At 42.0% G+C, this 72,089-nt stretch overlaps 1 protein-coding gene across 11 annotated transcripts; it reads right to left on the bottom strand.

Moving 5' to 3' along the window:
• Positions 1 to 56,359: 56,359 nt before the first annotated feature.
• LOC311510476 (uncharacterized protein) lies at positions 56,360 to 61,322 on the bottom strand. Of its 11 annotated transcripts, XR_014709096.1 has the most exons (4): positions 60,860 to 61,322; positions 58,832 to 58,884; positions 58,249 to 58,315; positions 56,360 to 57,476 (listed from the first exon to the last, which is right to left on the bottom strand). XR_014709096.1 is itself a non-coding variant. In XM_084610146.1 (3 exons), the coding sequence occupies exons 2-3, from the start codon at positions 59,342 to 59,344 to the stop codon at positions 57,036 to 57,038; spliced, it is 954 nt and encodes a 317-aa protein (XP_084466272.1). In that variant the 5' UTR covers positions 59,345 to 59,379; positions 60,860 to 61,322; the 3' UTR covers positions 56,360 to 57,035. The 11 variants fall into 11 exon arrangements, 3 of the variants coding, with proteins under 3 accessions (XP_084466272.1, XP_084466273.1, XP_084466271.1); XR_014709097.1 differs by lacking the exon at positions 58,249 to 58,315; XR_014709098.1 differs by lacking the exon at positions 58,832 to 58,884.
• Between the last annotated feature and the right edge of the window lie 10,767 nt (positions 61,323 to 72,089).

Genomic DNA, 72,089 nt, shown 5'->3' with positions numbered 1-72,089 from the left:
TTATTACTACTTATTCCCACTTTAGACTGCAAAATGACTAGAACATAAACAGCTACCTGAAATCTTTATTAAGATGAATTAAAAAAAAATTAAATGCCAAAATGTTTACTTCATCTTTTTTAAAGAGCAATTTTTTAAAGGTCTTTGTAAATTTCCTAATATACCTGTCATTTGTAGCATGTGTTCAAGCATATTGGATATTGGTGAGTGATGTGACATTTCAAAATAATGAGGCATCAGTGAAAATGAGTTTTGAAAGAGGGGATTTTATATGTTTAAAACAAAACAAACATCAAAGCCTGTGGCCAAAAATTCTCAAGAAATTTAAGTATTTAAGTATTAACAAATAATTGTTATTGTTAGGATATAGATATTCAGGCCTGTCTGTAAAGGCCTATACTGTAAGAATTTAGGTGTATTCTTATCACTTGGCTAGTTATAGAGGTATAAAAGAAAGAATCAAAATCACTGTCTGCCAGTGTAAGGTCCTTCTCTTACTGTGACAGTCTGAGGCCCTGTTCTTAGGCTAAGACCTTTGGCTAAGCAACAGAGGCAGCCATAAGCTGGGAAGCGAACGGTCATATCCTCACATTCCAACCTAGTCACATTGAAATAAGGTGCTATTGGGCTGTTCGGAATACAATCCTGTCCTGATAGTGCCTATCACCTCCAGAGAAAGGGAAGTGCCTAGAAAATGTAAAAGGAAACTTAGTTTGATAGCATCTTGTCTGGCAAGAACTCACTTATCAATAGCTGGGATGTGAAATCCTCACTTCTGTATTGTTTTGTCATTATAGTTCCCACTTTGCTATTGTTTATTTGGATGGTCTCTGTCTGGTTCTGTGATTGTTCCTGTCTGCTGTATAACTAATTTTGCTGTGTGTAAACTAATTAAGGTGGTGGTCCAGTAACACAGACACAGGTAACTAACCACTTTCATGTTCTCTCCACAGGTACCGTTGCAGAGAGTGGACCAGATGATATGTCTGGGGCGAGAAAGCAGAAGGAGACTCTGCTGGTTGGAAGGCATGAGATGCGATGTCCTGAGGTTGGGGGTTCCACTACCACCACTCCCAAGAGGAGAAGGCGGGTGGTGGTGGTCGGGGACTCTCTCCTCCGGGGGACTGAGTCATCTATCTGCCGCCCTGACCGGGAAAACCGAGAAGTCTGCTGCTTGCCGGGGGCTAAGATTCATGATGTGACGGAGAGACTGCCGAGACTCATCAAGCCCTCAGATCGCTACCCCTTCCTGCTTCTCCACGTGGGCACCAATGATACTGCCAAGAATGACCTTGAGCGGATCACTGTGGACTACGTGGCTCTGGGAAGAAGGATAAAGGAGTTGGAGGCGCAAGTGGTGTTCTCGTCCATCCTCCCCGTGGAAGGAAAAGGCCTGGGTAGGGACCGTCGAATCATGGAAGTCAACGAATGGCTACACATGTGGTGTCAGAGAGAAGGCTTTGGATTCTTTGACCATGGGATGGTGTTCCATGAAGGAGGAGTGCTGGGCAGAGACGGGCTCCATCTTACGAAGAGAGGGAAGAGCATCTTTGCCAGCAGGCTGGCTAACCTAGTGAGGAGGGCTTTAAACTAGGTTCACCGGGGGAAGGAGACCAAAGCCCTAAGGTAAGTGGGAAAGCGGGATACCGGGAGGAAGCACAGGCAGGAATGTCTGTGAGGGGAGGGCTCCTGCCTCATACTGGGAATGAGGGGCAATCAACAGGTTATCTCAAGTGCTTATATACAAATGCACAAAGCCTTGGTAACAAGCAGGGAGAATTGGAGGTCCTGGTGATGTCAAAGAACTATGACGTGATTGGAATAACAGAGACTTGGTGGGATAACTCACATGACTGGAGTACTGTCATGGATGGTTATAAACTGTTCAGGAAGGACAGGCAGGGCAGAAAAGGTGGGGGAGTAGCACTGTATGTAAGGGAGCAGTATGACTGCTCAGAGCTCCTGTACGAAACTGTAGAAAAACCTGAGTGTCTCTGGATTAAGTTTAGAAGTGTGTGCAACAAGAGTGATGTAGTGGTGGGAGTCTGCTATAGACCACCTGACCAGGGGGATGAGGTAGATGAGGCTTTCTTCCGGCAGCTCACGGAAGCTACTAGATCACATGCCCTGATTCCCATGGGTGACTTTAATTTTCCTGATATCTGCTGGGAGAGCAATACAGCGGTGCATAGACAATCCAGGAAGTTTTTGGAAAGCGTAGGGGACAATTTCCTGGCGCAAGTGCTAGAGGAGCCAACTAGGGGGGGCGCTTTTCTTGACCTGCTGCTCACAAACAGGGTAGAATTAGTGGGGGAAGCAAAAGTGGATGGGAATCTGGGAGGCAGTGACCATGAGTTGGTTGAGTTCAGGATCCTGACGCAGGGAAGAAAGGTAAGCAGCAGGATACGTACCCTGGACTTCAGGAAAGCAGACTTCGACTCCCTCAGGGAATGGATGGCCAGGATCCCCTGGGGGACTAACTTGAAGGGGAAAGGAGTCCAGGAGAGCTGGCTGTCTTTCAAGGAATCCCTGTTGAGGTTACAGGGACAAACCATCCCGATGAGTCGAAAGAATAGTAAATATGGCAGGCGACCAGCTTGGCTTAATGGTGAAATCTTAGCGGATCTTAAACATAAAAAAGAAGCTTACAAGAAGTGGGAGGTTGGACATATGACCAGGGAAGAGTATAAAAATATTGCTCGGGCATGTAGGAATGATATCAGGAGGGCCAAATCGCACCTGGAGCTGCAGCTAGCAAAAGATGTCAAGAGTAACAAGAAGGGTTTCTTCAGGTATGTTGGCAACAAGAAGAAAGCCAAGGAAAGTGTGGGCCCCTTACTGAATGAGGGAGGCAACCTAGTGACAGAGGATGTGGAAAAAGCTAATGTACTCAATGCTTTTTTTGCCTCTGTATTCACTAACGAGGTCAGCTCCCAGACTGCTGCGCTGGGCATCACAAAATGGGGAAGAGATGGCCAGCCCTCTGTGGAGATAGAGGTGGTTAGGGACTATTTAGAAAAGCTGGACGTGCACAAGTCCATGGGGCTGGACGAGTTGCATCCGAGAGTGCTGAAGGAATTGGCGGCTGTGATTGCAGAGCCATTGGCCATTATCTTTGAAAACTTGTGGCGAATGGGGGAAGTCCCGGATGACTGGAAAAAGGCTAATGTAGTGTCAATCTTTAAAAAAGGGAAGAAGGAGGATCCAGGGAACTACAGGCCAGTCAGCCTCACTCAGTCCCTGGAAAAATCATGGAGCAGGTCCTCAAAGAATCAATCCTGAAGCACTTGCATGAGAGGAAAGTGATCAGGAACAGCCAGCATGGATTCACCAAGGGAAGGTCATGCCTGACTAATCTAATTGCCTTTTATGATGAGATTACTGGTTCTGTGGATGAAGGGAAAGCAGTGGATGTATTGTATCTTGACTTTAGCAAAGCTTTTGACACGGTCTCCCACAGTATTCTTGTCAGCAAGTTAAGGAAGTATGGGCTGGATGAATGCACTATAAGGTGGGTAGAAAGCTGGCTAGATTGTCGGGCTCAACGGGTAGTGATCAATGGCTCCATGTCTAGTTGGCAGCCGGTATCAAGTGGAGTGCCCCAAGGGTCGGTCCTGGGGCCGGTTTTGTTCAATATCTTCATAAATGATCTGGAGGATGGTGTGGATTGCACTCTCAGCAAATTTGCGGATGATACTAAACTGGGAGGAGTGGTAGATATGCTGGAGGGGAGGGATAGGATACAGAAGGACCTAGACAAATTGGAGGATTGGGCCAAAAGAAATCTGATGAGGTTCAATAAGGATAAGTGCAGCGTCCTGCACTTAGGATGGAAGAATCCAATGCACCGCTACAGACTAGGGACCGAATGGCTAGGCAGCAGTTCTGCGGAAAAGGACCTAGGGGTGACAGTGGATGAGAAGCTGGATATGAGTCAGCAGTGTGCCCTTGTTGCCAAGAAGGCCAATGGCATTTTGGGATGTATAAGTAGGGGCATAGCGAGCAGATCGAGGGACGTGATCGTTCCCCTCTATTCGACATTGGTGAGGCCTCATCTGGAGTACTGTGTCCAGTTTTGGGCCCCACACTACAAGAAGGATGTGGATAAATTGGAGAGAGTCCAGCGAAGGGCAACAAAAATGATTAGGGGTCTGGAACACATGACTTATGAGGAGAGGCTGAGGGAGCTGGGATTGTTTAGCCTGCAGAAGAGAAGAATGAGGGGGGATTTGATAGCTGCTTTCAACTACCTGAAAGGGGGTTCCAAAGAGGATGGCTCTAGACTGTTCTCAATGGTAGCAGATGACAGAACGAGGAGTAATGGTCTCAAGTTGCAGTGGGGGAGGTTTAGATTGGATATTAGGAAAAACTTTTTCACTAAGAGGGTGGTGAAACACTGGAATGCGTTACCTAGGGAGGTGGTAGAATCTCTTTCCTTAGAGGTTTTTAAGGTCAGGCTTGACAAAGCCCTGGCTGGGATGATTTAACTGGGAATTGGTCCTGCTTCGAGCAGGGGGTTGGACTAGATGACCTTCAGGGGTCCCTTCCAACCCTGATATTCTATGATTCTATGATATAATTGGTTACATAATCATGTTACAATATGTTAGGATTGGTTAGTTAAATTTCAGGAAAATGATTGGTTAAGGTATAGCTAAGCAGAACTCATGTTTTACTATATAGTCTGCAGTCAATCAGGAAGTGAGTGGGTGGCTGGGTGGGGGAAAATGGGAATGGGAATGGGGGGGGAAATTGGAATCATGTTTTGCTAAGGGGGGTGGAATGGGAACAGGGACACAGGTGTAAGGCTCTGTGATGTCAGAGCTGGGAAGGGGGACACTAAGGAAGGAAACTGGAATCATGCTTGCTGGAAGTTCACCCCAATAAACATCGAATTATTTGCACCTTTGAACTTCGGGTATTGTTGCTCTCTGTTCATGTGAGAAGGACCAGGGAAGTAAGTGGGTGAAGGAATAAGCCCCCTAACAGTTATCTTCACTGAATAAATTAGGTAGTGAAATACATGTATTTTTGTAGGCAAAAAACCCCAGCAACCCTCTCTTCAAGGTACTCTGACTTCTACTTGCACCAATGTAAAGATACTGCTTTTATAAATATAAAATCTATGGAGTAGATTCAAACAAGTTACTTTGCACAGTACTTTTGTTACTCACAATAACTATTACAACAAATCCTGCTTCTTGGCAAGGGGTTAAACAAGATGACCCCTGCCATCCCTTCTAATCATATAGTTTTGATTCTATGATTTCTGGAGTAATTAAGACAATGGTTTAATAAACTCAGGAAAATGTATAACAAATTTTTCACTGACATGTTATGCTCACAAATCACAGGAATAATTCTCTCCATTTAAATAAATTAGTGCTTTATTTAAATGTACAAAGAATTCACTGTAGGCAAGTTTCTTATAAAATGATCAATTCTGTGCATCCTTCTGTTCCCAATACCTGCTTCTTTGACCAATACTATTATGCACTCTTAGGTTCTTGCACATTGAAGAAGTGGGGAGGAGAGAATCTTCAATAATTTTAGGGGACTTCAAAATAGGATTCCTTCACCCAGTAAAGTATTTCAAGGATGAATATGTCTTCTCAGAAATGTTCATGACCCAGAACTAGAGAGTCTCCTTTGCAATGACAGGAGAAAAATGTGGTCAGTTTTCTAGCTACACTGTATATAAATTGGGGTTATTCAGTAAATCTTTAGTGCTGACTTCTGTCTTTTCCAGAACCTGCCTGCTAGTGTTCCCCTTGACTCTAAATTAGTCAGAGATGTAATATTTTAATTAAAAAAGAAGGTTTTTACCCCCGAATAATTCTAAGTTAATAATGGCAGCGTCTCCCTTAAACAGAGTCAAAATGGCTTGTGTTGACTCTCTTTAGCACATGCCATCGGTCTAGCCAGAATCAATATTATATGTCTTAAATCATGTGGCCAATCTCTGTTAAACTGCTAAAAAGCTGCTTTTGCAGACATCAGGAGCATGGGGAAAACATTACATTGCAAATTTACCTCAAATATTTTTTGTGCAGAAAATTCCTTGCTGCACAATGCATATTTGAAGAACCACCAAGAAGTCAAGAAAATGTAGAAATGTTTTCAATTTTGTATTGGCATTACAGAAAGCTCTAGCACTGAGCAGATTTATTGTATTCACTAGTTTTATTTCTTTAAATATTTCAGAAAGATAAGTGCACTAATTCGCAATACTCACTACTGTTCTACCAAGAGCTTTTTATCTAACTGCAATTTTTACCATTATTTCGATCATGTCATATTTCATAATGAAACCTCCATTGCAAAAGTCTGATCTTTGATTTTACAATGATGAAAATATTAATTATATCCTTGTGGACTGGAGGAATGTATCAACAAGTACCTAATCTACATTTCCTGCCCAACATGTTCTTGGGAAGGGCTCTACTGGATCATTTCTTGAAATCCTTCTTTGGTATAAAGCAGTCATTCTTTGACCATGCTCATAATACACATGAGCACTCAGATCTCCCCTTCAAAAATAGATAGCCACCAATTTTACATACATTCTTTCAGTCCATCTTCAATATCTATTTTTTATGCCACAGAACATGGTGTCCAGCTTGTATGTTAATATTTCTAGTATTCTGTTATAACAGCTCAACTCAAGTTTCAAATTCTGAATATCAGATCTTTGTAAACAATTTATAGACCAAGCAAAAATCATAGAAATAGTTCACTAGAAAAATCTGAAACAGGTACATTCAAGAAAGTTAGGTTTCAGAGTAGCAGCCGTATTAGTCTCTATCAGCCAAAAAAAAAAATGCATCTGTTAGTCTCTAAGGTGCCACAAGTACTCCTGTTCTTTTTTCAAGAAAGTTAGGTGTTCATGCTCAATTTGTGAACAGAAAGAGCATACAAAACTTTTTTTTTAAATAACTATTCTTTATGAATTATTCACTCAACTGTAGTAGATATGTTTAGAATATTTAGATGGTTTGGCATTCAGGACAGAGACCATGTCTTCATACACTCCAATACATCTAGCATGCTTTTGGTACAATAAACAATAGGAGTAATAATGCATTTTCTAAATTTTAAAATAAAATTGTGATTTATTCAAGGTGGGTCATCAGTCATGTTTAGACTTGGATCAAGTTCAAGCCAGGGTTCAGGTTTGGGGTTGAGTCAATCAAGGTTAGGGTTCATCTAGATCAGGTCTACAAATCTTTGTAGACTATCTATCCACACCAGTAAGGAATGACACCATGCCCAAAGTCTGGCTCAAGCCTTTTTCTCAGGGCTTCAGCTTTATTTCTTCCACATAGAACTAGTACTTAATTTCAATTAGCCCTCACCCAGGGTCTTCTGTAGGGGCAATCTGTAGAAGTCCTTTCCTGAGAGTCCTCCACTATAGAAGTCCTTTCCTGAGAGTCACCCTCCCACAGGAGGCAACCTGCTACCTGTAGCACCCTCCCTATCCGGGCCCCTCTCCTTGGTGGCTTTTAGAATCTCTTGATCCCTAGCACATCAGTCACCCCTGAATTTGCACCCAAATCCCCTTAAAGGGCTAGCTATCCTCTGACACTAGTTAGATTTCAGCCCAAAATGTCACAAGTAAGAACTTCTCATGAGACAAGATTTCTACCATTTTGATCTGTGGAGATCTTGTTAGATAGTAGTTTTCACAAGTTTTTGTCTATACTAAAGCTTCCAAGTTTTTTCATTGGAGTTGAAAATAGGCCTTTTTAGTGTCAAATTTCACCTGGAATCAAAGCTGAGGTTTTGAATTCAACACTCCACTGAAATTAAAAGGCACTTTGATATTAACAGAGCAACACTAATTTACAGAAGCCAAGGATCTAAAAGGCATGGGGATTTGAAGATGCTTTCTTGCCCATTCCTTGTGATCATATTACAACTTTCATGGTGGGCAGTATAAATAACAGAGCATGACACCAAAAATAAGGCTGCTTTTAATCAGGTACTATGGTACAAGTCCCAAATGTAAATGTATGAGTGTGTGTGTCAGGATGCATGTGTTTGGATTCAATACATTATAATGTCACTATCCACACAGTTCTTTACTTTAATGTTCCTTTCATCCAGTCTAGCTATGGGAATTTGACTTAAATTGTTCCCCTTTGTGAGGTGAAGAGCTAGTTCTACAGCACATCACTTTTTACTTATCTAGACTATGATATTTTGCTAGATATTAAAAGAAAGCCCAGTTTGCATAAATAACCTTGATTTTTGCTTTCTTGAGCTTCCAAGATTTTAATTTGATTTTGAACTATGTTTGTTGTTCAACATTTTGAGTTTCACTTTTGAAAAGCCTAATCACTCCCAGGTTCTATAATTAGATCCACTATAAAAGCTCCTTAGTACAGTCTATAAACTCATGCTTTGTGGTTTATCAGGCTGCAAGTTGCCTTCAATGCACCTTTTCTTCTGGGACTTTGATTGACCAACTGTACTTTTTATTCCCTTCACAAGATTTTTTTTTAAAGGAATGATCAGCAGTATTTCACCTAGACCAAATTGTTCAATAAAGTCTCTCTCTGCACTGACATTCACACCAGCTAAGCCTAAACTTCCCATTTAATAGAAATATCTGCAGTAATCTTAACTTTTCCTAACCCCTAAGAAGAGACAGGGGTTTCACTTAACATTTGAAAGATAGATACTAAAACACAAGATAAATTTATTTAACTCCTAGTTCATAAATCTTTGGCACATTTCTGCAGAGTACATGTACACTCCATATCTCTTCAAAATGTGACTGCTCTGAGGGGGAATGCTGGGGGGGGGGGGGAGGGCGTGGGTTTTGTTTACCAGAACTCCAAGTAATTTCACCTTCAGGTCAGGCATTCCTCACTTTTAGGTCACAATCTTAGTACACAGCAAAAGATCAAAATATAAGTGACTATTTCCACACAGGCACGAGTATTGCTGATCACCTCTCATTATTATTATCACAGAGCTGAGCAATTCCAAATTGCACATGCACAACTGACGAATGGCTGAATGACTGAGTTCCTGGGCCTTGACTACAATAGAAAAAATATTAAACTGCTAAGTAAATTGAATTAACTCCATTATCTCTCTTTCCTATGCAATGACATACTTTACCAGAGGTTTTTCAAGATTTTGGTTCAGTGTAGACTAATACAAAGTTCTTCCTTCAAAGGTACAGGTTTATTTCCTGTGGCTGATAGATTTATGACTCACCTTCTCTTTCAAATTAGAGAGAGTTTTATTTTATTTTGTAGAAGAAAATAAGGGTTCTGCAAAAGTCAGATAGCAAATATATACTCCACACCAAAGCAGAATACCCATAATACGATCAAATTCAGGAATGGACCAGATTGAACCAAATGGAAGGTATTTCCCCCTTGGAAAGCTTTTGAAAACACCAGCTGATATTCCCTCCCTTCTTTCCTCCTCACCCACATGAAGGATGAATTCCTGGCCCCAATGAAGTCAAGGACAGTTATGCCATTGACTTCAAAAGAGCTCCCTTCTCTCTTATTTATTCAAATCAAAATCAAACTGAACCAGACTTAGTATATTTATCAGGAATCAAATCTAAATATTTCAGCAAAGTGAAGCTTAGTTTGCCAAATGGCACCACATTCATCTTTGGCTGTGCCTATGAGAAGTCTTTTTTGTTTAAAGTGGGATGACAAGGAGAATGTTGCACCATCACATTAGCATAGTGACCCCCAAATTAGTAACCCTTTCTTCCATACTTTTTCAAAATTTAATCTTTTTTAGAGGAGCTATAGCATAAAGGCCATTTCATATTACAATTTCTTTACTGAGTGACTGGTAGATTGTGAAGTGCTTTTTAAAACCAGTCAGTTACAGAATCATACAAATGTAGGGTTGGAAGGGATCACAAGAGATCATCAGATCCAGTCTCCTATGCTGAGGCAGGACCAAGTAAACAAAGATCATCCCTGATAGATGTTTGGCCAACCCTGTTGATGGGGAATCCACAACTTCCCTTGGAAGTCTATTCCAGAATTTAACTACCCTCATAGTTAGAAAGCTTTCCCTAATATCTAACCTCAATCTCCCTTGCTGTAGGTTAATCCCATTACTTCTTGTCCTATCTTTAGTGGACATGGAGAACAATTGATCTAATATGTTATATTAAAAAGAGGATGGCAGAGACTTATCAGGTCCCCCCTCAGTCATTTCTCAGAAATAAATGTTCCCCAGATTTTTTTAACCCTTCTGCATAGGTCAGATTTTCTAAACCTTTTGTCATTTTTGTTGCTCTCCTTTAGATTCTTTCCAGTTAAGCCACATCTTTCCTAAAGTATGGAACCTAGAACTGGACACTACTTCAGCTGAGACCTCACCAGTGCCAAGTAGGATGGACAATTACCTCTCATATCTTACATACAACACTTGTGTTAATAAGCCCTAAAATGTTACTAACATTTTTGCAACTGCCTCATTGTTGACTCGTTCAATTTGTGATCTACTACAACTGCAAGTAGCTTTCGATAGTTCTACCTCCTAGCCAGTTATTCCCCATTGTGTATGTGTGCATTTCATTTTTCCTCCCTAAGTGTAGGACTTTGCACTTGTCTTTATTGAACTCCATCTTGTTGAATTCAGACCAATTCTCCAATTTGTTAAGATTGCTTTGAATTCTAATCCTGTCTTCCAAAGTGTTTGCAGCCCCTCCCAGCTTGTATGCAATTTTTAAAAGCATATTGTCCACTCCATTATCCAAATAATTAACAAAGATGTTAAATGGTACCAAACCCAGGACTGATCTGAGGAACCGCACTAGATATCCCATCTCAGTTTGTCAGAAAACCATGAATAACTACTCTGAGTATGGTTTCTCAAAAAATTCCACACCCACCTTATAGCAGTTTTGTCTAGACCACATTTCCCTAGTTTGCTTATGAGAATGTCATATAGGACTGTGTCAAAAGCCTTACTAAAAATCAAGATATATGTTGTCTACTGCCACCCACCATCTATTAGGCCAGTAACCCTGTCAAAGCAGGAAATTAGGTTGGTTTGACATGATTTGTTCTTGGCAAATACACATTGGCTATTCATTAACCTTTATGTCATCTAGGTGTTTACAAATGGATTGTTTTACAATTTGTTCCAGTATCTTCCCAGGTATCAAAGTTAAACGGCCATCTAAGATATTAAGCAAATCCCCTCCCACACACACACAGACACACACACACACACACACACATTTCCTTTTTGCTGCTTCTAAGAAGCTATTATAATTTTCCATGTTCACCCTATAATCTAGCCCTCTGTTGAGGTCACTTTTTTTTGCCTACCTACTCCTTCAAAGTCCTCCTCACTCAGTTGGCAAGTCAGTGCATGTAGATGCTCTTCCTCTTCTTGTCAAGGGTACCTCATCCTCAGCCAAAGCCCTCCTATCAACACCATCTGCACGGCCACACATTCATCTCCAGGACGTGTATGTCCTTTCCTTGGCTCGTCCACCCTCCTGGCTGAAGGTAAGATCACAACCTGTTCTCCAACTTCTTCATCCTCACCCCAAGCCCTGTAGTCACTGCTCATCTGCTGAAGATCATACCTGGCAGTATCATTAATGGCCACATGGATGAGAAGCATAGAGTAATGGTCAGAGGGATAGATAAGGCTTAGCAAACTTTCAATAATGTCTTGGGTGCAGGCTTCAGGCAGGAAGTGCACCTCCCTAGATACTATGTCAGGTCAGCAGGTGGATGCCTTTATCCTCCTCAGAAGGGAGTCCTCTACCACCAGCACCTAGCTGAGATGCAGGGCCAACAGCCTCCCAGCCTAGGGGGCAGGTAATTTTTTATCCTCAGACATTGGGGTCTGCTGCTTAACTCCTGTTGTCAATACAGCATGCTGGTCTGGACCACAATGGATGGGAGATGGAGCACTATCTCCATCGAGCAGCCAGTTGTCCTTTCTCCTCGGGTGCCATTCTAGTCATTTTTAGTTGGCTAGCATCCTCTACCCCAGATGTTTCCACATGAATCCTTTGGAAGAAATTGTGTTCCCTGATGTTACACAGACAAGCCACCTCCTCCTTCAGCTGTATTACCTGCTTAGAAGGATTGCACCAACTGATACTTCTCTCACTAAGTGATTCCCCCTACCTGGTTTTCTTCAGCAGGGACATGCAGGATACATTACCAGCAAGTCAAGACCAGAGCATGGGTGGAAGCTTGCAGGGTGGGAGCCCTCACAAGTTCAGGCAGAGGAAGGATAGCAGTGCTGTGGACAACACATCATTTTCCTCCCATTGCAGGTTCTTCCTGCAAGTAAAGGGAATTTAAATATCAGTCCTGTAAATATCTGGCTGGTTTTCCCTGACATTCTCTGGCCCAAATTCGCAAAGATACTTAGATGCATAAACTTGAGACTGAGGACCTAAATCGTAGTTTTCGGTCCACTGTGATCCACAAAACTCAGTGAACCCTGTAGGCACTTAAACTCACTTGGTGCATACATTTTTAGAACAAAATTTGCCTAATCTCTGGGGTTTAGGTGGGAGATAGAAGCCCAGATGCCTAGAGGGAGGCAGCAGTGAACATGCCTTGAGGGAGAAACATGAATGCTGAGGGAACTTCTACTCTGAAAACCTAGGTGCAAGTGAGTTTAGGCACCTACAGAGTTCAGCAGGAATTCTGGATCACAATGGAGCCAAAACTAGGATTTAGGCACCAAAAGCTGAGACTTAGGTGCCTAAAGCCCAGGCTTAGGAACCTAAGTCCCTTTGTAGACCTCAGCCTAATACCCTGTATAGATCCAGTACAAGGAGCTCACATGTCTTCTGCAGCTCTTCCATTTCCACAATATGATTGTGGTTTTTCTGTGAAAAATATTTAAATACCATAAATGAAGAATTAGGGAAGGAACTGAACAAACATACATACTGTAGATGCTTGCATGGAAAAGATTTGGGCAGTATGAGTTGTTGCTAGTCAATGTTAAAGTGAATAAGGAAGACTTCCACAAATAGATCTGACAGAAAGTAACACTAGTGGGGCTAGGGGGTATATTTATGAGGAAACATTCAAAGATCTAAATAAGTATAGGATGGCAAGACAATGACTGAGGTCTGGTGATCTAACTTCCAGTACAATCAATGAAAAGTTTCCCACTGAAAACAGTAGAGCTGGATCAGGCCTTAAATAGGGAGAAGATAACCAGCATCAAGTACTTGAAGGATACAATCACAGATCACCACCCTTTTGCATACTCAGTAGTCCGTTACTCCACAAGTAGCCCTAGTGATTTCAAAGGGACTACTCATTATGTTACTAGTGAGCATAAGGATATCAGTATCTGTCCCTAAGGATGGAGAGGAATTGTTTGTTTTGGGACAAGGGCATATAACTAGGAAATATTGGACTGTGTTACTATTTCTGAATATCAAAAAAGTGAGTTTAACAGCTTTCCATTTTTAGCTTGTTAAAAGTTTTGAAATAAAAAGGTTTTTTGCTGACAATTCTTATGCAGAAAAGACATTTTTTCAACTTTGTTGGAATTTTTCAAACTTCCTACATTTTAAAAAGGTTGCATTCCTTTGATATTTTTATCTGGACTATAAACACGTCTAAAATAATTTTTGACAATTTGCATCAATCCCCACAACTTTCTATAACTATTTACATAGTTTTTCAATTTTAAAAAAAGTCTCTATTTTAAACACTTCAGAATAAAAATAACTTTGAAATTTTAAGAGTTTTCATGCAAACAAGGTTCATTTTTCAACTAGATTTTGGTTCTAAGGAATGTGACGGAATCTTCATTGCTTGCATCATACATACTTAGATTAAGGTATACGGAACAATCCGGGCCATTGAGGCAAGTACATAGGAACTCATATCTATTCCATCTCTAATTATGAATAAAAGTGAAGTAAGAACACTTCCCCAATCTCTAATACTCATCTGATATTAATACTACAGAAGAGCTTTCACAAGAGTCACAGATAAAATTCAGATTAGAATTCAAGAAGCTCAGAAATCCATGGTGTAGGAGTGAAAAATATTGCATGTTATTTATTTCCTCGTGGCTGTTGTTCATACTTCCATAAGTTGAAGTCATTTAAAGAGTAGCCAGGATCATCTCTTGCTGTGGACGAGTCAGATACTGAGAAAGTGCCACAGAACAGGGAACAAAACAAACATTAGGCTCCAAAAACATTGTCTGAACCTGCTGAGAATCAAAAAATTTTTAAGCTGCATTTCTAGCTGAAGCCCACAGACATAAATATTTAAGACTGACAAGTGAAAAACTGCATGAGTCATTGCAGTTATTATTACCCTGAGTTGAACTGGCAAAATCTGACTAAAATGGGCATCACTGACTAAAATGTAATTATGTAAACCAACCACCTACAAGCTTTGCAGTCAACATAGACTTACGATGGACATAGTTGATGCCATTATTGTACCAGAATAGATTTACAGATGAACATGGAGCTATTATCCTCTGGTGATGGACTATGGCTTCCTTCACAGGCTTTCCTATCTCTATCTCTTTACAAAGATTAACCTTATAGGATCTTTTTTTCCTTTATTTTACCAGTGAGCATGATTTTTAAATATTTTGTGTAGTTCCTTGATACCATGGTTATAATAATCAGCACTGCTTTTGAAAAGGAGTTAAGGGGTTGTTTCATTATTCCTTCAGCAAATATTAAAAATATGCTTTTAGTCCAGATGTCTGTTAAATTGACTGGGTCCAGTGGAAGATAGATGTCCCCAACTCAGACTTCTCTAGAAACTTCCTTCCAATATGAGTGACAACAACAAAGCCAAGATAAAGGAGCCAGGAAACTCATGAAGAAGAGAGAAACACTCAGAAGGTTAAAAGGAAATTTTCACCAACTCTTGTTGATGATGTATTAGTACTTGAGGATTTTTCAGATCTTTCATCTTTGCTACAAAGTAGCAGCTGCAAAGTTTCAGAATAAAATAAGACTGTGGCTAGAGGCCAAGCCTGGAGCAGTGGGGTACTAAGGCCAAGAGGATGGAAGAAGGAAAATTCCAAGAGGAAGGAAACTCCAGTTCCCAGAAAGAATCCTACCTGGCTAGGGAAGAGGCTTGGCGTCTGCTTCAGTCATGTTAGCTAACCATTTTGTTTTAGAAGTATACACCAAAATATGTTTGGTTAGGTAGCTTTATCACCAGGACAGGCATGTTAACAGACACATAAGTTATCTTGGTATTAAGGTATCTATCACATGGGTATCTAAAAATGTAAAAGCTTTTAAAAATCAGTATTAATAAAATAATACTTTCTACTTTCCTAGCACTTCACAAAGTGCTTTAGAAGGAAGCTTAGTATTGTCAGCCCCTTTATTCAGACAGGGAAATTGAGAAAGTAAGATGAGTAAATGTGACCCAAGACCACAAGAGAGGCTGTGGCACAGCTGGAAACAGAACTCAGTCTCCTGAGTCCCTCTCTGGTGCCCTACTTGCTGTAACCATACGTTACTAGGCAACAATTCTGATTGGTTAGATTACAGGATTGAGCCAGTGCCCATATTAGGGTAGAATGCAAAACACACACACACTCACTCACTTCCTGGAGATAGTGTGTCTACAGCAGGCACAGTGGGTGAATTCTGGTCCCTTGAAGGTCAGTAATACAATTCCCATTGACTTCAATAGGACCAAGATTTCAGTCATGTTCTCCAGGAGCACTGGTTGAGGACAGCCATCAAACAACATATGCCTTCCCACTACCCATACTAGCCTCTAGACATGCCCTCATGAGATTTTACTACCTCTGTCCCTGTCTAAAGCCCCTGGTCCTTGTATATCACAAGCAGAAGGATATATGGGGTACAAAATAGGGAGAGAAAGGACAGCACTTGTGCCCTTTCATATTCTTTAGCAGCAACACAATGCTAGAAGCTATTTCCAAGAATCTGTTTTAAAAATATTTACAGTTGAGCAAGAATAGTCAAATGTGTGGGGTGATAATTGTTCACTGAACAGTTAAAATGACTGAAAACTAAACTGAAGTTGAAACAATTGGCCAAATGGGGCCCAGACTTACCCTTCATGCAACCTCATTGCTGTCAATCATGTTGCATGAGGATTTACATCAGTGATTAGTTTGACCCACATATTTTGCCTTTACAAATGTCAGATATAAATACACCATGCTGAGTTACTACATGCGTTGACATCTGTAAGATAGTATGTTATTTTCTTGTCAGAACTCACTTATGTACTTAAAAAAGGCTCTTCTAGGCATGGGTTTGGCAGGTAACAGCCAGCCTCTCAGTGACTCAGTTAGCTAAGTTTAGACTTTTAAGACCAAAAGATACTGGGTTTCAAAATTCAATTTCTTATCATTATAGGTTACACAAACATCAATACTGTATCTTCATTTGCATTTTATTTGTTTTTTCAGAAGTTCCTAGTGTTGTTTTCGTACTTACTTGTTGTTTTCTGTTTTACTTTACCCATCACAACTCACACACATCTCTTGCTTTATTTCCTCTTCCCTTCATATTTTATTGCCTGCAGAAGCTTCTCTTTGCAATTCCTTACATTGTAGACAAATCTGTCTATATATTAACTTGCACTGTTTCTCCTCTGAGGATGTTTTGTTTGTTTTGTGGAAGTGGATGGGGAAGGAATCCAAAGGAGCCCATCTGAAAGTCACCTTCATTCCTGGCCCCAACAACTCAGCAGAGATGGAACCCTGCAAAGCCCCAAGAGAGGAGCTTCCATGGGTGGAGGCCAGGGGTATGCTGCAGAGGTACAAGTAAGTGCTTAGCTCTCCTCCACATGTGGAAAGTAGAACAGGGTCTCACAGTGTGTCAATAATTAATCCTTACATCATATGAGACAATTAAAATTGAGAGGTTACATGATCTGCCCAAGGTCACACAATGAGTCATCATTACATAGAGGCTTAGAACTCAGGGGCTGCGAGCTCCTAGTGCTATCCATGGACCCTGGAATGTGCCTCTCTTTGATCTAGCTTTCAGAGTCTTGTTTTTCAGTTCTACACATATTTTCAATATGTACATGCATGTAGGACTCTTGACCCATTTAGAAAATTTTTATTTTGGTGTTTTAACTATGCCAACATTTTTGATAAAGCCCATTATGTAGAAATTCATATTAAAATTAACTCTGGGTAAAAGAACAGAAGAAGATGGTCTTTTGAAAGTTTATACTACATAGCATCTTGTTTTCATCTTCACCCACAGGATTTTCCCTTCCCTCTCACTACATGCAAATTAAGGGCGATAAAATGTGTGGGACAGGAGGTTGATATTCCCACCCCACCCACCCCGCAATTCCTAAAAGTTTTTCCTAATTTTTTCTGTGTTCCTTTAGCCAGGGTTGTTCTTCGTGTCTTGCGGGTTCTGCCAGATAGATCTTTATTTGCCAATAACAGAAGACACTTCTTCCTGTAATTTTAATGGAGTACTGTTTCATGTTAAATATTACATAATTTCTATTAACTATATCTTGTAGCAGGATATTCACACTTATGGTAAATGAGTTCATTATGGTCAGCATTACTTCTGTGGGTGTCAAATAAATGACTAATCAGATGCCACTCAAGGAAAGGGTTTCTTTTTAAATGAGTAAAGTTTCATGTTCTGCAACTAGAATGCCAAAATACTGTAAATACTAATTATACTTTTGTTATGTAAAGAGGACTGATACTTTGTACATTCCAATTAAAGAAAAGCTGAAAATGGGTATTTCTTTTGAAATATGTAATGCCCTTGTACTCTTACTCCATAGCCCAATGTGACTAAATAATCAGGACCTGTCTCTGCAGGATTTTCAGAGATACATACACACCTATTTTCATCTGGAAAAGCTGCTTTCACTTCTTATAGCTATTTTCTAACAGAAATGAAAATGCAGGTTGATGCAGTGTGAACTGAAATGTGTCCTCATTACTCATGGATTTATGAGCAGGCCATGTTATTGAATTATCAGCAAATGGTTCAGTCCATCAATAGTTTTAGTCCAATTCCTTTCCATAATACGATGGATCTAGACTGTTCTCAGAGGTAGCAGATGACAAAACAAGGAGCAATGGTCTCAAGTTACAGTGGGGGAGGTTTAGTTTGGATATTAGGAAAAACTTTTTCACTAGGAGGGAGGTGAAGCACTGGATGTGTTACCGGGGTTGGGGGGGAGGGAGGGGAAGAGGCGGAATCTCCTTCCTTTCAGGTTTTTAAGGTCAGGCTTAACAAAGCCCTGGCTGGGATGATTTAAGGGATTGGTCCTGCTTTGAACAGGGGGTTGGACTAGATGACCTCCTGAGGTCGCTTCCAACCCTGATATTCTATGATAGCTTCTAGTATTTAGTCTAATTATTACTCACTGCTTATGTAATCCCTTTTATAGGCGCCCATGTCAAAACAATACATGGGAATGTTTTGTTAGCCATTTTTTTTTTACTCTGTGATCAATGTGCAATGAATTACTGATCAGTATCCAGTTCAAGTTTAACAGCAATACCTTATGTTTTCACTTCTGGGGAAAGTATTTTTCATGTTGTCCAGTCATAGTTAGTGGCTCTGATTCTTCAGTCGTTACTCAGGCAAAACTGCCAATGAAGTGAAGTAAGTTTTCTGTAGCAAAACTTTGCAAACTAGGCTATCACTGAGTTGCTGTATGCCATGGTGAAAATGTACCAGATAACAAAATTGTTATCCTGGGCATATAGAGACTAAGCAAGCAAATATTTAGGGCTGTGTTTTTTTGTTTTTTTTTAAAGTCAGCACTAAGTTTGTAGACAATGTAAATAATCTTTGAAACCAGTAAATATATCTGGTCAGATACCAACTTTCCACAGATAACTATCTTTTGTGCAAACAGGGAAAGGTTCCCTATATTAAAGTTAAACTCGATTGTAATTATAACTTTTAATCACCTGCTTTCTCATTTAGAACATATTTCCCCCCCTCCCATTCTTGAAGGAGGTCTAGTACAGCTTTCAGGTAAGTTCCTCAGCTTGCTTCAAGATAGTTCATTTTACAAATGTGTATGGTCACCGTCTCTGAGATTCATCTTTTGCGGCCTAATGTTTCTTTATAATATACATACACTTTACCTTCTACCTCCTTTTCATGCAGACTTTCTTTTACACTTGGCAGTGAAGTGCTAAGTAGCAACAGTTCTAGACAGCATCAAATTCTTGACTATAATTACATTAATCTTTCTATTATTTTTAAGCCATCTTCTCTGATCCTGTTATCTCCTTTTTGTTGTACTCCAGCCCTCTCAAGTCCTGCTTCATTGAATTCAGCCTCATGCCCTGCATCAGTGGCTTTCTGTGCCATTCTTCACTTGTGTTACAGTATCTTTCAGTTGTCTGTCCTGGTCAGTCAATTGTCAGCTTCTTTTTTATTCCATAGTTCCACTCTTGTGTCTTGCTTCATTGCCAGCCTCCTCTATTATTCCCTCAACTTTAACTCTGTATTATCCATTTCTGGCTCACTACTCTGCTTTATATTTCCAAGCTGTCCCTTGTGACCATTCTGAAATCTGTTTGCAGACTTCTTTTTTCCCTTCCTTGCTCTGCTGTTACTTTATCTAATGATCTTCAGGATTATTTCTGTTCTTAAACCCTTGGTTTTGTGCATTGTACCAACCAGATTTCCCATCTTCACTCTCTCCCCTAGGTATCTTCATTCTTTTTTCACACATTGTCTGCAATGTTTTCTAAGCATTTTCTTTTGGGCAATACAAGTTGAACATGTTTTATTGTTTACTTTCATCTTCTCCTTTCATCATTCCAGTGTTAATGTACAGTACATTATTGAAACTTATTCCAGTAAGTGACTTTGTACATTAGGAACTGTGTTGCTGATTTTTAGAGTATGTATAAATTATATTGATTACTTAAGAATCCCCAGTCATTACTTTGAGGGTTGCCAGGCGTTTTTCCTTAAGATCAGGCCCAGTATTATTCAAATTATTATATAGTTGGGAACCCTGATGTGTACTATTGCAACACTCACACTATAGGAATTTTTATATTTACAAATATAGTTTATTAATACATTGTTCACAGTCACAAACACCCCAACTTAGTGAGATAGAGATTCTACAGAATATACATTTGCACACCCATATACTTACACCATCCCTTGTAGAACCTGAAATGTTAAACATCATCTTCCTTATCACCATCACCTTCCCCATCATTACCAGTGGCCATCATTCTGGCACGTCTCAAGAATTACATCTCTCCAACCTACTGCCCCTAGGCTGCGATGCCCCTTTTATAATATGTTACACTGACACCACTGTGTTTCATGCATATTTAGTAGGGGATTTTTCCTTCTTTCTTGTATTTCCTCACCTTACTAATGTTGAAGTGTCTTTTTTTCCTATAGCTTAGAATATCAACTGTTTCAACTTATTATTATATATGTTCATTTGTTACCATGGCCCTTTTGTGGTTAGATATTACATTTGTTATTTGTCCTAAATGGTTATTTTGGTTCTTTCCAAACTGTGGTGTACCTGTTAAGTTTAAAAGGGTATAAACTTCGGAAAGCCCCTATGCCACCCTGCTTTACCACATCCTTTATGTTAAAGGTCACAGCCATACATGGACATTATGCTTTAGCTCATTACCATCTATCTAGGTAGAAAGTCCCAAAGATATATATGCTGATTTTGCCCTAGGTCACCACACAGAATGTGGCCTGCAGGTCCCTTGTGTTACAGCCAAAACATATTTTAATATAACCTATAAAAATAAAAAATAATTAAACTCATAAAAATAAACTTTTATATTTAGCGAGGAGCGAGCAAGCAGGCTAGCATTAAATGTTTCTCATGTACGTCAGTTCATTGCCAGATGCATCTGTGGTTAAATTATTTACCTGTTGTTGAAACACTCAAACTCTATTTTCAGCTTCCTAAATACTTCGTGTTTTTCATTGGGCTGTTTGTCTGTGCAAAGTTTATCTGTTCAAAGTTCATAGGTCTCAAGCCTTATGCTAACTTGCTAAAGCTAATGTCTTACAAAATAGAGGCCTGTAAGTTTCTTGCATTACTGCTAAATATAATGTAAAGCAGTAAATATAATAAAGGCAAGCTAGCCCACTGGGCTACAAGTGGTATTAGATAGTGCTATGACACTTTTCAGTACTGCTTATTTATATTATAACTGCACAGTTAGCCATGTACTCAAGGTTGTTTCTAAAATGACTGAGCTGCAAATAAACAATCAAGTCAACAATAAAGCTGACATTTTAGGGCTTTAAAATCAACCGTTAGCTAGATCTCTTGTCCTGAGTCCCAGTTCAGCATCTCTGTTATTTTTAAGGTGCCTATTACCATGGCTTCCACATGCCAAACGGTGTTTTAGAATTATTTTGCTCAGTGGTTGACAAATTGACACAAACAACCAGGGTTGATCCTCCAACCGGCATCCAGGTTAATAGTCATGTTAAACCAGCAGGATTAGAGAATATCTATCGAAGTGAGTGTTGCAGGACTGCAAACTATACATCTCTGCTTCTCAACACATTTGTGAGTTGATATCACTGATTGTCCAAGTGCATCAGCCTGCTGTTATCATAGTGTTACTATTTTAAGGTAAAATCCCACTTGCCTTGCTCATATCAACAGTCCTATAGAAAACAGGTTTCAGAGTAACAGCCGTGTTAGTCTGTATTCGCAAAAAGAAAAGGAGTACTTGTGGCACCTTAGAGACTAACCAATTTATTAGAGCATAAGCTTTCGTGAGCTACAGCTCACTTCATCAGATGCATATCGTGGAAACTGCAGCAGACTTTATATATACACAGAGAATATGAAACAATACCTCCTCCCACCCCACTGTCCTGCTGGTAATAGCTTATCTAAAGTGATCATCAGGTGGGCCATTTCCAGCACAAATCCAGGTTTTCTCACCCTCCAGCCCCCCACACAAATTCACTCTCCTGCTGGTGATAGCCCATCCAAAGTGACTACTCTTTACACAATGTGCATGACAATCAAGTTGGGCTATTTCCTGCACAAATCCAGGTTTTCTCACATCCCCCCCACCCCCATACACACACAAACTCACTCTCCTGCTGGTAATAGCTCATCCAAACTGACCACTCTTCAAGTTTAAATCCAAGTTAAACCAGAACATCTGGGGGGGGGGGTAGGAAAAAACAAGAGGAAACAGGCTACCTTGCATAATGACTTAGCCACTCCCAGTCTCTATTTAAGCCTAAATTAATAGTATCCAATTTGCAAATGAATTTCAATTCAGCAGTTTCTCACTGGAGTCTGGATTTGAAGTTTTTTTGTTTTAAGATAGCGACCTTCATGTCTGTGATTGCGTGACCAGAGAGATTGAAGTGTTCTCCAACTGGTTTATGAATGTTATAATTCTTGACATCTGATTTGTGTCCATTTATTCTTTTACGTAGAGACTGTCCAGTTTGACCAATGTACATGGCAGAGGGGCATTGCTGGCACATGATTGCATATATCACATTGGTGGATGTGCAGGTGAACGAGCCTCTGATAGTGTGGCTGATGTTATTAGGCCCTGTGATGGTGTCCCCTGAATAGATATGTGGGCACAATTGGCAACGGGCTTTGTTGCAAGGATAAGTTCCTGGGTTAGTGGTTCTGTTGTGTGGTATGTGATTGTTGGTGAGTATTTGCTTCAGGTTGCGGGGCTGTCTGTAGGCAAGGACTGGCCTGTCTCCCAAGATTTGTGAGAGTGAGATAGAAAACAGGATTATTCATGCGAGTAAGGTAAGTGGGATTTGATCTTTATCCCTGTTTTTACCATTATTATGTCTGAATGCTTCTTTATAGATTTTCCCACAGAGGTCAAGCAAAAATGGTGAAAGATTTGTTTTCTAGATCCACCCAACAGCTTAATAAAGCCCCACTAGTGAATGGGATTCTAAAACCATGGATGAATTGAATGCAGAGAAAAGAGGCAAAGAGGTTACTATAATGAAGATGCTCAGAAATGCAGCCTGTAATGTTCAGCTTGATTTGTTTAAGTTGTGAAAGCATGGTGACTCATTTAATCATAGTGCAACAAAGCCAGCAACAGAAGGAATTGGCAGATGTGATTGCAGAGCCATTGGCCATTATCTTTGAAAACTCATGGCGATCGGGGGAGGTCCCGAACGACTGGAAAAAGACTAATGTAGTGCTCATCTTTAAAAAAGGGGAAAAGGAAGATCCTGGGAACTACAGGCCAGTCAGCCTCACCTCAGGCCCTGGAAAAATCATGGAGCAGGTCCTCAAGGAATCAATTCTGAAGCACTTAGAGGATAGGAACGTGATCAGGAATGGTCAGCATGGATTCACCAATGGCAAGTCCTGCCTGACTAATCTAATTGCCTTCTGTGACCAGATAACTGGCTCTGTGGATGAGGGGAAAGCAGTGGACGTGTTGTTACTTGATTTTAGCAAAGCTTTTGACATGGTCTCCCACAGTATTCTTGCCAGCAAGTTAAAGAAGTATGGGCTGGATGAATGGACTATAAGGTGGATAGAAAGCTGGCTAGATTGTCAGGCTCAGCGGGTAGTGATCAATGGCTCCATGTCTAGTTGGCAGCCAGTATCAAGTGGAGTGCCATAAGGGTCAGTCCTCTGGCCAGTTTTGTTCAATATCTTCATAAATGGATGGTGTGGATTGCACCCTCAGCAAGTTTGCAGATGACACTAAACTGGGGGAGAGGTAGATATGCTGGAGAGTAGGGATAGGATACAGAGGGACCTAGACAAATTAGAGGATTGGACCAAAAGAAATCTGATGGGGTTCAACAAGGATAAGTGCAGAGTCCTGCACTTAGGATGGAAGAATCCCATGCACTGCTACAGACTAGGGACCAAATGGCTAGGCAGCTGTTCTGTAGAAAAGGACCTAGGGGTTACAGTGGACGAGAAGCTGGATATGAGTCAACAGTGTGCCGTTGTTGCCAAGAAGGCCAATTGCATTTTGGGATGTATAAGTAGGGGAATTGCCAGCAGATCATGGGACATATGTGGATAAATTGGAGAGAGTCCAGCGAAGGGCAACAAAAATGATTAGGGGTCTGGAACACATGACTTATGAGGAGAGGCTGAGGGAGCTGGGATTGTTTAGCCTGCAGAAGAGAAGAATGAGGGGGGATTTGATAGCTGCTTTCAACTACCTGAAAGGGGGTTCCAAAGAAGATGGCTCTAGACTGTTCTCAATGGTAGCAGATGACAGAACGAGGAGTAATGGTCTCAAGTTGCAGTGGGGAAGGTTTAGATTGGATATTAGGAAAAACTTTTTCACTAGGAGGGTGGTGAAACACTGGAATGCGTTACCTAGGGAGGTGGTGGAATCTCCTTCCTTTGAGGTTTTTAAGGTCAGGCTTGACAAAGCCCTGGCTGGGATGATTTAACTGGGAGTTGGTCCTGCTTTGAGCAGGGGGTTGGACTAGATGACCTTCTGGGGTCCCTTCCAACCCTGATATTCTATGATTTCTATGATTTCTATGATTGTTCCCCTCTATTCGACATTAGTGAGGCCTCATCTGGAGTCCTGTGTTCAGTTTTGGGTCGCACACAACAAGAAGGATGTGGAAAAATTGGAAAGCATCCAGCGGACGGCAACAAAAATGATTAGGGAACGGGAACACATGACTTTTGAGGAGAGGCTGAGGGAACTGGGATTGTTTAGTCTGAGGAAGAGAAAAATGAGGGGGGATTTGATAGCTGCTTTCAACTACCTGAAAGGGGGTTCCAAAGAGGATGGATCTTGACTGTTCTCAGTGGTAGCAGATGATAGAACAAGGAGGAATGGTCTCAAGTTGCAGTGTGGGAGGTTTAGGTTGGATGTTAGGAAAAACTTTTTCACTAGGAGGGTGGTGAAGCACTGGAATGCGTTACCTAGGGAGGTGGTGGAATCTCCTTCCTTTGAGGTTTTTAAGGTCAGGCTTGACAAAGCTCTGGCTGGGATGATTTGTTGGTCTTGGTCCTGCTTTGAGCAGGGGGTTGGACTAGATGACTTCCTGAGGTCTCTTCCAATCCTAATCTTCTATGGTTCTATGATTCTAAGCCCTTCCACTACACTTCTATAGGTATCCCTCTAGAAATATATAGAACAGATTCTGGACACTTCACTCATTTACACAGAAGTTTTACTATTACAGTACTTGGTGCTTTCTGGTACTGCTTTAATGTAATTAGGTTTCAGACATTTCTATTATTCTGAACTGTCTATTTTAAAAAGACATCTGAAACAAAATTGCTAAAGCCTGCCACGGAAAGACTCAGCCCCGGAATTAATTTTGACAACAAAACTAAAAAAAATAAACCACACACAATCAGCTACTCCATAATATGACTAATTGCTTTTGGTAGTTTGAAAGCAAATATTTAGAAACGGCTAAAAATAGTTATTTAGAAAACATATGAACTCTTTTAAGTTTAGATTTTCATGTGATTCTGCACCATTTTTAATTTGTGTGCATTTTACCTACTTGATCTACAAATTATGTACAATTAGATACAATTAAATCAATCATTTGCCTAAAAGCTTGCTAACACCTCATCACCACCAAATGGAAGATGCACAGTTGCAGAAGACTCTCGAGACACGTTTTAGGGTTTGTTTGTTTTTTTTTTTGGTATGGACTAAAAGCTACAACTGACAAGGAAACCATAAACATAAATTGGCATTGAGATCTGGAATCTTTGATCTCTGTATTATGGGTTTATGTTGTAAGTTATAGCTCCTTTGTTGTTCTTGCAAATTGAAAAGTTTAAAAATTAATGTTTATTTATAGTACTGCCTACTTTGTGGTAGACACTTTCCAAATACTCAAGGACTGAGGAATTTACAGTCTAAGGGACAGGGAAACAACTTTAGGCAATTTATATACACATCAACATGACTCACTGCAAGGACTTAGGTATACACAAATGATGTAATGCTTTTGCTATATTAAGACTCTCCTTAGCATGGGCATAGTTATACCAGTATAAAGATGCTTTATATTGATCTAGCTATTCCTGCATGGAAAAGGGAATAAGTTATACCAGTATAAAGGTGTCTTATACTGTATAACTGTATCCAAAATAGGGCTTGTACTAGTATCTCTTTCAGGGGAAACCACCACCTGCCCACTCCCAAACTGACAAAGTTATTCAAGACCTGTGCAGACCAGGCATAAGCAGCACAGAAGATGCAGTCTTTAAGAGGAGCAAAGTTATTTCTCCTACCCTCTCCACAGCTATTTAAAACCAAATGCAAAAATAAACATTTTGTTAAATTAACTTTAGAAGTTTTATGTTCTCACCTTGACATTGCTTGCAGTTCCCAATCTAGCTGTGATTTGTTCTTGCTAATGTGAATTTTCCCTCTTATAATTGCAAGTGCTTTTAATTTTCAACAAAGTGAAGGACTGACAGCAATGGTTCAAGCAAGACAGTGATGGCAGGGTCTGTGAGAACTTCTCTGCCAACATTCCTCATACCTGACCTAGAGTATCCCAGCCATTCTAGTCCCTGATCACTCCTGAGTAGAGCTCTTCCCAAATGGATAGAAAAACAAAGTAATTCATAATTGTTGGGACATAATGTAGGATTGAATTCCGGTGTCAAGAGGTTGAAAGTTAGTGAAACTTTCACCCATCTCTATCTAATCTCCCTCTTTACTGTTCTAAATAGTGCTATTCTAAATCTGTGTGGATTGGATTTGTAAGCGGTGCAGTCTATTGCTTTGCACAGTGTAGTGTGTTTTTCTGCAGGTCTGTTTCTAGTCCTTACTTGGTTTCAGCTATTATCTTATGTGAATGTAGATATTGTTAATCTTCTGTTTCTAAAAGGGCTTGTGTGGACCATGACTATCAGAGAAGTGAATACATTGCAATAGCCAACCTGAGACAGTTTGTCAAGGATGGCACTCTAAAGAATGGAAGTAGACGGGATGAAAGTGGCTACTATCGAAGTAGTACACTGAACTGTCTAAAAGAGTCAGGCACCTCTAATCATGAACAGCAGTAATCTTAAAATGCATGGGTAGCAGAGATATTAACCCTTTCATTTGAACTGAGGCAATTCACAGCAGATTTATTCTTAAAAGAAGGAAATGGCTGTAAACACTGAAAACTCACTATTTTAAAAAGAAGCAGGTTTCATCCAGCAGCAGCTTTTATCTAGGGCCTTTTGAAATTATTTTGGGAAAGATCAAGAGAGAGAGAGAAACTCACTCCCCCAAAATAGCCAATAACTCAGTGGTTCGGGCACTCACCTGAGCCTCCCCCATCCCAGCTGAGAACCCTAATTACCAGACAATTGGCTATTCAAAGGGCACTCTCTCTCATTTTGACCAGAAACTCAATCCTGAAGAGAGACACCTTCCCAGTGAAGTTTTCATTGAAACTGATACATTTTGACAAGTTATTTTCTGATAGGAAAAAAATTCTGTTAAAAAACCCAACCACCTTTACTTGTACCAGAACACAAATCTTGGCAGAAAACTTGCTTGGGGCTTAACTTTTAGAGTACTAGCAGCTTGCAAACTACTACCCAAATGGATGCTTGAGAGCACATATTTATATTCCAGGACAAAACCAAACCAAAAAACTCTGTTAAGGCAAAGTATACATATCACTAACTTAAGGATTTTAAAAAAAGCCACATGGATCAGTGTACATATCACTAACTTAAAGATTTTTTTAAAAAAACACATGGATTGAAATGCTGTAGTTACATCAAAACCAAGCATTGCAAACAGAAAAAATTCAGAGTTAAGGTTCAATTTACAAGAAAGCCAAACATGTTAAGGTGTGGAAATACACAGCTAAGGCATCCTGTAACAAGGTGCTATTCTCTTACTGCTTTGGCACCTCCCAGCGGCCTACCTAGGGTTTAGCTCACCACCTGGTCTGACACTCCGTGAATTGCTCAGACTATCATTCTATTCACTCACTCTATGGCCTCTCTCATGCTTCTAGAGCAGCATATTTTTCTTCTTCATGGCTTAGCCTTCTGGCCAACTCACATTGAAGTTCCTCTCCTCCCTCCCAGAGCATTATCAAAGTATCTTGCCAAACTGTCCTAGTAGCCCCCAGACAGGTTACCCCTAGCATACCACTCCTACAGTGGCATGTAGGAGAACCTGGGCCCACCCTCTATACCATGTTCCAATCCAGAGACCCTCAGCCCAGCAACTTAGGCCTCTATTCTCCTAGCCCTTCCGGCTGCTTCTTACCCTGCTCATGACAGGCACCTACTCTCCCTTCTTGTACTACAGACTGTGACTTCAGGTTCTCCCAGCTTCCTGGCTTTATAGAAGCCCTTCCTGTTTCTGCCCAGGTGAGCATCATCTCCAATTAAGCCTCATTGTGGCCTAGCTTTCCTCCAGGTGCAGCCTATGGCTAATTGACCTCTCTTCCCTATATTGACTGCTCCACAGTAACCTTAACACTAGCTTGTAATGACACCACACAATAGCCATACAATTTTGATCTAGGCATTGTACTGTTTGTAGTCCTAAACTGATTTTTGAAGATGCATTTTTCCCCAAGGTTTCACATGAGCAAACAATGTGGGGAGAGGGAAGCAAGGAGATGTATGGGTCTAGGAGAGAGAAGAGCTGTGTTAGGAAGACTGGTGCTACATGAAGAAGAGATCTAATGGGGGGGGAGCAGTTTCCAGGCCAAGCCCCAATGTGTTTCTGTTGTAATGATTTGTCCTCTACTGCCGCCTCTGTGTAGCGGAGCCAAGGCAGAACCACAATGAGAACCTTTTCGTGCACCAATGCCCGAGCAAACACGCAAATACAGAACATTTAAGGAAGAATGATCATTCATAACAATGAGAACCCTTGACACAAGTCCAAACACAATCATGACACTGGTACATTTCAATCAAAAAATCGTTAACCTTGAGGTCAGTAGTAGAGGAAGAGACAGAATTAATTGAGTCATTTCTAATGTTATGATAGCTCCAGTTAAGTATTACCTGAGATTTTTGCCCTATTCCTGTCCACAATCTATAAAACCATAATGATTAGATAACGATTGTTTATTATACAGCTTAACTACAAGCTAATTTCTCAGATGTAGCTTATGAACAAAATGCCAATAAATATTAACTATGTGGAAAGTCTGTGTTATTCCATTGTTGAGATCATTCAGGACAAATAAAGGTCTGATGAATCCTAAGTTTCCTAAGGGATTTATTTTTTAAATTAATTTTAATTCAAATTAATTAACATATTTACTTGTAAACTCTCAGAAAACTCATTTTTTATTCGAAGAGCAATGCTGAAATTTTTGGAAAGGATATACTTTATTTTTAAAAATATAACATAGGGTAGAATCCCTGTTTCAGATGCAAAACTCAACACCAACTTTAGAGTCATGGCTGATGCCCATAAATGTCCCCATTATCCAAAGGGGCCAAGACGTGGAGAAGTTTTAAAGTCAAGAGTCAAATTCTCCTTAAAAGTCTCATGATTTCCTTGCACTCCCTTGTCTCTTTCTTGAGTCTACCGGCTATTCTGTCTTAGGCTGGAAGCCCTTTGGGACAGAGACCACTCTTTGCTATGTTTGTACAACACCTAGCACAATGGGGCTGGGACCTCTTGGAGCTACCACAGTACAAGTAATAATAATAAATTCTCATGTGTAAGTCTCTTGACTTCAAAGGAGTCGCAATACAGATAAATTTGGCAAACGAAAGGACAAATAGATACATGATGAGCATGACAAGCTGATACTGCATACTTACCTACACTCTACGGTGTCACCTTTCTTTAAAGGGAGGAACCAAATAGAATTATGAACACAAACAGCCACCATAGTTTACCTTAAAATGGTATCATGATCAGATGAATGCCCCAGCTTTTTAGTCTTGCTAGAGAAGAAATAACAACATTTCGAGGGAAGGTGGCCTTTTGACCTTGGTTAGACATCAGTATGATAGATGAGCTATGCATTCAGCAGTTCCAAGATTAGCTTATACCTGTGACGTTTGGCTTCCAGGTTTGAGAGTAGCACAGGCATAGTAATTCCGTTCTATCTCTAGACAGGTCTTAACCAGTACACTCTTTATTCAAGAGTATATTATGGAGAAACACTAGTCTCTTCAAATTTATGGAAGCTAGTCTTCCAAGCCTATTAGCCTGATTTAGAACCTCCCTTTTTCCCCCACTTTGTCAAAATTAAACCAATCCAGATGACGTTTCACAGGCATTCTCTTATACAACTCAAACTAGAAGTTCTGCGTAGACAGTTCTGTAAAGGAGTCAGAAGTTTCACTTCTTGAAAATGTTTCTAGTTATTTTAACCTTAACGTAATGCAAAAAATAGGCTGGGTCAAAACACGCATAACTTGATCTTGGTGGGAACTGGTGCCAAACGTTAGTTTTATGGGTTCAATATTTAGGGATCAGTTCTGCAACACTTATTCTTGTCGCAGAGCATTTATTTATAATAATAATATTAATAAATAATCCCATTGACTTTACTTGGGATACTTGTATGTTTAGGTGCTAAGAATATGAGTAGGACTTCCAAATCACATCCTTACCTGTAAAATGCCATTTATGTATAAGCAAGCACCCTATGGAGTTCCTAGATCTGAATCTCAGCTTTTACAGACTTTAGGCAGCCCTCACCAGTTGAATGCAACTTCCTGAACTACATACATGCATCATGTACGCTTTAGGAACCCACAAGTGGCAGCAGCTCTAACGCTCTTTAAGGGCTACACCAGAGCATCTGCGTGGAATTTCTAAGACTCTTATGCACAGTTTGAAAAGCTTATAATAAGAGCTTCCCAAAGTGCATAAAAGTAAAGCAGTGGAGATGGCAGAAGAGATGGCTTCATAGAAGCTGTATGATCTAAGGGGAATTAGTGTTGGGTGGAGTATTGGGCAGTTTGGGTTCTATTCCCATTTATTTTATTTATTTGCCTTAATCACCATGTACATTTATATAAGCACTACACACATGCTACGGTAAGTCTCAACTCACCCCGACAGCATAGTGCCAAAATATAATGATCCCTATTTTACCAAAGGGTAAAATGAAGGTCAGAGAATTTAAGTGACAAGCAGGCTGTGTCTGATCTAGGATTAGAATTCTGCTCTCCCGACAACCTGGCCAATGCCTAATCCACTAGACAAGGGCACCCTCCACCACCAGGCCCAGTTTCCCCATTTGCAAATGGAAATTCTTATCCACTTCACAGAGGTAGCCACAGCTCTTACTTAATGCCAGCTGGCACTCAATTTACAGACACTCATCTATTGACAGGAGTCTTTTAGATAGATAATTCTCTTCCTAACAATCATGTGATACTGAGTATGGAAGTGCACCCACTCGGCTACACTGCAGCAGCCTCCAGCAGAATGGATATTCTACTGTGCATATGCAGTTTCTAAATATTACATATTGTGTTTAATGCATTAAACACACTGATGGAGGTGATACTACAGATCAACAGTTGCCCAACTTCTCTTTCCTTCAGGGGTATTCACTTCAGCCAATGACACAAATGTAATGCATCTTGTATAGGGTTGCTATGAGAAAATAGAAACATTAAGAGGTTAAGCAACTGCCATTTCCAGATGACCTGAGATATAACAATGGTTTTGACACCAATTTTCTGTTGGACCTTGGGCAAGTCACTTACCATTCTGTGATGGTCTGTACCCCTGTATTCATGACTTGCACACTATTGTAATAAATGTTGTGCAAAGTACGCCTTGGGAGGTATCTTTTGAAAACTCATAATTTGCTGGTCAATATTGCTCTGATAAAATGTGTGGCAATATGATACATAAAGTTATAAGATTACATTGTATAGTGTTATTAATACATATTCCAAACCACAGTCCTGCCCAAACAGAAGCTGGCAAACAGGTCTTTCTCAAACAAAAGAATGTGTCTCTGCTTAAGGGCATGTCTTCACAGCCGCAGCAGCCCTTTAATGTGTCTGTGTGGTCACAGCACCAGCTCTGGGAGCGAGCTCTCCTAGCACTGTAAAAAAACCATCCCCACAAGAGGAGTAGCTATCAGCTCTGGTGCACTGTCTACACTGCCACTTTACAGCACTGAAACCTGCAGCAATCAGGGGAATGTTTTTTAACACCCCTGAGTGAGAAAGTTGCAGCACTATAAAGTGGCAATGTAGACAAGACCTAAGTTGCATTTAAGCAGTAAACAGAGTCATCAAGCACAAAGGCAGTTCCAATAGGTGGGAAAACCTGCAGGAGATAGCCTCCCCTGTAGACTTTTTGTCTCCTGAATCTCAATTGGAAATGTTTTCTGAGAGGGGGCTGACACTGAAATAATGAGGGACAAAATTCCCAAGGAACCCCCTCCTCTTCCTCTGTCCATCTATTGACTACACCAGAAGGAACAAAGAAAACAGCCATTACACAGAAGGAGTCTTGGCCTAGAGGTTCGGTCAGCAAAACTATTGAGAACATTGAGAGAATGCTGAGAGAAACTGTGGTGAGAGAAACTGCTTTCAATTTAACACAGTTTGTTAAGTTAGGCATTAGTTGCCTTTTATCTTTATTGCTCTTGTAACCATTTCTGATTTTTATGCCTCATTACTTGTATTCACTTAAAATCTCTCTCTTTGTAGTTAATAAACTTGATTTATTATTTTATCTGAACCAGTGTGTTTGAATTGAAATCTTTGGGAAACTCCATTTGGGATAATAGGATTTCTTCATATCATTTCTATTAATAAAATGATAGACTTTGTATGACCTAGTATTGTCCAGGAGCGGGCTAGGCAGTACAAGACATACATTTCTGCTGAAAGTCTGGGATTGCGAGTGTGTTAGGGTCACCCCACAGAGTAATTCGGGCTAATGAAAGCTTGAATGTGACTGGCAGTTTGCAAGTGTACATAGACATAGCTAGGAGAGGCTTACATGATAGAGGCTGTTTGTCAGCAATGCAGTAGAAGCAACAACAGCAAAACAGTGTAAAGAGATCCTAGGTTAGAGGGCAGGACACAGATATTCACAAATCTAGATTGTACCCTGGGTATGTCACACTTTCCTGCCTCTATTTCAATATCTTTAAAAGAAGGGATAATAATACTGACCTATCTACCTCACAGGCAAATGAAAGATGAAGTAGTTTGTGTCTGTATGGTGCTCTGAAAATATCAAGCCTATATAAGCATTTCTGTTAAGTAAGTGGCAGAGAGGCAGTTCGGGAAGAACATCAAGCATCCCTAGCTCTGTTACCTTCAATAGAGCCCAGAAGGTGGGTGAGGGGTTGTCAGGGTAAATACAGTTAGTTGAGAAGGAAGGATGGAGGTGTTTCATGGAAGAATTTCTTCAGAGGCTTTTAAAAAAACGAGCGACAAGGTATACATTACAGCAATAAAGCATTAAGAGTCAGATGGGGAAGTGTAGTTGTGGTCTCTTATTTGTTATTTTGCAGTAGTACCCAAAGGCTCCAGTGTGTTATTTTGCAGTAGTACCCAAAGGCTCCAGGGTACTACTGACATATAAACACATCAGAAGAGAATTCCCTACTTTAACATCAGGGTAGGAATATTTAGTCTTCTTAGAGCTAAAGGTTCAGCCCTACTTCTTCAAAATAGATACACTGGGTGCCATGCAGTTTATTATTTTTTTTTTTCAGAGAAGACCTTAAAAATTGAAGAAGTATGTGGACATTACAAAGTTTATGATGTATTTTGTTACAATATGGTGTCAAGTATTGGGGGTAGCCATGTTAGTCTGTATCCACAAAAACAACAAGGAGTCCTGTGGATGTCTGTAAGCGAGGACTGGCCTGCCCCCCAAGGTCCGTGAGAGTGAGGGATCATTTTCCAGGATAGGTTGTAGATCGATGATGATGTGTTGCAGAGGTTTTAGCTGGGGGCTGTATATGATGGCCAGTGGCGTTCTGTTATTTTTTTGTTGGGCCTGTCCTGTAGTAGATTCATAGATATCAAGGTCAGAAGGGACCATTATGATCATCTAGTCTGACCTCCTGCACAACGTAGGCCACAGAACCTCACCCACCCAGTCCTGCGATTAACCTCTCACCTATGTCTGAGCTATTGAAGTCCTCAAATCATGGTTTATCCATCTAGGTACCTGTCTCACTCGGTCAATCTGTTTCCTCACTTCCCCAGGTGGGTACTGTAGTTTTAAGAATGCTTGATAAAGATCTTGTAAGTGTTTGTCTCTGTCTGAGGGATTGGAGCAAATTTGGTTGTATCTTAGGGCTTGGCTGTAGACAATGGATTGTGTGATGTGTCCTGGGTAGAAGCTGGAGGCATGTAGGTAAGTATAGCGGTCAGTAGGTTTCTGGTATAGGGTGGCGTTTATGTGACCATCACTTTTTTGCACTGTAGTGTCCAGGAAGTGGATCTCTTGTGTGGACTGGTCCAAGCTGAGGTTGGTGGTGGGGTGGAAATTGTTGAAATCCAGGTGGAATTCTTCAAGGGCCTCCTTCCCATGGGTCCATATGATGAAGATGTCAACAATGTAGCGCAAGTAGAGGAGGGGCGCTAGGGGACGAGAGCTGAGGAAGCATTGTTCTAAGTTAGCCATAAAAATATTGGCATACTGTGGGGCCATGTGGGTACCCACAGCAGTGTCACTGACTTGAAGGAATAAGTTGTCCCCAAATCTGAAATGGTTGTGGGTGAGGACAAAGTCACAAAGCTCAGCCCCCAGCTAAAACCTCTCCGGCACATCATCAACGATCTACAACCTATCCTGGAAAACAATCCCTCACTCTCACAGACTTTGGGAGGCAGGCCAGTCCTTGCTTACAGACAGCCCCCCAACCTGAAGCAAATACTCACCAACAACTACACACCACACCACAGAAATGCTAACCCAGGAACCAATCCCTGTAACAAACCTCGTTGCCTACTCTGTCCACATATCTACTCTAGCAACATCATCAGAGGATCCAACCACATCAGCCACACCATCAGGGACTCATTCACCTGAACATCTACTAATGTTATATATGCCATCATATGCCAGCAATGCCCCTCTGCTATGTACATTGGCCAAACCGGACTGTCTCTACGTAAAAGAATAAATGGACACAAATCAGACATCAGGAATGGTAACATTCAAAAGCCAGAAGGAGAACACTTCAATCTTCATGGACATTCTATAACAGATTTAAAAGTAGCCATACTTCAACAAAAACCTCCAGAAACAGACTTCAAAGAGAAACTGCAGGACTAAAATTCATTTGGAAATTTAACACCATTAATTTGGGCTTGAATAGGGACTGGGAGTGGCTGGCTCATTACAAAAGCAGCTTTGCCTTTCCTGGAATTGACACTTCCTCATCAATTTTTGGGAGTGGACTACATCAACCCTGATTGAATTGGCCCTGTCAACACTGGTTCTCCACTTGTGAAGTAACTCCCTTCTCTTCATCTTTCAGTATATAATGCCTGCATCTGTAATTTTCACTCCATGCATCTGAAGAAGTGGGTTTTTTACCCACGAAAGCTTATGCTCAAATAAATCACACAGAATCACAGAATATCAGGGTTGGAAGGGACCTCAGGAAGTCATCTAGTCCAACCCCCTGCTCAAAGCAGGACCCATCCCCAGTTTTTGCCCCAGATCCCAAATGGCCCCCTCAAGGATTGAACTCACAGCCCTGGGTTTAGCAGGCCAATGCTCAAACCACTGAGCTATCCCTCCCACCCCCGAATCTGTTAATCTTTAAGGTGCCACCAGACTCCTTGTTGTTTTTGTTACAACAGGCATTCACTCTAGAACTGTGGTTTCTATCATTCCCAACAGCACACAATACACCAAACACTTTCACTCTCTTCTTTCAAACCCCTCCTTAATTCCTATTTTCACCTTCCTTTTTACCATTGACCTCAGTGTGTGCTATTTACTCCTTCCTTCTTGCATCTACAAATATTAGAACTTCTAAGATTGCTTTCAGTTTAATTTGACACACAATCTGTTTGTTTTAAATGTTTCCCCTCTTTCCTTACAACATCGTTTGTTTGCTTTCTTCTTGTCCTATGGAAAAGGGATAGGAGCACCTATGAGGAGGGCTATGACTGAGAGTCCAGAAGATGGGGGTAATGATACTTTCTCTCCTTCACAAAGCATTTTTGAAATCTATGGATTTCACTACTACTATATTTATCTGTTTTAGGTTACACCTAAACGAAAATGGACAGGGATTGCGCCTATGAAAAATGTCATGCACAGTTATAGAGATCTATAAATATTTAACAGTAACAAGAAGAAGAATGGGCCTGAAAGTGTTCATCAGAGCTTTTGTGCATTCCTTCCATTCACAGTCACACTCCATTCTTTTCAGCTGAGAAATAGGAATAATTTGGGCCCATAGTGACTAAACTACACAGGCTTGTCTTCATGTACAGCATTACAGCAGCATGGCTGCACTGGTGCAGCTGCACTGCTGTAGTGTGTTAGTGAATATGCTACTATGCCATTGGGAGAGCTTCTCCCATTGGCGTAGTAGTTAATCCCCCTCTGCAAGAGGCCGTAGCTATGTCAACAGGAAAAGCTCTCCCATCGACATAGTGCTGTCTCACGGGGGATTAGGTTGGTATATGTATTTTTCACATCCCGTGGCAATGTAGTTATAAATATATAGGGCTGTAGTGTAGACCTCGCCTATGTTTTAAGTTCTTCAGAAGCAAAACAAATACCCTCCTCCATTTTACACTTGTTGGCAGAGCAGCACTTGCGGCCTCAATATCAATATGAAGTATTAAGTGGAGAATTATAAGGAACCCTGAAATCTACACTGGATTTCCCTCCACCTAAGCAAGCCAAGGGTCTTTGATTTCAGCCTTACCTATGTACAAATGTACCTTCGGGCCTCACTGAAATCCGTCTGTAGACTTATGGAGTTAGCAGACACACTGTCACTTGCATCTTTCATTTCACTTGAACATCACCTCAGAAGAAGAAATGTGCTGGAACATTTTCTTGCAAAACGTTCAGTCTACCATTCATTATGAACCCAAGCTATGTTTGTGGATTGATATTGAAGACCCCTGAATTTGCAGGTTTTCAAAATTATATTCCCATCAAGGACAAAATTTACAACAATGCACACTCACACACAAACAAAAACAACAACAAAACACCTGCCAGGTTAGTTGAATGATAGTGCGGAAGTAATAACTTTACTGAAAGGAATATCACACATTCTAACAAATGTGACAATTTTTACCTTGCTCTCACTCTAAATGTTGCACTCACCAATACTCCGTGATTGTCTTTTCAGATTATACTGCCTGTGAGCCTCCTGGCTATCTGAACTTTTTGTATTATTAATTAATCCACCCATCTGCGATTTCTAGCCATTTAGTTGATTGCTTTCATTGATCTAACTATCTTTGTTGCCATGTTGTTACCAAAATGGCTCAGAAGTCATGGGCTGTTGTTATTATTGATCCCTGAATCTCAATACACCTTCCCTCTTGTGTGTCTCCCCTTATCAGACTTTTCTCTGGTGGGGAAGGGAGTTTAAATAGCTGACACTCCAATTCCGCTGTGAACAGCCCATGACAGGCTAGGTTAGATTCTCAGCTGGTGTAAATTGGCATAGCTCCATTGATTTTAATGGAGCTGTGCCACTGTATTCCATTTGAAGATTTGGCCCACTGTAGTCCAAAACTTACACTTTTCCTAGGGTTCAGATTTTAATAAAACAAAACAACAAAGACAAAGCCACAGAATAAGCTCCCCTCTTAGGTTTGACTGCTTCTAGATTTCCCAGAAGAGACTTCTCTGTCCTAGACACTCTTTTTACTACCTCCCTTTTATATTCCGGGTAGAGTTAAAAGCCACATTTGCCGCAATGAATAGTCAGAGATCAATCAAGCATCGGTCTGCAGGATGTTAACAGGGTGATGCAGGAGAAGAATCCTTCCACAATTCCAGGAAGTTTTCGTGATCAAAGATCCCTTGAAACTGTTCGGAAAATAACATAAAGGGAACATAGCTTAACTGAGAACTGGAACTATTTGCCGTTCTGAAGGTGCAGTATAATATTTGGAAATCACAGAGTAGTGGGGCTGTGTCAATCCCAGGATATTAGAAAGACAAGTTGGGGTGAGGTAATATCTTTTATTGGACCAATATCTGTTGGGGAGAGAGACAAGCTTTCAAGCCATACAGAGCTTTTCTTCAGGTATAACCACTTATGCTAAACAATCTATTCCACCTTCCATTTTGCCGTGGCACTGGGAGTTCCTTTCCCAGACCCAAAGAAGAGCTCTGGGTGGCTCAAAAGCTTCTCTCTCTCTCACCAATGGAAACTGGTTTAATAAAAGATATTACCACCCCCACCTCATCTCTCTAACATTTGTAAATTGTAAACTACACTTTGCTTTTACCATTTCATAACTCTATTTCAAGTGCATGCCTGAAAAGACTTAAATTAGGGTACAAGATCTCTCTCAAATCTATTCTAGACTCTTTAAAAGAAAACTTGTAAAGCTGCTATAAGACAGAATCATAGAAATATAGGACTGGAAAGGAACTCAAGAAGTCATCAAAGTCCACACCCCGGCATTGAGGCAGGACTAAGTTAACCTCGACCAACCCTGACAAGTGTTTGTTCAATCTGTTCCTAAGAATCTCTAGCGATAGGGATTCCACAATTTCCCTTGAAAGTCTATTCCAGAGCTTAACTACTCTTATAGTTAGAAAGTCTTTCTTATTATTTAACTTCAATCTCCCTAGCTGCAGATTAATCCTTTTACTTCTTGTCCTAAGATCAGTGGACATGGAGAGCGACTGATCACTGTCCTCTTGATATCAACCCTTAACATATTGACCTTTTATCATTTGTGTTGTTTTCCTCTGGACTCTCTCCAATTTGTCCACATCATTCCTAAAGTGTGGCATCCAGGACTGGACACAGTATTTCAGTTGCGGTCTCACCAGTGCCAAATACAGCAGGACAATTAACTCCCGTATCTTACATACAACATGCCTATTATTACACCCTTGAATAACACTGGCCTTTTTTGCAACTGTATCAGATTGTTGACTCATATTCAATTTATGATTGTAAGGTTGCTTGGGTCTATTCTGGAGTACTCCCTTCTGCAGCAGCAGGGAATCAGTGCTCGTACCAAGTGCAGCAATCCATTGTTCTGGTTCTCAGCTGAGCACCGCTACAGACTGGGGACCGAATGGCTAGGCAGCAGTTCTGCAGGAAAGGACCTAGGGGTTACAGTGGACGAGAAGATGGATATGAGTCAACAGTGTGCCCTTGTTGCCAAGAAGGCTAATGGCATTTTGGGTTGTATACGTAGAGGCATTGCCAGCAGATCGAGGGACATGATCGTTCCCCTCTATTCGACATTGGTGAATGGACTGGAGTCCTGTGTCCAGTTTTGGGCCCCACACCACAAGAAGGATGTGGAAAAATTGGAAAGCGTCCAGCAGAGGGCAACAAAAATGATTAGGGGACTTATGAGGATAGGCTGAGGGAACTGGGATTGTTTAGTCTGCAGAAGAGAAGAATGAGGGGGGATTTGATTGTTGCTTTCAACTACCTGAAAGGGGATTCCAAAGAGGATGGATCTAGACTGTTCTCAGTGGTAGCAGATGACAGAACAAGGAGTAATGGTCTCAGGTTGCAGTGGGGGAGGTTTAGGTTGGATATTAGGAAAAACTTTTTCACCAGGAGGGTGGTGAAGCACTGGAATGAGTTACCTAGGGAGGTGGTGGAATCTCCTTCCTTTGAGGTTTTTAAGGTCAGGCTTGACAAAACCCTGGCTGGGATGATTTAGTTGGAGAGTGGTCCTGCTTTGAGCAGGGGGTTGAACTAGATGATCTCCTGAGGTCCCTTCCAACCCTGATATTCTATGATTCTATGATTCACAGGGCAAGTGGTAGTTCTGGCCACCTAGATGTAGCTGGGCCAGTAAGAAGTCTTTGGCTTGGGGCTCCCGCATGAGAGCTAAACCAATGAATAGTCAATGGCTTGGGCCCCTTGGGCATGGGCTGAGCAAACAAGCATTTGATAGCTCGGGCCCCTTGCCCTAGTGGTTAGCGTTCGTCCAGCCCCACCCTGCTGCGCCAGATCCCTGTCCAGGGACCTTGAAGTAATGGAAGATCCCATCACTGGGCTGGCAGGGAAATATGAGATCGCTGCCTCACCTCCCAGCAATACAACAGACTTGTTTCCCTGGGCTGCTTCCTACCAGTGTCTGGTTGGGCTGTACTGTGGCTTCTGAGCCCAGTTTCCCATCTCTGTGCTGCGTGTTTCCTTCTATGCTTCCTCTCTGGGTTCCTGCATCTCCTGGGGTCATGGGCTTCCCTTTTCTCTGGGCTGGCTAAGAATTGTCATCATCTGCCACAGCCAGTCATGGGTTCTGTAAGTGGTTTGGCTCCCTAGAAAGGATGTCTGGCTCATTCACTGGTCTGCCCCCAATTGAGCTGCAGGGCCCAGCCCCTATACTTCTGTCCCACCCCCATACTTCCTGTAAGGGCAAGGGGTAGTGCTAACTGCGTCCAACAGGGTGAATTAACCACCTCTGTACCACAAAGAGGCCACGCCACCTCATTACAGTGATCCACTATAACCCACAGATCTTTTTCATCAGTACCACCACATAGCTAGTTATTCCCCATGTTGTCGTTTCGAATATGATTTTTCTTCCTAAGTGAAGTACTTTGCACTTACCTCTATTGAATGTCATCTTGTTGAAATCAGAGCAATTTTCTAATTCGTCTGGTCATTTAAAATTCTAATCCTATCCTCCAAAGTGCTTACATCTCCTCGCAGGTGGGGTCACCTGCAAGTTTTATAAGCTACTCTCTACTCCATTATCCAAGTCATTAATGAAAATATTAAATATTAGCAGTTCCAGGGCTGATCCCTGCTGATCCCTGATCCCTGCATATTCCCTCCCAGTATGACAGTGAAATATCTGGCTCATTCTAAACAAATTTAGGACAAGATCACCAATGAATATGAAAGTTCAGGTCCTGCAAAGGTCATTTAAGAACATCCTGTTTATTTTTTCTTACAGAATGTCAAGGTTATTATAATTAGAGCTGTGTGGGAAACAGTTTCTTCCCATCCCATTATAATTTTCACAATTTGAATTTTTTCCCATTCTGCAGCAGGACCAAACCCAAAGACTTTTCAAAATTTTTCATGGGGGGTAAGGGAGAGACCCCAGAACAGGCAGTTGCTTGGTGTAGGGGAGTGGCTTGGGATGCAGGAAACATGAGAAAACCAGGTTTAAGTTTCTGTTCTGGATCAGGCAGAGAACACACATCTCCCACATCCTAGGAGTATTGGCTATTTAGGAATGAGCAGGTTTCAGTATCACCCACTGGAGTTATTCTACTGGGTATAAATAATTAAATACCCAGGGATTTGAACCTGCAGGCTTGTCTACACAATGCATTAGTCCACACTGAAAGTTCCTTAGTACATATTCATGTAGTTCCATTAGGAACAGAACATTTTAGTGCAATCCTGCAGGATCCACATGGGTAACTTAGGGTATGTCTACAGTGCAACTAAACACCCATGGCTAGCCCATGTCAGCTGACTCAGAAGTCATGATTCTTAAGCTACAGGGCTGTTTAATTGCAATGTAGGACTTCAGACTCAGGCAGGAGCCTGAACCTCTACAGGGCAATTTTTACCCCTGCAGCACAAGTCAGCCACGGGTCTTTTTCTCCAGTGTAGACATACCCTTTGTGCACATTACAATTTACATGCCTCTGCACAGACTAATACACTATGTAAATAAGCTTTGGGTCTCTCACATTCCAGGTGAATGTCCTAACAACCAGGATATAGAGTCAGTCCTTTCCTTTCTGGCCTAATTCATATTTAATGAAAGTGGAAGAGCTCCAACAGGACAACTTGAGCCACACCGGAATAGACAATAGCTAGGGCACATAGCTACAGTTAGCTCCTGATCTCTATGGCATCCTGTGGCAATGTGTTCCACAGAAGTATTTCTTTCTATTAGTTGTGAATTCCTCGCTTTTTAAGGTCAATGAATGTCTCTTTGTTTTTGCATTATGGGAAAGGGTTTCTAGAAATTCCTGATCTACGCCATTGTTTATTTGGTATCTAGACAAGCTACTCATATGATTCCCATTATCAGATTATCCTTAATCTGATCCTTACTGATCAGATCCTTATCACAATCCTTAATGCATTTATCATCAGGCACCTATGAGAGCTGAAAGTATTATTACCCTTATGTTACAGATGGAGAACTGAGGCTAAATCACTTGTTTATGGTCACAGAGGAAGTGTGTGGCAGAGTAAGTTATTGAACCCGAGTTTCTTGAAGGGTAGGTTAGTGGCCTAACCACAAGACCATCCTTCCATCTCAGCATACATTTATCATGTCTCCTCTCATTCATTCCTTCTCTCTCACAAAGTGAACAATCCCAATCTTTTCAAACTCTCTTCACAAGAGGAAGAGGAAGGTCCTGTCTTAGAGTACCAGTAAAGAAAGGAAACCCCATATCCACACAGGGGCAGAAAATTATGAAAGACTACACTGTCCCTGATCCCTAGGCAGACAGACAAGAAACTGTTCCATGAAGGCAGGGAATGGACCTGTTGTCTGTCTCCCTAAACACACATCAGAAACCTCCCACACAAAGCAACAGCCACATACAGCTTTTGAAGGTGCAGAGCTTTTGGTGGATGGATGCTTATGGAGACTAATATGTGTGATTCTATAGATTCAGTGAGCACCCTCTAGCTCTGTAATCAGGAGTGATTTTCCAAAACCGGTCCAAAATCTGTCTAATTTTTCTTTGAGAGAGTAGACCAGATCTAATAACAAAAAATACATTGTGAATGAAGATTCGACAAGTCTTTGCCCTTACAATTCCATTCTTTGTTTTGATCTAACAGTTCCCTTTGCTCAGCTCTGACTTTCACTTTACCCAATAAGCACTTTTTCCATTTTTCTGTGCCCAGTTAATCTATTAGATATGTATTACATTATTGCATATCCTTATGGAAATGTATTTCCTTAAGTGTCTCTGTGACTATGAAAAATGCCTAAACTTAGCTCTTCCCATTAGGCTCTAATTTCCAAAGCTGTCATCTAGAAACTGAAAGGCAGCTCAAAGATTAATGATACACAGATTGAAAAAAATCCCTCTTTGAAGACTCCCAACTAAAAATCTCTAGCCACCTCTATCAGAAATTGAAGTTCTATTTTTTTATTTGAGTCACACCTTTTACACAGAGTACATATCTCAGCCTAACAAACTGTGAGCTATTGTCTGTTAATGCATACCCATCTTCATCTGTATAGTGACTTTTGCTGTCAAGCTCACATACCCACTTGCTTTATTTGTTTGTATTTCACTTAATACATTTTTGTCTGGTTCATGCTCCTTTCGGGTTTTATATGGTAAAGTTGAGAGTGAGTTATTTAAAACAAAGGAACAGATTTAAATTTTAAAATAAGGAATGGAAACATTCTCTTTCAGGAAAACTCTTGGACTGATTAGATTGTTGTAAATACCTTCTGTGACTTGGATTGATTGAATTTTCCCCCGGCCTTCTAGTGGTAATGATATTGTGCTTATTTAAGCAGAGAGTAAGTTAGGGACAGATTGAGAGTGTTAACGTTGAATTTCCTAGCTTGTATTGTTTTGTATTTCCAGTAGATTATATTCCAGAGAAGTACAATATACATTATGTAACATTTACTACAGCCTTGGTTTAAATAAATATTAATATTTGAATTTTGCTGTGTAATTTTGATGACACTTCCATGTGTGGTTGCAGGCTTGCTGTGGGGACTTCAATGCTGCAGTTCTCACAAAATTTGGATAAACTGTTAACCATTTGTGGGACTTGACACCATTTCTCTAGTCTCTGTGCAAACTGCTTCCCCTCTTCAGAAGACGTCAACTTCTTTGTCTGTCACGTGTTTGCTCTTCTGGGGAAGGTAGCTAGTGCATAGTATTACCTCCTGCTTCTCTCTTATTTCCTGTTGGGTATCAGCAAAAATGTCTCACATTTCCCCAAATCATAGACCACAGCCCTTCTCCTTTGCTTATGCCTTACATTCTCTCTCCAGTTTCCCTCAAGCTCTGGGCATGCCTGCCTCCCTGGCCCAGTAGTCTCACAGTCTTAAAGAGGCAGTAACCATTTACTCCTGGGGTGCTACACAAGCTTTATTTCTATTTGCAGCATTGATTTGATGATAACTTTCTTCATTTTCAGCCCACACACTGACATTTCCTCCCTTCTAATCAGCATGCTGCAAAATCATAGTCTCCTAAATAAGTCCCGCATTTCCTTTTAACATTTAATTAATTTTTCAGTTCTGAAAATGTGTTTAGAACTATTCTCATTTTTTGTTAAAACACGTAAAAGGATAATTATTTTAAATAGATCTGGATAACATAACCTGCTGGGATTTATCATAACTGATATGAATTGCCATAACAGAGACTATCAGCACAGAAGTTGTAAAACAAACGGGCTTTTCATGGCCCTAATAAAGGAAAACAGAGTTTAAAAGTTAATTGCATATTGACTATTTTAAAAAGCCCATTGCCTTGTGCCTTTTGCACACATTTCGTGGCTCTTTAGACTGATTTTTAAAGCCTGCAACTCTCACTCATTTCAATGGATGCTACAAGTGCTCAGTACTCCCCCAAATCAGGTCACTTTTCTTTATTCATGTTATTTTTACACAGCACCACAACTGTAGATGGTTCTACATCACAGGCACTCTTTGGATACTCCACACTACTCTAGGTTTCAGAGTAGCAGCCATGTTAGTCTGTATTCACAAAATGAAAAGGAGTACTAGTGGCACCTTAGAGACTAACCAATTTATTTGAGCATAAGCTTTCGTGAGCTACAGCTCACTTCATCGACTCCTTTTCTTTTTACACTACTCTAAATGCACGAGCTTGTTCAGCACAACACAATTTAACAAAATAGGATACAGGAACAGGCTGGAAAGTGGCTATTGCAGCTGGGAAGCATCACAGAACAAGTGAGTTTGAAGGAGTGCTGCACCTGATAAAGGAACAAACTATTTGCTGGTTTTCATTCAGCTTCCTAAAACTCAAGTGTTCAATATGCATTGTTAGTTCACTGGCTCCCTGGTTACAATTTAAACTCAAAGATCTAGGCTTGCAAAAGTGACTAATGATTTTGGTTGATTCAGTTTGTAAGTATTTTAAAGGGGACTGATCTTCAGAAAGTGCATATAGCTTCCACCCTCTGAGAAATTAGGTATACACCCACAAAAAATGAGGAATCCAAAAATCACATAAATCTCAATCCAGGAGTTCACCTTCCATTATCTTACCAGGTTTACCAAACTGGGAGCCATTCCATGTCGAGCTTACAAGGCTTCATGGTGAAAGACCAATAGCTGTACTGCCCCTGACTGTTGATGTATGACATCCTCATGGCAGCATGGTTCCCTTAAGAGCCATGCTGGCATTGGCTTCTCTACCCACACTGCATAATACTCCACACCCTGAGTCATGCTAGGATCAGCACTGATCTCCATAATATTTAGGCCTTTTCCCCTCTTCCCCAAACATACATTCACATGCACATACCCCAGAAGTCTGCATATGCAGAGTGGGAGCAAAGAGACCTACACAAACACCCAATTACATTACTGTTGTGCAAAAACTTTCAAAATTACCCATTTTATGTGCTTGTGAGACTGCCATCTCTATGGTAGCTAAGTGCCAAAGCCATTCTAACCTTCTCTTCATCAGTCCAATTTTTGGTATATGTAACACCAATACAGACCAAATGACAGTGCAAAGTACTTGTCAGAGATGAATCCATGACTAAAGGGTGTAACCTTATCACAGTGCATGAGGATTAATATACATGGTGTGATTCGGTGTGACAAAGGAAGCTGACCATTTATATTATTGCTACCACTGTTGCAAGACTGCACTAAATCTGATACAAAGTATGTCAGGTAAGGTATCAATGAAAAAGTTGTAATCTGCTAAGTATGATGATCCTGTTCATATGTATGTATTCTATAGGGGGAAGGGATAGCTCAGTGGTTTGAGCATTGGCCTGCTAAGCCTAGGGTTGTGAATTCAATCCTTGAGGGGGCCATTTAGGGATCTGGGGCAAAAATTGAGGACTGGTCCTGCTTTGAGCAGGGGGTTGGACTAGATGATCTCCTGAGGTCCCTTCCAACCCTGATATTCTATGATTCTATTATATTTTCAGCTGAAGTTATGAACATTTGCTATGTATTTGTATCTCTATGTATGTGTTTTGTTGTTGGGTGACACCCATAAGGTAGATTTACACCCAGCCCTGTGTTGATGGGCCATCTGGGTGTTGATGGGCTATTCAGGGGACTTGGCTCTTCAATGAGGTCTTCCTGAAGACGTCTCAGACATCGCTGGGCCAATGGCCACCTCTGTGATTCAGCAAAACATGTAAGGACATATGATATGGACATGTGACCTTAGACTCCATCTTTGCCAGTAACTTTCCATGCACATGGACTATGGAAATTATTTGGGACAGTAACTTTCCAGACACAAGGAAGAGGGTATAAATTGCAACTGAAACATCTCCATTTTGCCTCATTCCAGCTCCAGTTCTTTGGACTGTGGATTTCTAACAAAATAAGTATTTTTGAACAATGGACCGAGGACCATTCAATCTTTTGGAAGTTTCCAGAGAGACTTTTGCAAACCAGCAGACTCATCCATCACTGCTACAAATCTGATCTAAGGACTTTGCAATCATTTCTAATGTATAAGATCTTTTAACCATTCAATAATGCTTTTCTTTTCTTTAATTAATAAATACTTAGTTAGTTACTAAAGATTGGTTGACAGCATGCTATTTGGGTAAGATCTGAAATATATATTGACCTGGGGAGGAGGGTAAATATCTGATCCTTTGGGATTGGTAGAACCTGATGTATGGTGAACTGGGTTTTTAGTAACTTCTCACTATATTAGACCAATTTGTCTGGATGGGAACCAGGGGCTGGAATGCCTGGAGGGGAATGCGTTTTGCCTTCTTGTTAACCAGCATGGTGCTACAGAAGCCCATTGTGTTACTGGTTTGGTGAATCTATTGTAGTGTAAACCACCAATTTTTGGGGAGGGGGGTGTCAGCCCTGTTTCTTGCAATCCTCCTTGAATGTGGCATTCTCAGCATGATCCATTCTAGGCATCGGTCACACATGGAAATCTTTGACACTAATGGTGTTTGTAAATCCCCACACATTAGAGGGAGAAGATAGTGCCTTGAATTTCAAGTTCCAGCTATAAAGTTCTCCAAAAAGGTTGGATGAAAAATATTGGTCGTTTTATTCTTCATTGATTCTGTGCAACAGATACAAGTCAGAATTACAGTTCTGGTGTTCAGTACAGTTTAAATGAACAGCATTCCAAGTAGAAGAGGAGAATACTCAGCACCCCTAGGACTGAGCTCTTTATGGTGTTAATGTTACTTAGACATATTCTTTGTAATTCAACATCCTTTGGCTTATGTGAGTGCCTGCAACTCCCACTGATGTCAATGGGAGCAGTGGCTGCTAAGCACCATTTAGGATCCAGGCTTTAGGGAACATGGAAAAGGGTGGTAGGGGAAAACATAATTGAGAATGTATAAGAGCTAACATGATAGACTCTAATCGCTCCTTCAGAGTAAATATAGATTATTGTCTGAATACTTAATTACAGCATTTTTAAAAAACACATCTTGTATACTTTATGTTTCAAACAGCTCTGGAGGATTCTTTCAGTTGGCAGATTAACGAGTTGTACAATCTGTCAAATCCATGTGTGTCCCCAGTATGTCCGTTAAGGTCTCTATGCATCTATAATGATTCATTGTCTTCTGTAAAAACAACAAGGAGTCCGATGGCACCTTAAAGACCAACAGAAGAAGTGTTTTTTTACCCATGAAAGCTTATGCCCAAATAAATCTGTTTAGTCTTTAAAGTGCCACAGGATTCCTTGTTGTTTTTGTGGATACAGACTAACATGGCTACCCTCTGATACTTGATAGCCTTTTGTACCACTCAAAGCCACAGAAAGTGTGGAATGCCATGGATTTTAACTCAACAGTGGCAAGCCTACTTGCTTAATAATAATTTGCTCCCAGGCTGAGAATTTGTATACCAGGTCTAATCCACAGATTAATTAAAATGGCTGATTTATAAGGCTCTCAAAAAAAGACCCTTTCTTTTTTTTTAATGGGAAGCACAAGTCAAGCTCAGCCACAGCAGCGCTGCTGGAGTCCGTTATAATTGCACCATTAGTCTATATAACTGCTTTTCTCTAACTCAGTACTCATCTGTGTTTTGGTCTTTCTGAATACACATGATCTTCATGGTCAACATGTAAAAATACCACTGAAAATCTTAACATGGAAATATTTTTGCATCTGTTAAGTCTCTGAAAATATATTTTGAAAACTCTTTTGTCCTAAAATTATAGTGAATACTTACCTAAATGCTTTTAAATAAGCACCCTATATGTTTTGCTTTAGTTTTACATAATGGCTTCATTATATATACTTTGCTGACATTTAAAACAGTGTTTTCCCACTAATGATATCACAACTAAATTGTTAGATGTGCCAGAAAGCCAGACCTCCTGCACAGCAGACATTCTGCTTCTATATACAAAATTGGTATCTCTGCCAATGGGAACTTCATCAAAGTTTCCAGAGTAATTTCACCAGCAATTAGTGTCTGAAACATCTGACTTCTTGCATCACAGTGTTTTTACAGGAAAAGTTCGGGGTGGTTTTCAGGACTTGCCTTAGAAAACTGGTCTATTAACATTTCTACCTTTTCCAGAATATATAATCTGGCCTTTAAAAATTCAGTATAAGTTCTGTCAGAGATTACATTTTCTGTCCCAGAGAGTTTTATCAATTTTTTAAAAAATCCAACAATTTGACTCTTTTTGATGAGAACTGAGAGAAAAATATACCCCTTCAAAAATTCAGAATTTAAGATCTATGAGGGTTTTTTTGCACAGATATCACAAACTTTTTAAAGTGAAATGTCACCGCCTGATAGGATTTGAGTGTGATTACTCATGAAGGTGAGATTTTCCAAAGAGTTTCGGATCATAGAATCATACACCTTAAGGTCAGAAGGGACCATTATGATCATCTAGTCTGACCTCCTGCACAATGCAGGCCACAGAATCTCACCCACCCACTCCTGTAACAAACCCCTAAACTATGTCTGAGCTATTGAAGTCCTCTAATTGTGGTTTAAAGACTTCAAGGTGCAGAGAATCCTCCAGCAAGTGACCCGTGCCCTACGCTGCAGAGCAAGGTAAAAAACCCCCAGGACCTCTGCCAATCTGCCCTGGAGGAAAATTCCTTCCCGACCCCAAATATGGCAATGAGCTAAACCCTGAGCATGTGGGCAAGACTCACCAGCCAGACACCCAGGAAAGAATTCTCTGTAGTAACTCAGATCCCACCACATCTAACATCTCATCAAGGCCAATGGGCCTTTTTCCCGCTAATAGTCAAAGATCAATTCATTGCCAGAATTAGGCTATCCCACCATACCATCCCCTCCATAAACTTATCAAGCTTAGTCTTGAAGCCAGATAGGACTTTTGCCCCCACTGCTCCCCTTGGAAGGCTGTTCCAGAATTTCACTCCTCTGATGGTTAGAAACCTTCATCTAATTTCAAGTCTAAACTTCCTGGTGGCCAGTTTATATCTATTTGTCCTTGTGTCCACATTGGTACTGAGCTTAAATAATTCCTCTCCCTCTCCCTGGTATTTATCCCTCTGATATATTTATGGAGAGCAATCATATCTCCCCTCCGCCTGTGAAACAGCTGGTATGCACGAGGCCATATTTTCAGCCCAGCCTGAACTCAGCCTCGAGTTTGGCAGGTACAAATAACTGAGCACAATTTTGTGCCTGCAACTGGAGATTGACATCCCTGAAACTAGAGGCCAATATCTAAAAAACTGACCACAAAAAACATCAAACTACTTCAGTCGCTGTACACACTGTAGGCCTAATCCTGCACTGTGTAAAACTCTCATTGATTCAAAGGGAATGCAGGATGGGGATTTTTGTGTCAATAAATAGAATATAGCTTTTATAAGTCATCTAGGTCAAAGGACTCCAAGTTCCAAATAATGCCAAACTGCCTACTTTACTATATATTTATGCATCTTTTGAGACAGGAAAAGACTATATAGATGTACCGGTATTCCATGCTAGTATAGTATTCTAAGATTGTCAGGGGGTAAACGTATCCGGGAGAGATATCTTGCAATTCAAAGAAAAGGCTTGTAGGAAGGTCTCCAATCTCACCTCTGCTTACACATGCTGGCAGGGCTGGCTCTAGAGTAAATAGCACCCCAGCTGAGGACCATCTAAATAGCACCCCCTCCATTTGTTAACCTATTGAATACTTTATTTTTTATTGTATTTGTACCCATTACATTACTTTGATGCACAATTTACATGCATGATTTATCCCTGTCATATTAGATGATAAATTTGCACACCAGGATCTGTAAATCTGTATTTTTTCATGCCATAGATAAGCAAATAAAAAATGTTTCCTCTAAGCTTATAGAAACTTTTTATTTTGAAGAATAACTGAAATCCACTAACAGCAAGAAATTGAACTGTGCACCAACATTCCATACACCAGTATTTAATAGTGTTACAGTAGGTGACAGTCTTAGAATGTTAAGACTAGGGGTCCTTCAGACACTAAACACAGCGCCTGAGAGATCCAAAGACTGGCCAAAGGCATTTTCAAGCGATAAAATAGCAAGCAATATCAGTCTTTCATCAGCCATCATCAATCAAAATATGTTTTAACCAGCTTGAGCTTCAAAAAGCTGTGCTCACCACTCACGACTCTGACTGGCAGTGTGAGCAGAATCCTCAAAGCTATCTTCACACTAGGAAAAGTGTCCTTGAGCTCCGCATCATGAATGAATTGGAGAACTGAGATTGGAGAGTGCTTCCCATGCGGTGCTTCATTTTTCCAAACCTTTCTTCAATGGACACTTGAGTAGTGTCAACAAGCGAGCAAAATAGCTTCCTGTTCAATTTTTCTTTTGAGCTTCCCACCACCTCATCTCTACCTTTGTAACAAAACTGTCTCCTCTTCTCTTATTCAGTGAATACAAGTTTCCTTGAAGATAGGCTTCACTCCTAAGTTTTCTGCCATTTCTTTGGCAGCAATGTTGGCATCTTCAAATTGGTTATCTCTGTAGACTACAATAAAATCAAGGCAACTTCTCAAAGTAGTAGCAGTTGCGACGTCCATCGACTGAGTTTGTAATGCCTCACTTACAACATTTACTTTGAACAGAATATTGTGCCAAGCCACAATTGAGACCAGTAATTTGAAGTCACTGATCTGGTTTGTCAGGCTTTGTACCTCGTGTCAAATTCCGGCCTTGGCTTTATTTGACTGCTCCAGTTCCATCAGGACATCCTAAACTTCAGTCATTTGGTATCTCACTGGCCTTATGCTGTCAATGTAGCTCTCCTAGTGAGTGCCACTTAGTGGCTTCATGGTCAGGTTTGTAACATTGTCCATGAGGATCTTTCACCGGATAGTTGATGCTGAAAACAGATGTCTATCTTTGCAGTACTCCAAAGAGAGATACTGAAATCAAAAGAAGGTGATGCTGCATCTGACTCAACCAGGTTGAGGAAATGGCAGCCACAAGGCACAAAGAAAGCTCTTGGATTCAGCACAAGAATCCTTGCTTGGACACCACTGTTTCTTCCCTTCCCTCGTGCCATTGTCATAGACTTGGCTGCAGCAGTCCTGAAGCTTTATTTTATTCTCATACAAAACTTTCATAAATAGTTCTGTTAGGCAATTTCCAGTAGAGTTGTCCACAGACCAGAAACAGATAAAATGTTCCTTTATTTGGATACAGCCATCCTCTTCATCAACCAATCTTACTGTAAATGATATCTTCTCACTGAGATTAATGTCCATTATTACAGTGTAGTATTTCACATTGCTGAGCCACATCAATATGTTTCCAAGCATCTTCCTTGCAATAAGTTCAATCAATTCATTTTGAATTGTTTTGCTGCAGTAATAGTCCATAGCTTTTTTTAAACTACTCGAACACATGACATCATTGTATTTCCCAAGGAGCTCTACCAGACTGAGCAAATTACTGTTATGTTCAGTGAACAATGTATCCAATGAGCTCTGGAAAGCCAAATTATTCTGTTAGGGGGCTTATTCCTTCACTCACTGACTTCCCTGGTCCTTCTCGCATGAACAGAGAGTAACAATACCCGAAGTCCAAAGGTGCAAAAAATTCTATGTTTATTGGGTTGAACTTCCAGCAAGCACGATTCCAGTTTCCTTCCTTAGTTTCCCCTTCCCAGCTCTGACACCACAGAGCCTTACCTGTGGCCCTCTTCCCATTCCTGCCTGTCATAAATATAAAGGGAAGGGTAAACCCCTTTAAAATCCCTCCTGGCCAGAGGAAAAATCCTCTCACCTGTAAAGGGTTAAGAAGATAAAGGTAACCTCGCTGGCACCTAACCAAAATGACCAATGAGGAGACAAGATACTTTCAAAAGCTGGGAGGAGGGAGAGAAACAAAGGGTCTGTGTGTGTTGGTACGCTGCTTTTGCCGGGGATAGAACAGGAATGGAGTCTTAGAACTTTTAGTAAGTAATCTAGCTAGGTATGGGTTAGATTATGATTTCTTCAAATGGCTGAGAAAATAGCTGTGCTGAATAGAATGAATATTCCTGTCTGTGTGTCTTTTTTGTAATTTAAGGTTTTGCCTAGAGGGATTCCCTATGTTTTGAATCTAATTACCCTGTAAGGTATTTACCATCTTGATTTTACAGAGATGATTTTTTTTTGCTTCTATTAAAAGTCTTCTTGTAAGGAAACTGAATGCTTTTTCATTGTTCTAAGATCCAAGGGTTTGGGTCTGTGGTCACCTACGCAAATTGGTGAGAATTTTTACCAAACCTTCCCCAGGAAGTGGAGTGCAAGGGTTGGGAGGATTTTGGGGGGGGAAATGTGTCCAAACTCCATTTTTTCAGGAACCCAGATAAAGTTTGGTGGTGGCAGTGGAAATTCAAGGGCAAAGGGTAAAATTAATTTGTACCTTGGGGATGTTTTAACCTAAGCTAGTAAAAGTAAGCTTAGGAGGTTTTCATGCAGGTCCCCACATCTGTACCCTAGAGTTCAGAGTGGGGAAGGAACCTTGACATGGTGGCAGAGTGGTGGGATTAACCTGAAATCATTTTGAGATCAATTTGAGTTTTTTTGAACCAGAAATACAGATTTTAAAAAGGAATTTTTTTTTCCTTTGGGGCTACTGGAAAGGAAGTGCAACTGAAAGCAGCTAGTTTTTTCTCTGCTTTGGGGCCAGAGCAGAGACAAAAGGGGATTATCTTTGTGAATTACAGGTTTTCTTTGCCTGGAGGCAGAGTAGTTAACCTCCTGCAGGGAAATTCAGTCTTCACAAACCTGAGGTTTTTTTTCCCCCTAAAAGTAAATAGGTAGGTGTTCTATACCCTTTTGCCTGGAGACAAAAGTGGTAAGGGTTTTGGGTTTTTCTAGGATTTTGATTATTTTTACAAGGAGCACAGATTTGAAAAGGATTTTTTTTTCCTTTGGGGCTGCTGGAAAGGAGGTTTCCAAATAGTGGAGGTTTTTTGCTTTGATTTGGGGCCAGAGCAGAGACAAAGGGAATTGTCTTTTTCTGTAGGCTGACAATCACTATCAGAGAATAGGTATCCTATTCCAGAACAGCAAAATTTTACAAGCCAAGTTTTGTTTGTTTTATTTCTAACTCTCGGGTGTAAAGTTAGTTAAAAACAGAGAGGTAAAGATGACAGACACCAAGGCACTACACAAACTGGAGACAATGAAAGAAGCCGAAAAAACTCTAGAAGCTGCTCACAGGAGAGCAATGGAGGCAAGGGACAAAGAGATGGAGGCAAGGGACAAAGAAATGGAGGCAAGGGACAAAGAAATGGAGGCAAGGGACAAAGAAAGGGAGGCAACGAAAGAGGCAGAACAACACCAAGCGGCTGCTCACAGGAGAGCTATGGAAGCAAGGGACAAAGAAATGGAGGCAAGGGCCAAAGAACTGGAGGAGAAGGAAAATGAGAGAAAGCATGTGGAGGAGATGGAGAAGATAAAGGCTCAGCAGAATATACCAACAAACCCTAGCAATCCTTCTCCAGGTACCACTTCCCATCCCAAAAAGTTCCCCACCTACAAGGCAGGCGATGATACTGAGGCCTTCTTAGAAAACTTCGAAAGGGCCTGCCTTGGGTACAGCATCTCTACCGACCAATACATGGTAGAGCTGAGGCCGCAGCTCAGTGGACCTTTAGCTGAGGTGGCGGCTGAAATGCCTAAAGAACACATGAACAAGTATGAACTGTTTAAATCCAAGGCGAGAGTCAGAATGGGGATAACACCCGAGCATTCTCGTTGGAGGTTCAGAGCCCTAAGGTGGAAACCAGACGTGTTATTTACCCGACATGCCTACCACACTGTGAAACACTGGGATGCCTGGATATCAGGAGCAAGTGTTGAATCTCTAGTAAATTTACCCTTCCTAATGCAAATGGAACAATTCTTAGAGGGTGTTCCTGAGGAAATAGAAAGATACATCCTAGATGGGAAGCCCAAAACTGTAATCGAGGCAGGAGAGATTGGAGTCAGATGGGTGGAGATGGCAAAGAAGAAAACTGGTCGCAGTTGGAGCGAAGACCAGAAGGGACAACCCCAGACCACACCCTATTACCGGGGGCCGCCCAAGGCCCCATCTACCTCCCAAAGAACCCTCCAGACACCTTATCGTCCCGCCACCCCGTTCTCCAGCAACCTGCCTCGCCCCAGTGACCCATCAGCAGGACGATGTTTTAAATGTAACGAGCTGGGCATGTAAAGGCCAACTGCCCCAAGAACCCCAACAGATTACAGTTCATTGCACTGGAATCACACCAGAGATCCGCAGGCCCAGATATCTCCCAGATATCCTTGGAGCAGAGGGAAACTGTGAGTGTGAGCAGGAAGACGGTCACCGCGTGGAGGGACACCGGAGCACAAGTGTCAGCTATCCATGCTTCCTTAGTGGACCCCAATTTAATCAACCCAGAGATCCAAGTGATGATTCAACCCTTCAAGTCCAACTCTTTCAATTTGCCTACAGCCAAGTTGCCTGTCCAGTACAAGGGCTGGTCAGGAATGTGGACTTTTGCAGTCTATGATGATTATCCCATCCCCATGCTGTTGGGGGAAGACGTGGCCAATCATGTGAAGCAGGCCAAGAGGGTGGGAATGGTCACCCATAGCCAGGCAAACAAGCCGTGACGCCTAGCTCTGTTCCGGTAACTTCTATCAGGACCCAGTCAGAGGTGATGGACCTGGACACCAGGCCAATGTCTGCAACAGCAGTAGTGGATCCAGTCCCAGAGACCCAGATAGAACCAGTCCCAGAACCGGAACCAGCGGAACAACCAGCAACAGACCCATTGCCAGCACTGAATCCAGTACTTGCAACCTCAACACCAGAGGGTCCCACAGAACCTGAACCGGCAGCAGCCCATAACCCTACACAAGAGGCTCAGCCAGAGCCTGAACTCCAACATAGTGTCCTAGCAGAGAGCGGTTCACAGTCAATGGAAACAGCCCCATCCCCTACATCACTTCCAGAGGGACGAAGCATAGGTCCACAATCCAATGAGGAACTGATGTCTCCAGCATCAAGGGAACAGTTCCAGACCGAACAGGTGGCAGATGAAAGCCTCCAGAGAGCTTGGACGGCTGCACGGAGCAACCCACCGCCTCTCAGCTCTTCTAATCGATCCAGGTTTCTTGTAGAAAAAGGACTTTTATACAAGAAAACTCTTTCTGGTGGACACCAGGAAGACTGGCATCCTCAGAGACAGTTGGTAGTTTCAACTAAATACTGGGCCAAGCTCTTGAGCTTAGCCCATGATCATCCTAGTTGCCATGCTGGGGTGAACAGGACCAAAGACCATTTTGGGTGGTCATTCCACTGAGAGGGAATGGGCAAGGATGTTTCTACCTATGACCGGTCTTGTGAAGTATGCCAAAGAGTGGGAAAACCCCAAGACCAGGTCAAAGCCCCTCTCCAGCCACTCCCCATCATTGAAGTTCCATTTCAGTGAGTAGCTGTGGATATTCTGGATCCTTTTCCGAAAAAGACACCCAGAGGAAAGCAGTACATACTGACTTCCATGGATTTTGCCACTCAACAGCCGGAAGCAGTAGCTCTTAGCAACACCAGGGCTAAAAGTGTGTGCCAGGCACTAGCAGACATTTTTGCCAGGGTAGGTTGGTGTTGCGGTTCAGTGATGAGACAGAACACAGCTTTATGCAAGCAAACAGGCTGGTCAGCGGAGATGGGCTGTTCTGCCCCCCCTGCCTTCCACCTTCTCCTTTTATTATATTTCTCCCCCTAAGCATTACACACTGCTACACAAAGGAATGTATGACGTTGATTCATATGCTTAGTTACCATTCTCTATCTACTACAATCCTGGTTCTCAGGCCTTGAGCCCAGGCTAAAGAAACCTCCCACAGTTGCTGTCCAAACAATCAAGTTCTCAGGGTTCATATCTAGCCCTTGTCCTTGGATAGAGCAATGTGTGCATTGCTCCTAGGAAACAGTCAGGGTGTGCCCCGCCTGCTTCCAGGTGGAATAGCTAGACATTAACCCTTCATCTCCCCTTTTTTGTTTATTGAAGTTGGCCATCTCATGGTAGCCGCCAATTTGTTTTATCATGCTATTTAACTCCCAGACAGACAAGGACATAACCTGGGGAGCTTTCCAGGGCAAAAATTTTACAAAGTCTTAACAAGGAAGGAATACATTGTACACAGCAGCAACAAAAAAAATAAGCCCAATGATTACAAACACAAAATAACCAAAAGCTTAACATCTGCAATATAATCATCTAAAAGGGGTACACTTCTTTTACTACAATTGTGACCAGCAAAAGGCAATATAAGTGTCATTCTACTAAGACAGCAAAGGGTGCCATCACTTAAATTTGCAGGAATATAATTAAAGGTGCATGAACCACAAGTAAAAACCCATCCTGATGGTAGGATGATATGGCCATAATTATATGAAACATTAACAGCATGGGAACAGGAAATAGGCACAAAAGGCACACAATCATCACAGAATTAGCAGTGATTTGGGCGAGAATCACCACAAACAAAGTCTTAGGAGTTTCTGGCTGCTGATCTGCTGCCAGTTTTCGTTGAGCCGTGGCGACCAATGCTTTTACTGCTCCCCATGTCACGGGCTGGCTTGGGACGCTACGCCTCCTCTGTTTCCGTCCCACCGTTGTCGACTCGGGGGGCAACGCGGTCTCCTCCAAGGTCAGCTGAAACTCTGGTATGGGATTCGACAGCCCCTGGTGCCATGCCATGTTGTTTAAGTGCTGGTCGCACACACCGGGCTGGAACCCACAACGGTCCTGCAGGGAGAGACACAGCAGCATATCCCCGACCCCAAGTGATTAGAGGTGCTGGGCCCAGCCACTGTGGATCAGGCAGCTGACGGTAAAAGACACGCGGTCTTTCCAGTACCTCAGATTTGTGAAAATGCCGATCCGCAGGGGTCTGCTGATCTGCATTCAGTGTTAAATTATTTAAAGTAAACAAGAGGATATACATTTGTTGTTGAATGTCTCCTAAGGTTCGGAGATGCAGCTCCCCTTGTTTTAATTGTTTATCTAGCAAGGTTTTGAGTGTGCGATTGGCACGTTCAACAATGGCTTGGCCTGTGGAATTATAAGGGATTCCGTGTTTAAGACGGACGTCCCAGCGGGCACAAAAGGTGGAGAGGGCTGCAGAGCAGTAGGCTGGGGCATTATCTGTTTTAATTTGGCAAGGGCGACCCATAACAGAAAAGCAGGCCAGCAAATGGTGAATAACTTTGTTAGTGGCTTCCCCACGTTGTGGGGTTGCCCAAAGGAAGCCTGAATAAGTATCAACGGAAACATGTAAAAATGAATAGGGGCGGAATTGTGGCACATGAGTAACATCCATTTGCCACAGCTGATTTGCTGCGATACCTCGGGGGTTAACGGCATAAGAGAAAGTAGGAGCAGCAGCAGCACAGTGGGGGCAGGAACGAACAATGGAACGTGCATGATCAGCAGGAATGTGAAACTGCCAGGCCAAAACAGAGGCAGACTGATGAAAAAAGGCATGGCTTTCAATGGGGTCAGAAAAAAGGGAATTTACCTGACCACGCAACACGCGATCGGCGCGTGCATTGCCCTCAGTGAGTGGCCCAGGCAGAGGGGTATGACTGCGAATATGAGCAACAAAGTAAGGGAAATGACGAGTGGCAAGAAAATGCTGTAAAGACAAAAACAGGTGAAGGAGGTCTGCATCAACCTGAGGGGTAATGAGGGCAAGGGGTAAATGATCAATTACCTGATAAACATAATGGGTATCCACAATTAAATCAAAGGGACAATCAGCGAAAAGTTGAAAGGCCAAAATAACAGCAGCTAATTCTGAACACTGTGCCGAACGCTGAGGCAGTGTAAAACGAGAATGCCAACGAGGGGAGTCACCCAACTGATAAGTGACTACACCTCGGTGGGGAGAGCCATCAGATGTTAATATCGAGGGTGGTGTCTAACTTTGTAAGTAAATCACGGCCCCAAATATTGAGGTGGACAGGGAGCACAAAAGGGCGGATTGTAGCAAGGGCACGGCCTCCTGGTTTAGAGACCGTGACCCAAGACAAACTTTGGCGCCCGGGTTTGCTACCCCCAATCCCCCACAACTCTTTAGAAGGAACCGTAGGCCAACTAACCGGCCACTCCAGATCACGAATCACTGTAACGTCAGCTCCAGTGTCCACCAGCCCTGTAAAAGGAACATCATTTAAGAGAAGTGTTAACTGAGGTTTCGAGGGGCGGACTGACATTGTCAGAGCAACAAGTGGAGAAGACGCGCTGTGAGACGGCGAGTGAGACAACGTCGATCCAAAGCCTCCTCCGCCCCGAGTTCGATCCTCGGCAGCTGGCACCTGATAGGGGACTAAAATCAATTGTGCAATTGACCGTCCACGCGGGAGCGACTGTGGAAGATGAGTCCACACCTGAACCTTAATAATGCCAGTGTAATCAGCATCAATGACCCCTGGAATGACAAAAAAGCCCTGTTTCCCAGCATGTGAGCAAGGGAGAACAAGACCTACAAAGCCGGCAGGGAGAGGTCCCATCACCTGTGTAGGTATGGCACAGACCTCCCCTGGCAGCTGAAAGTCAGTGTCCTCCTGCATGATCAAATCAAGCCCTGCACTTCCAGCAGTCGCTGCCCTCATAGAGTCTACGGATTCCAAGGCAGAGGAGCGATTGCCTGAGTAGGAAACACCCCTGTTTGGCCCTGGGTTTGGGGGGGACCCGTCGCACGGTTTCCCGACCCGCCACGACACTGATTAGCCCAGTGATAACCTTTCCCACACTTGGGGCACTTCTTTGAGGGTCGGGCTGGTGCCTTAGATGAGCGGCACTCCCGCTGAAAATGACCCTCCTTACCACAGCGGTAACAGCGCTTCCCCTCCTTCCCAGTTTTTCTGAGGGCGGCAGCCAGAACTCCAGCCTTGTGGGCTTGTGTGCCAATGTTCTGGCACGCCCGCAGCATGTCTGAGAGCTCTAAAATACCAGAGACTTGTGCTGCCTGGAGAGCACGGCGGCAATCCTCATTTGCATTTTCAACTGCCAATTTTAACAGGAGCTCGTGAGCTGCCTCAGTGTTATCCACCTGTCGGAGGATAGCCTCCTGCAATCTGTTGGTAAAATCCAAAAAGGACTCTAAGGCACCCTGACGGATATTGACAAAGCTTTTGGTAGGCTTGCCTGAATCCGGGACCTTCTTGAAAGCATGCTGGGCACAGGTGGAAATAATGGGGAAGACGGCCTGAGAGAGTTGAGACTGCATCTCAGTAGTAGCAAACTGGCCCTCCCCTGCCAAATGCTCATAAATGATACCTTGCTCTCTATATACCTGGGCTTGGCGTTCTGCCATCTGCCGATACTCACTAAGCCAAATAACATACTGACTGGGTGACAACATCATGCGCAGCAGCGTTTTCCAATCCTCAGGGATTAGGGAGTACCCAGCACCCATCCCTTCAATGAGACCACGCACAAAGGTGCTAGTCAGGCCAAATTCACGAATTGCTTTCTTTACCTCTCTAACCACCGAGTATGGCAGAGTGGTCCAGGTGCCCACGGGGTTGCCCTGGTCATCATTCTGCCAGGTCACCGGGCAAACGGAGACCAGATCAGCCAGCTCCTCTGCTGTAAGATCTGATCGAGCTTTCGCTGCGTGAACCATTTGTTGCACCAGCGAAAGCTTCTGAGCAGATGCAGATGACTCTCCGGGGGGCCCCACGGGGGGAGGGTGATCACACACCGGCTCCGGTGGGGAAGGCCAGGGAGGCGGTGGTAATAGAGGCACTGGGGGCGAAGCAGGGGGAGGGATGGCTGCAGGGGCAGACGGGGGCGGCGAGAGCACCAGCCTCGCGAGGGAGGGTCTGTCCGAGGCGACACGCTGTACCACGTCGCGGCAGAGGTGCCAGGCATGTAAAGCCTGCACGGGTGCCCGAGGCTCTTTGTGCAATGTCTGGCCCAATCGCTCCCAGTCCGCTAGCTTAAGGCTTCCAGCTTCAGGATACCACGGGCACTTGGCACGCACCTCCTGTAGCAGGAGAGTGAGTTCTCGAGCCGGGCAGTCATGCTGAGCCTTACGCAGCAAATACTGTAGCTCCTTGCGGTGTTGCACTTGCAAAGCAGAGAGGGAGCTTCCCATACTTACCACAATGAAAAATACTCACCGGGATCCACGAAGTGGATGAGTGACGCGTCTGAAACCCTTGCCGGGCGAGGTGAGTGCTGAGGGCCCCACGTTTGGGCGCCAGTTGTTGCGGTTCTGTGATGAGACAGAACACAGCTTTATGCAAGCAAACAGGCTGGTCAGCGGAGATGGGCTGTTCTGCCCCCCCTGCCTTCCACCTTCTCCTTTTATTATATTTCTCCCCCTAAGCATTACACACTGCTACACAAAGGAATGTATGACGTTGATTCATATGCTTAGTTACCATTCTCTATCTACTACAATCCTGGTTCTCAGGCCTTGAGCCCAGGCTAAAGAAACCTCCCACAGTTGCTGTCCAAACAATCAAGTTCTCAGGGTTCATATCTAGCCCTTGTCCTTGGATAGAGCAATGTGTGCATTGCTCCTAGGAAACAGTCAGGGTGTGCCCCGCCTGCTTCCAGGTGGAATAGCTAGACATTAACCCTTCAGGTTGGCCCTCCGACATCCTCACAGATGCAGAGACTAATTTCCTGGCAGGAACTATGGAAAACCTCTGGGAAGCTCATGAGGTAAATCACTTGGTTGCCACTACTTACCACCACCAAACAAATGGCATGGTGGAGAAGTTTAATGTAACTTTGGGGGCCATGATACGTAAATTCGTAAATGAGCACTCCAGTGATTGGGACCTAGTGTTGCAGCAAAAAGAAAAGGAGTACTTGTGGCACCTTAGAGACTAACCAATTTATTTGAGCATAAGCTTTCGTGAGCTAAAGCTCACTTCATTGGATGCATACTGTGGAAAGTGTAGAAGATCTTATTATATACACACAAAAAGCATGAAAAAATACCTCCTCCCACCCCAGTCTCCTGCTGGTAATAGCTTATCTAAAGTGATCACTCTCCTTACAATGTGTATGGTAATCAAGGTGGGCCATTTCCAGCACAAATCCAGGGTTTAACAAGAACGTCTGGGGGTGGGGGTAGGAAAAAACAAGGGGAAATAGGCTACCTTGCATAATGATTAAGCCACTCCCAGTCTCTATTCAAGCCTAAGTTAATTGTATCCAATTTGCAAATGAATTCCAATTCAGCAGTTTCTCGATGGAGTCTGGATTTGAAGTTTTTTTGTTTTAAGATAGCGACCTTCATGTCTGTAATTGCGTGACCAGAGAGATTGAAGTGTTCTCCGACTGGTTTATGAATGTTATAATTCTTGACATCTGATTTGTGTCCATTTATTCTTTTACGTAGAGACTGTCCAGTTTGACCAATGTACATGGCAGAGGGGCATTGCTGGCACAAGATGGCATATATCACATTGGTGGATGTGCAGGTGAACGAGCCTCTGATAGTGTGGCTGATGTTATTAGGCCCTGTGATGGTGTCCCCTGAATAGATATGTGGGCACAGTTGGCAACGGGCTTTCTTGCAAGGATAGGTTCCTGGGTCAGTGGTTCTGTTGTGTGGTATGTGGTTGCTGGTGAGTATTTGCTTCAGGTTGGGGGGCTGTCCATAGGCAAGGACTGGCCTACCTGGTGGCTGAACTTTGTGACTTTGTCTTTACCCATAACTATTTTACATTTGGGGATAATGTATACCTTCAGATCAGCGGCACTGCTATGGGTACCCGCATGGCCCCACAGTATGCCAACATTTTTATCGCTGATTTAGAACAACGCTTCCTCAGCTCTCGTCCCCTAACGCCCCTACTCTACTTGCGTTATATTGATGACATCTTCATCATCTGGACCCATGGAAAAGAAGCCCTTGAGGAATTCCACCATGATTTCAACAATTTCAATCCCACCATCAACCTCAGCCTGGTCCAGTCCACACAAGTGATCCACTTCCTGGACACTACAGTGCTAATAAACGATGGTCATATAAACACCACCCTATACCGGAAACCTACTGACCGCTGTTCTTACCTACATGCCTCCAGCTTTCACCCTGACCACACCACACGATCCATTGTCTAGAGCCAAGCTCTGCGATACAACCGCATTTGCTCCAACCCCTCAGACAGAGACAGACACCTACAAGATCTCTGTCAAGCTTTCTTACAACTACAGTACCCACCTGCAGAAGTAAAGAAACAGATTGATAGAGCCAGAAGAGTTCCCAGAAGTTACCTACTACAGGACAGGCCTAACAAAGAAAATAACAGAACGCCACTAGCCGTCACCTTCAGCCCCCAACTAAAACCCCTCCAACGCATTATTAAGGATCTACAACCTATCCTGAAGGATGACCCAACACTCTCACAAATCTTGGGAGACAGGCCAGTCCTTGCCTACAGACAGCCCCCCAACCTGAAGCAAATACTCACCAGCAACCACATACCACACAACAGAACCACTGACCCAGGAACCTATCCTTGCAACAAAGCCCGTTGCCAACTGTGCCCACATATCTATTCAGGGGACACCATCACAGGGCCTAATAACATCAGCCACACTATCAGAGGCTCGTTCACCTGCACATCCACTAATGTGATATATGCCATCATGTGCCAGCAATGCCCCTCTGCCATGTACATTGGTCAAACTGGACAGTCTCTACGTAAAAGAATAAATGGACACAAATCAGATGTCAAGAATTATAACATTCATAAACCAGTCGGAGAACACTTCAATCTCTCTGGTCACGCGATTACAGACATGAAAGTCGCTATTTTACAACAAAAAAACTTCAAATCCAGACTCCATCGAGAAACGGCTGAATTGGAATTCATTTGCAAATTGGATACAATTAACTTAGGCTTGAATAGAGACTGGGAGTGGCTTAATCATTATGCAAGGTAGCCTATTTCCCCTTGTTTTTTCCAACTCCCCCCCCCCAGATGTTCTTGTTATTTGTGCTGGAAATGTGGATTTGTGCTGGGAATGGCCCACCTTGATTATCATACACAATGTAAGGAGAGTGGTCACTTTGGATTAGCTATTACCAGCAGGAGAGTAAGTTTGTGTGTGTGTGGGGAAGGGGGGGTGAGAAAACCTGGATTTGTGCTGGAAATGGCCCACCTTGATTATCATACACATTGTAAGGAGAGTGGTCACTTTAGATAAGCTATTACCAGCAGGAGAGTGGGGTGGGAGGAGGTATTTTTTCATGCTTTTTGTGTGTATATAATAAGATCTTCTACACTTTCCACAGTATGCATCCGATGAAGTGAGCTGTAGCTCACGAAAGCTTATGCTCAAATAAATTGGTTTGTCTCTAAGGTGCCACAAGTACTCCTTTTCTTTTTGTGAACACAGACTAACATGGCTGTTACTCTGAAACCTGTCAGTGTTGCAGCAGTTGCTCTTTGCCTACAGAGCTCTACCACACCCCAGTTTAGACTTTGTAACCAACCTACAAAACACCCTCCGAACCTCTTTAGCCCTTGCTAAAGAAAACATACAGGATGCTCAAAAAGAGCAAAAAGCCTGGTATGATAAACATGCCAGAGAGCGTTCCTTCAAAGTAGGGGACCAGGTCATGGTCTTAAAGGCACTCCAGGCCCATAAAATGGAAGCATCATGGGAAGGGCCATTCACAGTCCAGGAGTGCCTGGGAGCTGTTAATTATCTCATAGCATTCCCCACCTCCAACCAAAAGCCTAAGGTGTACCATATTCATTCTCTAAAGCCCTTTTATTCCAGAGAATTAAAGGTTTGTCAGTTTACAGTCCAGGGAGGAGACGATGCTGAGTGGCCTGAAGGTGTCTACTACGAAGGGAAAATTGCTGGTGGTGTGGAAGAGGTGAACCTCTCCATGACCCTTGGGCGTATGCAGCGACAGCAGATCAAGGAGCTGTGCACTAGCTACGTGCCAACATTCTCAGCCACCCCAGGACTGACTGAATGGGCATACCACTCCATTGACACAGGTAATGCTCACCCAATTAAAGTCCAACCTTACCAGGTGTCTCCTCAAGCTAAAACTGCTATAGAATGGGAGATCCAGGATATGTTACAGATGGGTGTAATCCGCCCCTCTGGAAGTACATGGGCATCTCCAGTGGTTCTAGTTCCCAAACCAGATGGGGAGATAGGTTTTTGCGTGGACTACCGTAAGCTAAATGCTGTAACTCGCCCAGACAACTATCCAATGTCATGCACAGATGAACTATTAGAGAAACTGGGACGGGCCCAGTTCATCTCTACCTTGGACTTAACCAAGGGGTACTGGCAGGTACCGCTAGATGAATCCGCCAAGGAAAGGTCAGCCTTCACCACACATCTCGGGCTGTATGAATTTAATGTACTCCCTTTTGGGCTGTGAAATGCACCCGCCACCTTCCAAAGACTTGTAGATGGTCTCCTAGTGGGATTAGGAGAATATGCAGTTGCCTACCTTGACGATGTGGCCATATTTTCGGATTCCTGGGCAGAACACCTGGAACATCTACAAAAAATCCTTGAGCGCATAAGGGAGGCAGGACTAACTGTTAAGGCTAAGAAGTGTCAAATAGGCCTAAACAGAGTGACTTACCTTGGACACCAGGTGGGTCAAGGAACTATCAGCCCCCTACAGGCCAAAGTGGATGCTATCCAAAAGTGGCCTGTCCCAAAGTCAAAGAAACAGGTTCAATCCTTCTTAGGCTTGGCCGGTTATTACAGACGATTTGTACCGCACTACAGCCAAATCGCCGCCCCACTGACAGACCTAACCAAAAAGAAACAGCCAAATGCCGTTCAGTGGACCGAAGAGTGTCAGAAGGCCTTTAACAAGCTTAAAGCGACACTCATATCTGACCCTGTACTAAGGGCCCAGACTTTGACAAACCGTTCCTAGTAACCACAGATGCGTCCGAGCGTGGTGTGGGAGCAGTTTTAATGCAGAAAGGACCTGATCAAGAATTCCACCCTGTAGTGTTTCTCAGCAAAAAACTGTCTGAGAGGGAAAGCAACTGGTCAGTCACTGAAAAAGAATGTTACGCCATTGTCTATGCCCTGGAAAAGCTACGCCCATATGTTTGGGGACGGCATTTCCACCTGCAAACCAACCATGCTGCGCTACAGTGGCTTCATACAGCCACGGGAAATAACAAAAAACGTATTTGGTGGAGTTTAGCTCTCCAAGACTTTGATTTCGACATCCAACACATCTCAGGAGCTTCTAACAAAGTGGCTGATGCACTCTCCCGTGAAAGTTTCCCAGAATCAGCTGGTTAAAATCATCCTTGAGATGTGGAAAATATTGTTAATCTTTATGTACTTGGTAGTATATTTAGAGGTGCATGTGTCTTATTAACTCCGTTTTTTCCTAGAGCTCCAGGAAGAAATCCCAGCCAGCATTTCACCCTAGCTGAGATTTGGGGGGCGTGTCATAAATATAAAGGGAAGGGTAAACCCCTTTAAAATCCCTCCTGGCCAGAGGAAAAATCCTCTCACCTGTAAAGGGTTAAGAAGATACTGGTAACCTCGCTAGCACCTGACCAAAATGACCAATGAGGAGACAAGATACTTTCAAAAGCTGGGAGGAGGGAGAGAAACAAAGGGTCTGTGTGTGTCGGTACGCTGCTTTTACCGGGGATAGAACAGGAATGGAGTCTTAGAACTTTTAGTAAGTAAACAAGCTAGGTATCCGTTAGATTATGATTTCTTTAAATGGCTGAGAAAATAGCTGTGCTGCATAGAATGAATATTCCTGTCTGTGTGTCTTTTTTGTAACTTAAGGTTTTGCCTAGAGGGATTCTCTATGTTTTGAATCTAATTACCCTGTAAGGTATTTACCATCCTGATTTTACAGAGATGATTTTTTTTTTACTTCTATTAAAAGTCTTCTTGTAAGGAAACTGAATGCTTTTTCATTGTTCTAAGATCCAAGGGTTTGGGTCTGTGGTCACCTATGCAAATTGGTGAGGATTTTTACCAAACCTTTCCCAGGAAGTGGAGTGCAAGGGTTGGGAGGATTTTGGGGGGAAGGACGTGTCCAAACTCCGTTTTTTCAGGAACCCAGATAAAGTTTGGTGGTGGCAGTGGAAATCCAAGGGCAAAGGGTAAAATTAATGTGTACCTTGGGGAAGTTTTAACCTAAGCTGGTAAAAGTAAGCTTAGGAGGTTTTCATGCAGGTCCCCACATCTGTACCCTAGAGTTCAGAGTGGGGAAGGAACCTTGACAGTGCCCTTAGCTAAACATGATTCCAATTTCCCCACCACCATTCCCTGTTCCCATTCCCCCCCAACACACACACTTCCTGATTGACTGCAGACTATATAGTAAAACTTGAGTTCTTCCTAGCTATACCTTAACCAATCATTTTACTGAAATTTAACTAACCAATCCTAACATATCGTAACATGATTACTTAACCAATTTTATCCCACCACCTTAATTAGTTTACACACAGCAAAATTAATTATACAGCAGACAGGAACAATCACAGAACCAGACAGAGATTATACAGACAAACAATCGCAAAGTGGGAACTATAATGACAAAACAATACAGAAGTGAGGATTTCACATCCCAGCTATTGATAAGTTAGTTCTTGCCAGACAGGATGCTATCAAACTAAGTTTCCTTTTACACTTTCTAGGCACTTCTGTTTCCCTGGAGGCGACAGGCATTATCAGGACAGGATTGTATTCCTAACAGCCCAATAGCACCTTATTTCAGTGTGACTAGTTTGGAATGTGAGGATGTGACCGGTCGCTTCCCAGCTTATGGCTGCCTCTGTTGCTTAGCCAAAGATCTTAGCCTAAGCACAGGGCCTCAGACTGTCACAGTAAGAGAAGGACCTTACACCGGCAGACAGTGATTTTGATTTTCTTTTATACCTCTATAACTAGCTAAGTGATAAGAATACACCTAAATTCTTAGAGTATAGGCCTTTACAGACAGGCCTGAATATCTATATCCTAACATATTCTTTGCAAAGAAGAGGGTAACTGAGATCAGAAACTTGAGCACGTTCCTCCAGTGCTGGGTTTCTACATTATTAATGTGCTGGTTTTCTACATCTCTGTATTTATTCAGCTTGAGCCTGGAATCAAGCCCCATCCATTTGGAGTAGGCTGTAATACCATTGAGTGACTTTTCATGTTGCTTCAGAACATAGGCTAAGTTATACCAGTAATTGTACTCAGAAAGTGCAAGCAACAATTTGGGATTCTTGTTAAATATTTTGCAAGAAAAACAGAACACTTTGTCAGTTGATTTTGAGTAAACTAGCCAAAGCCAATTCAGTTTCACACCATTCTCAAGCACTCTTTCGCAGTGTGACTGTGAGAAGTCTTCTTGCTTCTGCTCATTTACTAATGTTATACGCATGGACGCTGTGCTGAAGTCACACAAGACAATAAACCAAAGCAGACAAGACCTCTGCTTCAGATGGGAGATCTGAAGTGAAATATGATAGACTGTACACTACAACAACTCATATCTGAATCCCATTCCAGGTCTCTCATGGAAAGTGCACACACAAACAAAATCCATCTTTAAAACAGGAACTTCCTACAACCGAAGCCAGTTGCACCAAATAGCCATCTGGAAAAAGCTGCTCTAACAAAGGGCCAGCTGAATCATCCAGCCAGGTCTTAATTATATATGCAGAACTGAGGGTCTCATCCATGATTAAATCATGGATAGCGGAAACTGTATTCACCAGTGATCATGCATAAAACAGCATGAGCCAAATGGTTGTAGTCCTCCCTTGCTGACATACTGCACTCCAGAAACGTAAGGTTTTAAAAAATGCTAGTTATTCTGACAGCCTATGCAGTGTAGCCACATCAATTTCAAATGCTCTCACTTCCTTCCCATGTCTCAGCTGCTAAGACAGTGGAAGTAGCAGTGCTTTGAGGAGGACAGGATGCCAGTGGGACACACAGGCAACTCTAGCTGAGCTCAGATGACTCTAAAAACATGAGGGAGTAAAAGATAAAAGGGGGAAAGAAGATTGGAGTTCAAAGCAGGCAGAAGAATAAATTTTAAAGAGACATCCCCAGCCCTCGGGCAGTTTCCAGACAAAGAAACAGATGTTGCATTCGGAATTATTTGCAGCTCAAATGTCACCATGCTCAAGCTCACCCTAACTGCTCAGGGGAGGGAAGCAAGGGCAGCATATCAAGTTCAGTAAGAACCAAAGTTTGTGAGTGTAGAGATATCAAATACCAGTATAGTGATTAAAAAGGGGGGCAGCATACATTACTTGAAATTATGAAAAGATAAAAACATTTATGTTTGGTATCAAATGAAAATTCATCAAACCAATGTATGGTCTGGAAGCAGCTGAATTAAATTAAGCAGACATCAGAAGGCTGGAAGCAGTAGGTATGAGGGTTCCTTGGAAGATGTGAAGTAGAATGATTGTAAAATAAATGAAGTTAGGAGAGTAGGGTGTCAAGTTAAGGTATGGGATTGGCTGCAATCAAAAAGATTATGATGGTGGGGTACTGTAGAAGACAAACAGATCATAGGATGCCAAAGAAAATAATGCAAACCTAATCAAGGTCAGTTGGACCTAGAGGCCAACCCTCAATTACATGGTAGGACATCATACACAGGGCCATGACTAGGCTGGGCTTAATAGAGGAACAAGCCATATATAGGAATGAATGGCAATGCTATCCTGCTCTCCATGTCTGTAAAGATGCTTTGGGATAAGAAAAAGATGTTAATGTTACTAATTATTTATATTGCAATAATCCCCATGGTGTCCCACTGTGCTAGTCACTGCACAAACATATGATATACAATAGTCCCAGCTTCAAATAACTTGCAATCTAAAGAGAAACAAGATGCAACAAAAAGAAAAGGAGGACCTGCGGCACCTTAGAGACTAACAAATTTATTTGAGTATAAGCTTTCGTGAGCTACAGCTCACTTCATCGGATTCACAGAGACCTTCCTACCAAGACTACAAAAAGAAGGATTCTAGGTGGACTCCTCCTGAAGGTCGAAACAACAGACTGAACTTCTACATAGAGTGCTTCTGCCGAAGTACATGGGCTGAAATTGTGGAAAAGCAGCATCACTTCCCCATAACCTCAGCCATGCAGAACACAATGCCATCCACAGCCTCAGAAACAACTCTGACAACTCTGACAAAGGAGGTGCTGTCGTCATCATGAATAGGTCGGAATATTTAGGAATGCATCCGATGAAGTGAGCTGTAGCTCACGAAAGCTTATGCTCAAATAAATTTGTTAGTCTCTAAGGTGCCATAAGTCCTCCTTTTCTTTTTGAGGATACAGACTAACACGGCTGCTACTCTGAAAGATGCAATAATTTGAGGGAAGACAAGCATAATGGTATTAAGAACAAAAAGATATCTAGACTAGCTGGATATAACTTGATGGTTCCAAAGCATACACAAGCTGAACCTTAACACAAAGATATACAGAATCAAGTCCTGCTTCTGGCAGAACTGGGTTTGGTGCGGAAGCAAGTTACTAAGACACTTTAGCTAACCTAAATCCTGGGATCAGTTGCTCTAACTCATCTAGATGGCCACCTCTCTAGTCAGCCATCCCAGCATCTTGGGACAGCTGGATCTCAGAGGTTCCTGGGCCACACCCCCTTGTCCTGGGAGCACCTCTTATCTTGGGGACCAAGAGTGGGCCAATGAATGTGTACTTGTTAAATGAAATGATTCCACTGAAATAAAAAAATCTAGTTCTATTGTTCTTCAATCTTGTTACAGCTTATATTTACAAAACCAACCTTTTGGATTATACTTTTCCTTTCTGCATCCATGTAATATTTGCAAGGGGAGGGAATTAAACCACCAGTTTATAAGGTTACTGTCAAACTCTAGGGCATGCAATCAGTAGCTAATTTCCAACATGCATTTTTCTTGGGTGGGTTGAAGATGTCTTGGTCCCTAAAAACACCCAAGTTCTGCTGAGTCAGACAACATTAACATAAAGGACAGTTTGCTTTTGACTTTGGTCTACAGGAGTATGCCCAAATTCACTAATACACACATGCCCTGGAGTGTATTACTATCTATGTAAACCACTGAAAAGGTTTTTTTTCTTTTACTTTAGAACACTTTTCTATTAATCATTATTATTATTTATTATTATTATGATTATAAACAGCAAGGTATGTATTAGATTTTTGCAGGCCAAATTAGGAGCTTAAAGTAGTCTTTCAATGAAGAAATTATTTTTAGGAAGACTTGTAGAAGGTGTTTTTCAAACTAAATATTAAGTTCTATTATGTAATAGAAACAAAGTGATGGGCACAGTCTTAATGCAATCTCATAGGTAGTGATCGCTAGATGAGATCTGATTTATATTAGGCTTCAAAGCGGTATCGAAAGAGCTCCTGGAGGTCAGTTGTAAACTGGGCAACATATTTAACATAAAAATATTTCCCCTTCCCCTTCTATGAAAATCTAATTGGCTAGAATAGTATTGGTTAGGAAACATGAACAAAACCCTCACAACACACCTGTTGGTTAAATATGTACTATCCTCGATTTACTATTGGGAAATTGAGGCTGAAAGGTTAAATAACTTGAGTTAGTGTCTAAACTGGGATTAGAAAGCATGAGTGCCCAGCTCCGGTTCCTCTGTTCTGACCACTGGGCCCTGCACCACATTCTCTTGTGACATAATTATTGCTCAGAAACACAGCACTGTTATTTTTTACTATATTACACACAAAAAAACTTTTTAAAAAGTGTGCAGTTGTCCAGGTGAATGTACAGTTTATCACCTTAGGAGAACTTGATAGGATTGTTGGACAGCAACTCCCTCCTACCCTCAATATAATTCCATTAGCAAGGGTTGACCTGTGGTCAATAGTTTCAATCAGTGATGTGACACATCCAAACTTCTTCCCTGTCCTGGAGCCAAAAAGGTTGATTTGCTGTGTTTTGCAGGGAATGTAATAATTCTAATCAAGTAGGCAACCTTTGTCTTAATTCATAAAATGGAAGAAACAGTCACAAAGCAAAAGCTCTTGCATGAGTAAAACAAACATATCCTTCTTCTGTTTGTTAGGAAAATCCCACTGTATTAAGATTAAGCAGGTATGCATTTCATTTCAAATTTCAATATTCCATTAAAATGAGAAAAAAATACCTTGGAGGAAATTTCTTTAGCAAAGTGACAAGCTAAAATATGTAGTGTTACATTGCAAAGCATATATTGCCTGTCATATCTGGCAGGGAGGTCTTGGCATCCATTCTGTTTCTGTCTGTATTTCTCGTCCCATCATCATTGAAGCTTACAACAGCCTCTGGAATCATAAAACAGAATACTGCTGCCTAGGAGCATTTGTAAATTTGTATTCATATGTAA

Source organism: Lepidochelys olivacea, assembly GCF_965140295.1.
Source record: "Lepidochelys olivacea isolate rLepOli2 genome assembly, chromosome: 1".
Taxonomy (NCBI): domain Eukaryota; kingdom Metazoa; phylum Chordata; order Testudines; family Cheloniidae; genus Lepidochelys; species Lepidochelys olivacea.
Note: the sequence above shows the minus strand (reverse complement) of the source record. Positions and strands in the feature narration are given on the sequence as shown.

Excerpts from the sequence above, each read along its gene's own strand:
- LOC311510476 (XM_084610145.1), bottom strand. The coding sequence starts at position 60,834 with ATGGGAAGCTCCCTCTCTGCTTTGCAAGTGCAACACCGCAAGGAGCTA. Across the intron at positions 57,477-60,213 it reads CATACTCGGTGGTTAGAGAG|GACCGTTGTGGGTTCCAGCC; the intron begins GTAAAGAAAGCA and ends CTCTCCCTGCAG.